Source organism: Hydra viridissima, unplaced genomic scaffold, assembly GCF_058129835.1.
Source record: "Hydra viridissima isolate aposymbiotic clone 2 unplaced genomic scaffold, HvirCarnegie_v1 scaffold_5, whole genome shotgun sequence".
NCBI lineage: Eukaryota > Metazoa > Cnidaria > Hydrozoa > Anthoathecata > Hydridae > Hydra > Hydra viridissima.
Genome location: NW_028324304.1, coordinates 12,852,181 through 12,913,216, shown reverse-complemented (window position 1 = coordinate 12,913,216; position 61,036 = coordinate 12,852,181). Strand labels below are relative to the sequence as shown.

General features: G+C 27.4%; 5 protein-coding genes and 1 long non-coding RNA gene across 25 annotated transcripts; 2 read left to right on the top strand and 4 right to left on the bottom strand.

Annotated features, from left to right (window-relative positions):
• Window positions 1-1,185: 1,185 nt before the first annotated feature.
• Window positions 1,186-4,088, bottom strand: LOC145188611 (octopamine receptor beta-2R-like). Its single transcript, XM_090087688.1, has 2 exons — window positions 3,830-4,088; window positions 1,186-2,569 (listed from the first exon to the last, which is right to left on the bottom strand). The coding sequence occupies exon 2, from the start codon at window positions 2,556-2,558 to the stop codon at window positions 1,470-1,472; it is 1,089 nt and encodes a 362-aa protein (XP_089943814.1). The 5' UTR covers window positions 2,559-2,569; window positions 3,830-4,088; the 3' UTR covers window positions 1,186-1,469.
• Window positions 4,089-5,934: 1,846 nt separating this feature from the next.
• LOC149888777 (uncharacterized) lies at window positions 5,935-14,335 on the top strand. 2 transcript variants are annotated; one of them, XR_016452554.1, is made up of 3 exons: window positions 5,935-6,441; window positions 13,106-13,195; window positions 14,113-14,335. It is a non-coding gene; the product is annotated as an uncharacterized LOC149888777 (long non-coding RNA). The 2 variants fall into 2 exon arrangements; XR_016452553.1 differs by lacking the exons at window positions 13,106-13,195; window positions 14,113-14,335 and adding an exon at window positions 6,951-7,024.
• LOC149888776 (octopamine receptor beta-2R-like) lies at window positions 6,804-17,449 on the bottom strand. 5 transcript variants are annotated; one of them, XM_090087684.1, is made up of 3 exons: window positions 17,347-17,449; window positions 14,898-14,988; window positions 6,804-8,052 (listed from the first exon to the last, which is right to left on the bottom strand). In XM_090087684.1, exon 3 carries the CDS (start codon window positions 8,037-8,039, stop codon window positions 6,927-6,929), a length of 1,113 nt encoding a protein of 370 aa, XP_089943810.1. In that variant the 5' UTR covers window positions 8,040-8,052; window positions 14,898-14,988; window positions 17,347-17,449; the 3' UTR covers window positions 6,804-6,926. The 5 variants fall into 5 exon arrangements, with proteins under 5 accessions (XP_089943810.1, XP_089943809.1, XP_089943813.1 ...); XM_090087683.1 differs by lacking the exon at window positions 17,347-17,449 and adding an exon at window positions 15,224-15,335; XM_090087687.1 differs by lacking the exons at window positions 14,898-14,988; window positions 17,347-17,449 and adding an exon at window positions 12,503-12,633.
• A 5,029-nt stretch (window positions 17,450-22,478) lies between these two features.
• On the bottom strand, window positions 22,479-36,293 carry LOC145189071 (cytosolic carboxypeptidase 1-like). 10 transcript variants are annotated; one of them, XR_016452475.1, is made up of 25 exons: window positions 36,137-36,293; window positions 35,797-35,927; window positions 33,885-33,949; window positions 33,558-33,627; window positions 33,173-33,331; window positions 32,754-32,882; window positions 32,496-32,589; window positions 32,322-32,359; window positions 32,100-32,246; window positions 31,824-31,898; window positions 31,296-31,454; window positions 31,064-31,218; window positions 29,546-29,628; window positions 29,236-29,361; window positions 28,721-28,930; window positions 28,346-28,442; window positions 27,762-27,839; window positions 27,325-27,403; window positions 26,852-27,072; window positions 26,523-26,721; window positions 26,184-26,292; window positions 23,779-23,908; window positions 23,327-23,505; window positions 22,970-23,146; window positions 22,479-22,810 (listed from the first exon to the last, which is right to left on the bottom strand). XR_016452475.1 is itself a non-coding variant. In XM_090087327.1 (25 exons), exons 1-25 carry the CDS (start codon window positions 36,154-36,156, stop codon window positions 22,718-22,720), a joined length of 2,985 nt encoding a protein of 994 aa, XP_089943453.1. In that variant the 5' UTR covers window positions 36,157-36,293; the 3' UTR covers window positions 22,479-22,717. The 10 variants fall into 10 exon arrangements, 6 of the variants coding, with proteins under 6 accessions (XP_089943453.1, XP_089943455.1, XP_089943456.1 ...); XR_016452477.1 differs by having other exon boundaries at window positions 23,365-23,505; window positions 29,236-29,308; XM_090087327.1 differs by having other exon boundaries at window positions 23,365-23,505.
• Window positions 36,294-36,659: 366 nt separating this feature from the next.
• LOC145188610 (tudor domain-containing protein 7-like) lies at window positions 36,660-54,437 on the bottom strand. 5 transcript variants are annotated; one of them, XM_090087481.1, is made up of 19 exons: window positions 54,291-54,437; window positions 52,302-53,062; window positions 51,996-52,164; window positions 50,616-50,655; window positions 50,251-50,359; window positions 49,624-49,684; window positions 48,073-48,113; window positions 45,822-46,180; window positions 45,207-45,316; window positions 44,799-44,928; window positions 44,562-44,690; window positions 44,334-44,456; window positions 44,019-44,123; window positions 43,869-43,901; window positions 39,669-40,088; window positions 37,898-37,963; window positions 37,501-37,614; window positions 37,179-37,299; window positions 36,660-37,066 (listed from the first exon to the last, which is right to left on the bottom strand). In XM_090087481.1, the coding sequence occupies exons 2-19, from the start codon at window positions 53,059-53,061 to the stop codon at window positions 36,849-36,851; spliced, it is 3,108 nt and encodes a 1,035-aa protein (XP_089943607.1). In that variant the 5' UTR covers window position 53,062; window positions 54,291-54,437; the 3' UTR covers window positions 36,660-36,848. The 5 variants fall into 5 exon arrangements, 4 of the variants coding, with proteins under 4 accessions (XP_089943607.1, XP_089943606.1, XP_089943604.1 ...); XM_090087480.1 differs by lacking the exon at window positions 54,291-54,437 and adding an exon at window positions 53,294-53,417; XR_016452518.1 differs by lacking the exon at window positions 54,291-54,437 and having other exon boundaries at window positions 37,392-37,614; window positions 52,302-53,216.
• Window positions 54,438-57,125: 2,688 nt separating this feature from the next.
• On the top strand, window positions 57,126-59,743 carry LOC149888775 (ubiquinol-cytochrome c reductase complex assembly factor 2-like). 2 transcript variants are annotated; one of them, XM_090087484.1, is made up of 5 exons: window positions 57,126-57,387; window positions 58,297-58,362; window positions 58,478-58,547; window positions 58,865-58,962; window positions 59,574-59,743. In XM_090087484.1, exons 1-5 carry the CDS (start codon window positions 57,238-57,240, stop codon window positions 59,607-59,609), a joined length of 420 nt encoding a protein of 139 aa, XP_089943610.1. In that variant the 5' UTR covers window positions 57,126-57,237; the 3' UTR covers window positions 59,610-59,743. The 2 variants fall into 2 exon arrangements, with proteins under 2 accessions (XP_089943610.1, XP_089943609.1); XM_090087483.1 differs by having other exon boundaries at window positions 58,865-58,970.
• The last annotated feature ends 1,293 nt before the right edge of the window (window positions 59,744-61,036 follow it).

The following is a 61,036-nucleotide window of genomic DNA, read 5'->3' as shown; positions in this document are numbered from 1 at the left end:
CTATTGGATGCCATTTTAAAGTGTTTTTCTAGCACTATGAAGCAGCAACTTGTAGATTCGGAGTGATTGCTACAAAATTGTTAAGAATTTTTGATAAACTTAACAAATACATTTTTTACATTTTTGAATGTTTTTAAATTACAAGCAGATGGGATTATTCCTTTAAGGAAGTTTTTTTGACTTAAAAATGCGATCAGACATCTTATCATATATTACAACTTTTATCAAACAACATTTTAAATTATAACATTTTAGGAGTTTTTTTTTTGAACATAAATTCTGCTTTTATAACCTAAAATCAAAGTGGCTGAAAAAAATCAAAATGGCTGAAAAAAATCAAAATGGCTGAAAATAATCAAAATGGCTGAAAAAAATCAAAATGGCTGAACAATTGAAATAAAAGTTGTAATCAGTTTTTCCCGTTGCAACTTAAAGATTGGAGTGCTCACATCCAATTCTTTTTCTTTTGAAATGGATTAAAAAAGAACTTTTTTTTTGATATTTTAGAAATTTCATCAATTTAGAGTTATGTAAAAAAATTCCATTAAAACATTTTGTTTGTCAATTATCAAATGTGATTTTGTGTTGTCCTAAAATAGTGATTTAGTGGTTTTTGTTGCATGAAATGCTTCATTTTTATGATCAGTTATCTCAGATATTTTTACTGAATATAGAGCCTCGTATAGAGCATCTTTAGAAATCTTCTGACATGTTTATACACCAACGGATGATGTAACCATTTATTTTCAGATTTATGACGAGCTTAAAACATAAAATAGGAAAAAAAGTTGCAGCAAATGAAATTTGATGGAAAACAAGACACAAATGAATTACATGGAAACTGTAAACATTGAAAAAGATCAAAACAAAAATTTTATAAACAGGCTCAAATACTTTCATTAAAATTTGAATTCTGAATCGACGACCTTGAAGTTATCAACTGGTGGACTTTGTGCAATCAATAGGTGATTGCCAGTATTATTTTATATGCTGTTCCGTTGTTGTAGCAAACTGATTAAAATATTTGTCTAATTGTTTAAGAAGAACATAACAAAATACTTGTGCAATTTTGTAGTAAATGTGCTACCATCTTAATCTTGTTGCTATTTATCATTTATTCTTTCCTTTTTTAATTTCATAGTACCATACAAACCGAAATCAGAAACAAAAAAGACACAAAACAAGGACTTTTATTTAATGGCTTTTAATGAAAAAATGGACACTAACAACTATAATTACTCTCTTTCTAAGCAAATTACAAAAGAATAAGAAAATAGCATTAAACAAAACTAGCAAAATAATTATGTAATATACAATAATATATAATATACAATAATATGTAATATACAATAATATGATTCATTTTTTAAAGTTAAAATCCTAGAAAATTTTAAGCGTAAAATAAGAGAAAGAATTTGGTACGATACAAATGATCCCTAATCCATGAAAACAACATCGAGGTGTATAAATCACCAACCGATGCTTGGTTTTGTATAAGATGATCTGGATCCTGATCTTGTCTGTTTATGCTGAAAAGAAGCTCCAACTTTGCAGAAACATAGTACTTTTTTAAAAGCTTTGCGCCATCTTTGATTTAAAACAACGTACAAAATAGGATTCAATGCAGAGTTGGCATAGTGAAGTATTTTAAAGTATTTTATTAACACTCCGCTCACTTTTTTATTACCAAAGTGTGCGATGTTTAATGACATAAATGGCGTCCATGTTATTATAAAACAGCTGAGTATCATTGATAAAGTTAATGCGGCTTTCAACTGTCGCTTTAAATGACGTGCCTTGTTTAATGTACCGTTAACTAAACTTGGATTTTCTTTTGAAAAGTTAGGACTGTTTATGGATATGTTATCATCGTAGGCAGCTATCTCCTTCACTAATCTATTTCCGTTAAAATTTCTTTGCGTTTCGTTTAATAAGGTTGGTTGATCAGTTTGAAATCTAGTCATTGTTTTATCTAATTCGTTTAATTCTTTTGCGTGTCTTTTTGCGACAAACCCCATAACTGTGTATGATAAAACCATGATCACTACAGGGATTACGTACGCTACCAACACTGCAGAGATGGTAAAACTTTTTTTGTCGGACGTCATTCCAATGAGTGAGTAGCACAACATTACCACCCAAGTTATGCCAACCAAAATCCACGCAGATTTTCTGGTTACCTTTTCTTGGTGAAAATATGGCTTTGTGATAGCTAAAGCTCTGTCGACGGCAACTAATGCCAATGAATATATTGACAGTATGCTTGGTGTCATATCACCGACATAATAAATGCTTTTATCGTACTTATGAAAAACAAAAAGGGAAAAAGATAGCGGTATCGAGAATAATGCTACAAGAAGATCGCTGGCCGACAGGGATAAAATGAAGACGTTTGTTACTGTTCTTAGAGAGTGAAACCTCTTGTAACAGATGAACACCACGATGCTGCCAAAAGTTGCCACTACTGATATTGTGAGGAACAGAAATGAATCCATAACAACCACGGAGATATTTGTTGGAAAGGCAACGTGACTGTCGTTTTGCTGAGAGGTATTCATCTTAATGAATGCTAAAGTAAAAATTGAAAGTTAAAAATAATAAAATGGTTGTCAGATTAGCAGAATATTTATAATATATTATATATAGAAATGTTCAAGAGCAAGTTCTGATATTTAAATGAATAAAATGAATTTAAATAGTAAAGTAGAAAAAAAAAAAAAAAATTTGAAAAAAGTTAAAAATATTTTCTCAGAAAATTCCAGATATAATTGAATTTAGGTAAATGTGTGTTGTTAAAAACCTTTTAAATGAAAACTTAACCTGAACACTTCAATATCCAACAGATCAATTATTCACCAAAAAAGACTTTAAGATTTATTTTTAACTTCTTATTGCGAAAAAAGGTCGCTAGAGAGAAAAAGAAAGTTTTTTTTTTAATTGTGCTAAATGTAGCAACCCTGTAAATCTAAATAAATAAGAATTATTCATAACTGTTATTTTTATATTCTACGTTTAGAGTAACAAGAAGCAGCTGAGTTTTAGCAAGTTTTTTTACTTTGTCACATCAAAGTTTCTGATTTTTCTTGTAAAAAAAAAAATGTTTAAAAAGCTTAGAATACTTAATTTTTTTTTTTTATTTAGACGTTGTGGTATCTAATGTCTGATTGTCCCGAATTTGGTGTCTGGACGCTAAGCATCGACTTTGATAATCTTGTGCTTACTGTTGTTGTTAATCTTGTGCTTACTGTTGTTGACAAATTTGATTTGTTATCTTTGTTCTACGAAACTTCTTCATCAGGTGAATTGATCATCTTCTTCTTAAAAGCGTATAACGGATATAATATCCTCAAAAGCTCTCGCTTGGAATCTCATCAAGTCAAATTAGTTAGTTAATTGTCAAAATGTTAATAAGGTCTTTGGTGCAATCTACTTCTTTAGCAATAGATTGCATCAAAGATTTTCTAGAAATCTCATTTTTAAAAATCTCGTACTAAAGTAATGTTGAAGCTCAGTTTTTGTCATGAACTTTCAAAAAGTTTAAACTTTTTTTTAAGTTGTGTTAAATATATTTTTTCCTACCTGCCCATTAGTGTTTTTTGGTTAAAAAAAAAGAAATGTATGTAACAGATGTTCGATGCTCAAACAAAAGAAACATCGAAGTATGACGCTTTCTTTTGCTTGCACATGTAACTTAAACATAGGAAAAATATTTCGTTTTGCGTTTTATCTATGTGTACACCTTTTTGAACTACTTTTGAAAACCTATTGCGCTAAAGTGACATCGCTAATGCGTATGGCATGCTGTGGGCAATATAAATAAGATACTCACCATGAAAATTTGATGTAACATGCGTAAAGTCTCTAGGTTGGTATTATATATCTTATTATATATCTTATTATATATCTTTCAACCCGTTGATTCAAATTTTTAAGTTCTTTAAAATTTTAAACATTTAAAGCTTTAACCTTGCATTTCACTGACGAAAGATTTTCATTTGATTGGTCAATAGCGATATAAAAAATGCAAAATAACCGCACAACGAGAAAACAGACACTCGGGAGCAACTTATTCAGCTATTCATACGACATAGTTTAAACGTTATTTAAACAAGAAAACCAACGTGCTATATTTAACGACATTCCTCACTTATAAATAAATTATAATTGCAAACATAATAAAACTATTAATTAATTATAAACTCTTTTCTTTTTAATTCATTAAAGATTCTAAAGATAAATATGTATTTACATAAATGCTGATATTAATATTATGTATATACTGATATTAATATTTCTTATTTTGCAATTTAGAAACAAAGCCAAAAAGTGAGCTATATTTTGAAGCAATTTTATTTTTTTTACCGGTGAATTTGCTAATTTATAGCTATAATTTTAATGATTGTTTTTAAGTGTGCGCTTAAAGGTCGCCCTGATCTTCACTTGAAATTTGAACTTTTTTTGCCTCAGAAATGTTTTTTTATCTCAAAAATCTTCAACGTTTAACAACGCCATTTTTGTTATTAACCTTCCTCGTATTTGAACATCATCAGAAGTTCCCTGCAATGTATGCCAAAGGATTTAGTAATAACTGCATAGAAATATTAACCTTTTAATGACCAGTCCGTTATTGTTATTTAATAAATATAATAACCACAATGATGAAGTGGAAAAAAGTGTTCTTAAAAGTTTCTCAGTTTAAAAAGCTTCTCAGTTTTTCTGTGGTCACCTTCTTGTGACAAAATCCCTCTTGTAAATGTTAAGTAAATAGGATTGCCTGAGGTTGATCCACAATAAGCAATGATAAAAATCCTTCAAGGAATATTATCAAAAACAGTTTTCATATTCAAATTTTTACGAAACATCATGCGAAAATAGGGTAACAACCTAATATTATAAAGACACGATCACCTCAGAATGATAAAAATAATAAACCAGGATACGTGTCTAAGCAATGAAGAATTCTAAAGCCATCTGTCTCCATAAAAAATCTACGACCTTCATTAAAACAGTATTCTATATATTCCCAACATGCGTAGTTTTGTGGGATTGGAGTCTTTAGTAAGAGAGGTGGTTGTATGAATGTAAACATTTTTATTGTCATGCTGCTCGTTAAAAACTGAAGGTGTCTGAAGATGAAGATGTGTCGACGGACTCAATTAATATTTTAAGCAGTAGGAAATAGAACGATTTTTTTTATCTTTAAACGAAAACAAAAATGCAAAATACACGAGTAAATTATTTATTCTTCAAAAAAGATGATGAAGATGATGACGGTGAAAATAATTGGTAACAATTAAGCTTAATACAGAATTTTATCACAAAATAAAATGTATAAACAAAACCAAAAATGAATTATTTTACTAAACTGAGATAATTATTTTAACTAATTGTTTTTAATAGCTGTTACTAATAAAACTGCTTTTTACCGTCTTTAAAAAAACTTTTTATAGAGAATTTGAGCACTCAAAGTTTTTTTTGTAAAACACGAAGAAGTATTACGCTAGATAAAAACCTGAATTAAAAGCCGAAAGATAAAAGAATAAATTTAAAAGTTTGATCTTAAAGTAGATAAAAAGAATCTTATCGCACATTTTGAATACATTATTTAAAATAAAATATGTAATATAATATAATAGTCTTTTACAACCAATCTCTATAAATTTTTTAAAACATAAAACATTTGATAAAAGTTTAAAATATAGTTTTATTAAATAAAACGAAAACGTTTCTTTAAAATAGAAAAATAAAAAAATAATTACTTCGTACTTAAGTTGGAACTACTTAATGATGTGAATGTTATATTTAGTTTAATAAAAGCGAGTCAACCTACATTAATAAGATAAGATAACTATTATCTAGAACACTTCAGAATCATAGACGACGTCGGATAATGTCTCTTTCAATCAAACTTATGGTCGTATAATAAAACTAAGTTAAGACGTGGCACTCGACACAATAGCATAAATTTGTCGAGCTGCATAAATTTATCGAATCCTCTAGAAGACGTCAATTTAACATCAATATTTGATTGGCTCGGATAAAATGATAAAATTTAAAATTACCAAAATAAAATTTTTCATACACCGAATGAGACTAGGTACAGTTGATATAATTCATAGTTTAAGCATGGTGTTATTAAACGCTATAAATTTGTAACACGACATCAGTGACGCGTTGCACAGCCGACTTAAAAACCTATAACATTTACCCACTAATGACCTTTAAATACTGCTGGTACTTCAGAATACCTTACACACAACAAAATGTAATTTGTTGTCAACAAACTGCAGTTAAAACCTTTACAAACCGAGATTTTTCAACGAATCAGACTTCAATCTTCTGCATTAAATTCATATAATCTACAAGCTTAGATGCAATCCAGAAAGATGATACAAAAAATGAATAACGAAAGATTGAGATATGATTTTACTAGTTTAGAAGGTAATTATTAGTAGCTAAAGTTTTATTTCCATAGAAAAAAAAAACAAACCTTTTGTACCGATCTACCTTAATTATCACCCTTCTACAACAGGTGTTTGCTTATTTTGTAAATACAAATTATTATTTTTGTTTCTTTTTGTTACCCAATTTATTCGTAGAAATTGCTGAAAAACCTTTTCATTAAAACTTTAATTTACTTTTAATTTATTACAGTTTTCTTATTTAATAAAATTATGACAACACAGATATGCGTATAAACATGTATATATATATATATATATATATATATATATATATATATATATATATATATATATATATATATATATATATATATATATATATATATATATATATATACTAAAGAAAACAGGAAACACCTTTTGTACAGATGATATACTTCTGATTATGACGTAAATATAAAAATCTAAGTTTTTAGTTTTTCCAAAAATACTCGTCTTTTTGTTAAACCGTTCATAATAAGCTCACCAATCACTGCTCCGCTTTAGATAAGACGTTCCAGATTTGCTAAAACTAGATTTGGAACGAAATATACTTCCATCTTTACAGGTGCATAGCGTTTTTTTAAAAGCTTTGCGCCATCTTTGATTTAAAACAACGTACAAAATGGGATTCAATGCAGAGTTGGCATAGTGAAGTATTTTAAAGTACTTTATTAATTTATCGCTCACTTTTCTGTTATCGAAATGTGCTATGTTTAATGACATAAATGGCGTCCAACTTATTATAAAACTACTGAGTATCATTGATAAAGTCAATGCCGCTTTCAACTCTCGTTTTAAATGGCGTGTCTTGCTCAAAGTGTTGCTTGTTATATGAGCTTTGCCAGATGACAAGTTGGGGCTGTTTTTGATATCGTGGAAATCTTTTGTAATTTCTGTTTTTGAACCATCTAATCTTTTATCCTTGCTGAGATTTGGTGAATTACCTGCTATGAGGTTGTCTTGATCACTCCGGAATCTAGTCATCGTTCGCTCAAGTGTATTTAATTCTTTAGCGTGTTTTTTAGCTATAAATCCCATTACTGTATATGATAAAATCATGACTGCTACAGGAAAACCATACGATATAAATGCAACAGAGATTGTAAATCTTTTAGCTGATTTACCATTGGGGTCATTATAGGCCATTCCAATGAGAGTATAGCAAAACATTACTGTCCAAGTGATACAAACTGAAATCCAAGCAGATTTTCTGGTTACTTTCTCTTGGTGAAAGTAAGGCTTTGTGATTGCCAGAGCTCTGTCAACAGCAACTAATGCTAATGAGTATATTGAAAGTATGCTTGGTGTCATATCACCGACATAATACAACTTTTTGTCTACTTTGTTAAACACAAAAAATGAAAATGAAAGTGGTATCGAGAACAATGCCACAAGAAGATCGCTTGCCGATAAAGACAGCATGAACACATTTGTAACAGTTCGCAGAGAGTGAAACTTGTAATAACAAATAAACACGACGATATTACCAAAAGTTGCAACTATTGATATTGTTAGAAACAAAAATGAGTCCAGTATAGCGATCGAGTTACTTGATGCAACACTAATTGCATGGTCAGTTTGCGAACCATTCATCTTCTATTAAATACTAAAATATATAAAAGAACAAAATTAATAGTACTCACTATGCAACCCCATTACCAGGGTTTTTATGCTTTTGTTTGCTGTCTGCAGCTATGCTCCCTTCAATAACATTAGCAACCTCTGTAATCCTATGCTAATACCTCTAATGTCTTTATGTAAATTGCCTTTGTCTTATAGAAAAAGAAAAAAATATATACAAATGTTTTTTTTAATTTTTCTTTATAAAATCTCTCTGATCTTAAATAATTTATAATCAAAAAAAAATTCCCCATTTTTATTTTCCTCTTTTTTTTTGTTTTTCGGTGTAGTATTTTTAGTTGTTTTTTTTTTTTTCTCAATTTTCTTCTTCTTTTTTTTTTTTTTTCATTTATTTAACTACCTGAAAATCTAAGTTTGAGAAAAAAAAGCTTCTAAGAGTAGAACTGAAATAAAAAATATTCCATCTTTTTCAGAAAGATGAATTAAACTTGACCATATAACAGAAAAATAAAGAATCAAATGTAGGGTGAAGAAACGGGCATGGTATATATTATAAAAGGATTTGCATTCCATAAACGTACTTTTAAAACATTTTAAAAAATAAACAAGGGTAAACTTTTGCGAGCCTTGAAACGAAAAAAATTTCAAATTTTGAAGAAGCGTTTTTTGGATCAGTTCGCTTGTCTTGCGATATTTCTATAAGAGATTTACAAGCGTAAAATGAAAAGACAACCTTCATTAAACCAGTTTTTTTGATAAGGGCGCATCACCCAACAATACCATGCTGAATCTCCACACTTTCACCACACATGAACGTATTTAAATTCCTATGAACATTCAAGCAATTTCATAACCTTCATACATGATTATCACTCATCAGAATAATAGCTAATACACAAATATGCGATACCGATTCCGGTCTGCGTGATATTGATTTAATTGCCTTTTGAATTTTTGATTGGATATCTAAGCTCTTTTGTTTTTCCGTTACATTCAGCTTGAACACTGCAATTGAATCAATGTCATGATCCATGCGTTTTACTTAGTTAAATTATTGGCTTTTGCTGCAAAATAGCTTTGCAGACTGACAAGTCGCATAAAACAGTTTTTAAACAGGTTAAAAGTTATTGATAAAGTTTAAGAGATATGAATTTTTAAGCGAAAGGATTTTCAAATAAAAGAAAAATGCTTCATTAATAATCTCCAGATTTTCAACAACAATGATAATCATTAAATTTAATAATACCAACGTTTGTTTTATAAAAATTGGTGGCTAGTTCATTTTTGCCGGGTTTAGGTCGCTTCAAACAAAGCCTCAAGTATTGATAATGTGATAAAGATATCTGCATAGGATCATTCTGATAGATTTTTAATTGATTTACTTTAATTTTACTCATAAGCTTTGGTGTTTTATTTATATATTTATAATTATTTTAGAAAAGCGTAATTAGACATGCGATGGTAGCAATTTGATTAAAACATATTTCTGTTTTTTTAATCTTTTTCTTATCTTTAAAGAAATTATTTCACATATCTTTTGAAGTAAACTTTTGAAGGAAGAAGCAAGTTTCTTATTTTCCTGAGTGAGACACAAGTTTCTTATTTGATTGAGAAAAAATATAAATTTACAAAGTATACTAAGCATTATTAAGTTAACATTACCCCCTGACAGTTTCAAAAATGTTTTCTTGAGCTTACCTTTTTGTACTCAGATGTTTTTTTTTTGAACTTCTCAGATGCTTTTTTTTTGAACTTCTCAGATGCTTTTTTTTTGAACTTCTCAGATGCTTTTTTTTTGAACTTCTCAGATGCTTTTTTTTGAACTTCTCAAACTGAAGCCATAGATTTTAGTGGATAGAAAACTTTCCCCAAAAAAATTGAACTAAGATTTTAAAAACTTAAAATATACAGTATCCAATACAAAAAACATCCGACATACCAGAACAAAATTTTTCAATTAGAATAAAAGAATTTATTTTTGAACAGTTCGCTTAGTATACTGGAAATCCTGTGCTACGTTTACTGTACGATTGTTGGAAACCATTTTTTAAAATAAAGTTGAACATTATTTTCAATACTTTCGTTTTCCTCAATGAAAAACGTTCCAAAGAAAACGAAAGTTAAATTACTGCTATCTCGAGGTAACCGTTTTTAAAAAAACTCTATCAGCAGGATGAGAACATGATCTTCAGTTTGTTTTTTTTTTTTTATATAACAACTTTTCTAACTTTTGTTGGGAAAAACTCAGTCTTCATTTTAATTATTCGTCGCTTCCGCTATAACTTAAGGCCATGTGACACGGAAAAGTCCTTCGCCAAAAAATACTTTTTGTGAACAATTTCAAAATTTTTCTAAGAAAATATTGATCACGGAAACTTTTAATAAATAGTTCATGTGGTTTGGTTGCTTCCTCTGAAAGAAAAATTGTCCGTTAAAAAAGTAAACCAAATTTTATATCAGAAGAATTTGATTATTTAGATTTTACCAATTCAAGTGAGATTTTAAATACAGAACCCTTAGGCCTACACTACACTAGCTGGAAAAAACTGTTTTCCCATGTTCTTTTTTAATTAGTGAAAGTACAAAGGTTTTGTTCTGTAGTTCACTTGTTAAAAGACAACTTATTTGCAGTCAATATCGTTGAGTAACAACACGAAAAAAATATACCAATCCACTGAACTTACTTTTATGGTACTTTATTTTTACTTACTTAAAACTCAAAAACAAAAACAAATGCACTAAAAATTTTTTCCTAACCTAAGGACGAATTTCTAAATGAAAAATCAAATTAATTTTAAAAAGTTTCAAAGTGCTCCGTATAAAATTTATATTTTTATGCTTTCGTTATTTTGCTTTATTATGATATATATTATTAATATATCAATGATATGTTAAAAATATGTTAATAATTTATCAATATAATATACTATAAAATACATATTTTTAGTGTTAAATGAAATTTAGTTGTGAAGAGTATTATTCCGAAGATCTTTAAATTCTTTTAAATACATAATCTATATTTTCTATGCTTTATATATTTTAAATTTTATGTACTTTATCCGTGATTTGTGTTTTATATGTACAAATTTATTTTTAAATTTAATTCAGTAGTTATATTACTGTCACGTAGTAACATACTGCTAGTAACATAGATTATTCCTATTTGTAGCAATCGCGCGGCAGTAAAGAGAGTTGTGGCCTTACAATAATATTTCACCATTTGAGTTTAGAAAGGCCCTCATGTTATATTTACATCAATATGTAAATATAAATACCCGCATATCGTACGTGTACGTACGCATACACACAATGTCCGCATACATTATTTCCTGACAGCGGAAAATAATTTGGGAAACAGGCATATTTCTTTTTGTGGTAATATTTGTTTTGTAAGCTGAAATTATGTATATTTAGAATATATACTTTTTATTTTTGAATGTTGTAAAACATACCCGCGGTCCACATTTGAATTCTGGCTCATTCTGTAATAGCAAAAAAAGTCACCTCTAATGTCAACTGTTATTAGTTTTTAATAGACTTAAAAAAAGAAAAAAAATTTTTTTTTACCTAATTACATCAGCTTTAAGTATTTACTTAAAGTTTGGTATTTTTAAGATAACGAGTCAGCGGAACTTCCGACTTGACTGTCATTAAATTAAGTTTTGCCTCTTTTGAATTTATTTTTAAGTTAAATTTTTTTTTTGCAGCGGTAACTGCTAACTAACTACTAATTTAGCAAGTTTTTTTATATTGAACAATAATATAGACAAGTGTTAATTATTTCCTGAACCTAGTTGCAAATGTTTATTCTTGGGATTCTACCATCTCAACTAACCTTTATTCAATGGTCTTCAGCTCCTAACCCTCTACACACTAGTACACAACAACCAGCTTCTCTCATAGCAAACTGAAAGATTTTTTACTTTTAGAAAATTTTGTAAAGCTTGTTACTATTTTTTTTATCCGTCGTTGTTTTTGGTCGGTTAATTTTATTTCTTAGCTTTACCAAAAAATTTATGTTTATCAATAGCAAATGTTAGTTTAAATATACTATATAAAAAGTACCCAAAGTTAAAAATTTCAAGTCTGAAAATATCTTTAAAAAGGCGGTGTCTGCAATTAAGTATTTTAGACGCAAAATAATAAAAAAGTACTGCTACAATAAACTGGGCCTGAAAGTAAACATGGAACCCATAGCTACGTTCTTTACTCTATTTCACTCAACATGGATATCATAGCTACGATCTTTACTCTATTTCCCTCAACATGGATATTCCTTTGCTAAACTTTAATAAAGATTCCTTTGCTAGACTTAATTGAAATTATTAAAAGTTCATCCACATTGCGATTTTAAATGCGTTAATAAAGGGGAGGATTATGCGCACAATTTATAAACTACACACATTTATACTTTATAATTTCTTAATTATATATTTTACTTTATTATAATAATAAGCTGTATTTTTTCCACTTACTTGTTCACGTGAAGTTCTTCATTTATTTTATGACGAATTATTATTTTGAAGATTCTTTTTAAAAGATCCTGAACCCCGTTGATGAGATTTTCATTAAAAACGACCCTGAGTTCGGAATCATCATGAAAAAATGATGAACTTTTCAAAAGTAATAGAAATAATAAATAAAAAGGTCAATTAATAATTTATAATAAAAAAGTTTCGGTCCGCACAACCAAATCCATCAGTTTATAATTTTAGGAAAAAAGAACTCCATTTACCTTCGCACAGAAATTCATTTTTTTTTTTTTTGCTTTGCTTTGATTTACGAAGCCTATCGTAATCATCCCCGTGTCAAATTTCAATTTTTTTCGTTTTATCATTTTTTCTTTTTTTCGTTTTTGAATAAAACCTAATTTTTATTTAAACTTCAGTTTTTTTTATTCAAACTTATTTTTCAATTTTTTGAAATTTAGATTTAGGTGTTAATAAATTTTTTTAACAAAGTTTTGATTTATATTTTCATTCTCTTTTCATTTATTTATTTATTCTACGCGTATATTAAAAAAAAATCTTTGTAAAATTCTTTGCCGCCGATTTAAACAACAAAATTTTTTTTACCAGAACTCATTGCAATTTGAGGTAAAGCTGAAAACCCGATTTCATATCAAAAAGACGAAAGACAAACTATAGTAATAGACTTCAAACAAAAAGGTAAGGATAAAAATAAAGACAAAAAAAGATGAACAGAAACCAAAATTAATTCAAGAGTAAAATTCTCTTAAAACTTGTTAAAAATTTTGTGAGTTATAAACTGGGCTTTATTTCTAAGATGTTTCACAATAAAAAATCACTATATGACTTTGAACTTTTTTTTACTTAAACCCTAAGACACATTTAGCTATTAAAAGGTTAGTTGGACTTTTAGTAAAGATTAAACTTACAAATTTATTTTGTAAATTTTTTAGGCCAATTTAAAATCTTTTGGTTGGAGGTGTTAAAGATTGCACATTTAACACCTCCAACCATAAGATTTTAAATTGGCCTAAAAAATTTACAAAATAAATTTGCAATTCAAAAGTACTATAGTAGATATTTGGTATGTTTCAAGCCATACTTTCAATACAATATTACTAATGCCATGCTTCAAATATGATATAACTCGATATCTGTCTGTATAACTCTTCTTTATGTAAGGATTGCTATAGATAGATAAAGTTGCTTCGATAGGTTTCTGCACATTTTCGGCTCAGAGTTACAGACAATTTTTAATTCCTTTGTAAAAAAAAAATTTGCGACGGAAAAAAAAGCTTTTTTGCGACGGAACTTTTTTTTCCAAATTTTGTTTAACCGTTTATTTAAAAAAATTCTTGTCTTTAATATCTACTATAATGCAACACATTAAAATATTCAAATTGTCAGAACTTTTTCTTCTTAAGGTTGATTTCTAACGGTTATTGAAAAGACGATTTGCGATTCATATCGGACATTCTAAAAATAAAAACTCGAAATAAATTCGAGAAATATTTTTAAATATTTAAGTGGTTCGATAACTTTTTTTTAATGGCGCGATATCAAAATTGATATCAATTCACTATAAGTGATCATTTATTTTCATACTTTGTTTGCAGGCTGTCACAAGAATTTCGAAGGTCCTTTATGCTTTAAAACTGGGCTACAATGTTAATGGTGCGCTCTTAACAGACCAGTGACACACCTGAGAAGGAAATGCTTGCAACAAAAATTAAATAGTAGTTTTTACATTTTACCTATTTAGTTACGCCAAAGCAACAGAATTGCGCCATAGTAGTAATTGCTGCAGCTTAGTGACACACGCTGAGAATGCGAAAACGTAAAAATGTAGCTTAATATTACATATTCTATTAAAAGAAAATTAACGTAGTTATTGTTTTGTTGTTTTTTTTTTTTATTTTCCATAACTTTTGCGACACACTATCTAAAGTTTATTTAAAGTTGTGATACAATATCATAGAGGACATCTTGAATGATTATGTGGGCGCAGGAAGTATAAAAATGTAAAACCACTCGTGATGCGACGGTAAATCTTAAATGAACCTTAAAAAAAAACAACTATTCCTTCAAATGTGATGACCGCTCAACTATATGTTATAAATGATAAATTTTTGATATAAATGTTCTTAATTAATTTTGAAAAAAATCTTAAATTAATTTTTTTTTTATTTGTCCAGTTTTTACGTTTTTAATGGCAGTTTCTTTCGTTTTTACAAGCACATTGAAAGCTAAAACTATGAGAACTGCGAAGAAAATTAGTTTAACATTACGACCCAAAACTTCATTCTAAAACTTACAACTTTATGTTTTGATAATTTGGCAACTTTTTGTTTTTCAAAAGAAAACCCTATAAAACAAAAAGTAGTAATGGTTGAAAACTAACCTGTTTTTTCTTTCTCTAAACTCAAAATACCAGAATTTTCATGCTCACATTGAAATAATCATCCTGCATGAAATTTTTTCAGCCTGATTAACTGAAATAACAAAGAATGACAACAAATAAAATGATAACAACAACAGAAATAAAAGTAGTAATAATAAACCAACTGTGTTTTTTTTTTTTTTTTTTTCAAAAAAAAAGTGGTGCTTTAGAATTTTTTTTACATAAAAAAAAGCCCATTTTTTAAATTATGCGCTCCGACAGAATCAAGAGCGTGAACAATTCTAAAGATCAAAAACAATAAATGAAAAATGAAGAAATCTTTTTACATTACTTAACAAACATTTCATTTGGCAATATTTCTTACATCATGTATACTGTGTGTGTGCACACACAGACACAATCACGGACACATATATTGAGTAACAAGTATGTATTTTTCGAGGAGAGAGAGTTAAAAACAACGATTAGGAAAAGACGTAAACACAGAGACTTATTTAACCTGTCATGTAAATAAAAGATGAGGAGATAAATCGTAATGAAAAAAAAAAAAAATTTAAAGCAGCGATGAGGGGAAGACGTCAACGCTGACATTTACCTGTCAAGTAAATTAATGATAAGTAAGCAACAAAAATTAGAGTCAAGGACAACTTTCGGGAAATCAGTTGTGATTGGTGAGCTTTTTGATAAATAAGAAGTTTTGAAGGACACTGCAAGGAGAGTAAGAAAATATTATTTGTAACTTTATTAACGTAATGAATAAAAAAGTGCTAACTATTATTATACATTATTGAACTTATATTGAGAATCATTGAATAATAGAACTGGGGACTACACAACCCTAACTCTTTAACAATTAATCCTTGCACTTTCCTAACCAAACCGTCCCCAAGCCCTCAATCTCAAACCAGATCTCCGAAATCCTCCCATTTAACACTCGAACCCATACCTCTTTTAACCTCTATAACCCATCTATTAAAATACACCTCTTACGCTAACAAAGAACATACTACACCCTTCAATTAACATAAAAAACTTAACGAAAAGACCGCTCTCACAATATTAAGTACATACAAATATATAGTGAGTATTTAGTATGTATACTAAGTATTGAGTATATATATCTTAACGTTTTAGTGTATATATAAAACATGAAGGAAAATATGAAGTATAAAATGCATATGAGGAAAGCATAAAAAAAAAATTATAACTGACAACTTTTCATTGCTTTATATATATGTTTCAAACTTTATGTATAAGTAGTAGTATATATATTAAGTATAACAGTATTTGAATGGGAATATGGGTCATGTTTATGGGAGGATAGTGTTACAAGTAAACTTGCGTTTGGTAAATGATATCCTAAACAATTCCTCTTTCTCATTATCCTTCCTCTGCCTTATTATCCTTCCTCTACCTTGTTATACTTCCTGTTCGAACCCCCTTCATTGAAATGTTAGTGAAAACATGGTAAATTTTGCAATTATTTAAAAAAGTTGGTTATTGATTGCAAAGTGAAATCAATGATCAACTTTTTAATAATTGAGTTTTAAATGTCTTACAAGAGACGAACAAGAGGATGCGACTATCGGGTAAAAATTGTTGCAAATATAGATTAACTTAATATAACTTTGTTTTTGTCGATCATGACATCCTCATGGATGGGTTTAAACTGGTCGAGTAATCAAAATTTGTTTAGTATTTTTGTAACTTGTTTATTTACTTAACAGCAAAGTATGAGTCTTTTTTCTAGTAACACAATTGCTCTGGCACTTAATACAATAGATCAGTAGAACGGATATCAGAAATTCTTTCCCATTGTTGATTATTGATTAGCTTACTAAAGGAAATGTCTGCTAAAAATTCTTTTTTATATTCTTAAAAATATAAAATTATAATAAAATACATCAAAACATTTGTGTTTTTTAAACTCATCGGAAATTAAATTTCTTCGACTTCCAATTTTATAAAAGTTAAATGCATAAAACGCAATCATTTTCTTCAAAATAAAGAATTCTTTATTTTCGTTCAGTATATTTCAACAATGAACCTGGAGGCTCTTCAGTTCTGCTGATTTAAAAGCAGCTGATTAGAAAAAAATGTCGTCAGAAAAAAATTCTGACCTGTAAATACTCAGAATAATTTTCTTTCTCTTGATAAAACTGTTATTTCAAAGACATTAAGGGAATATCAAGGGTGCCGTATATATGTCATTAGCCTGATCGAACGGCTAAACCTTCGCTTTTTCAGATAAATGAAAAGAGCGATGTTTACAGATGTATTTGAAGCTAAGTTAAAAAATAAAATATTTACGCTAAAGTTATTTTCTTATTGTTTAACATAAAAATCAGAAACCGAATGAGAGCAACGAGCATTTGTGAGATATACCCCCAGAGTAGGCTGAGGTCAGGTTATAAAAAATGTGGATAAGCTGCTGAGTATAATAAGTTACCTTTTTATTTTCTTTTTATTGACATCTTTTTAGTTAATCAGCACAACACCAGAACGTCATTTAGGTCAGCATTCAATGAACGGACAGTAAAATGCATTAATAAGTTAATAGATCTTGATGTCTAATTTTAAAAAATGAGTCTCTGTGATTAGACGCATTTTTATTTCATAAACCTTGATAATTATTTTTATAAAAAAGATTTTAAATTTGTAGATTTTTTTCTCGTTACTTTAAAACGTGCTAATTTATCAGCTTCAACACTTTGGGAGGTTTTGGGAACAGGATTGCTTTTTTTGCAGTTTCTTATTATCATTTATGTAAAAAAAACAAACAAACAAAAAAAACTAATAATAATAATAATAACAATAAAAAGTCGTAAATAAAATCCAAGATGCATTTGTTTAAAGGTTTTCCTCGCCTATGAGGAAGATCGAGGCTAGTTACAGCTAGGCTGGGAAGTCATTCACCTCCGTAATACTAATTACGGAGCTGAATGACTTCCAAGTCATTCGCCTCCGTAAATAGTATTACGGAGGTGAATGACTTGGAAGTCATTCATAATAGTATTAAAGTTTGTGCAATCTTTAATTTGCCTTAATAAATTAACTGTAATGGTTTTTAAGCATTACAGTTAATTTATTAAGTTTATACATAGCAGCCGAAAGCAAATTTCGGGACCCGGGGAAGTTTTCTTAAGGGGCCTTCATTAAGATCAATTATATACCCAGGACCAAAAGAAGCGTGCTCTGGGCATTGAAAATTAAAATTAAAAGTTAATTAAAGCTTTTAAAAGTCAAAACTAAATCTTTTGAAAATTATTTTAAAAAATTTGTTTGTACACACACGCGGGGCCCCGCGAATCTTCCCCGTCCACCCCCACACCCCTCTCGGCGGCCATGTATGTATATATATATATATATATATATATATATATATATATATATATATATATATATATATATATATATATATATATATATATATATATATAAAATTCATTTTTGCTAATCACATAATTTAGCTACTCCATTAATCCATCCTTTAATGTTACATTTTTAAATTACAAGCTCGATAGTTCAGAAAGCTCGATAGTTCAGAAAGAATTTTAAGATTTTATCTTGATTAATAAACAATAACGAAAAAAATTATTAATATTATTTGTGTAAATAAATACCGCCTTGAGAAAATCGAGCAACTCTGCGTTTCAAATGACGTGTATAAACATACTTCGATAGTCACATCTTGCAACAATGAAATGGAGTTCAAATCTTAGGTTGGCTTTTAACAAGAACCCGGGAAATCTCGAATAAAATATGTCGAGATTTCTGCATTGCGGAATTTTAACAGTGATAAAACGTTTGAGTTTGCGTTTTGGGCCGAGGCATTGTTCAGCACTAAAACAAATGACTTACATTGGACAAAACATGGTGAACCAATATGGATCTTTTTAAGAAAATGTAGATGACAAAAATGAATCTGTTAAAGCTCTTTAACAATTCTTCGATCTACGACGTCAGCCTAAAGGGTTTGTTTCATAGCAGTCACGTGATCCAAATGATTTTACATTTTTTCTTACTATCGACTTAGCTATGTTGTATTTTCTACAAATTTCTGATTGATATTTTGCGCTTTTAAAATCTTTAATAACATTTTCCCTTAAAACATTTCCTAATTTGCCGTTCTTTACGCGACATATGAATTAAATCTATTTTTAATTTAATTAAAAGATTAATAGTTCAGACGTTGCAAAATCTATTTTATTATTTTAGAGTACCGTTATGATAAAAAGTGGAAACAAAAGAATACGGGAAATTGAATAAAGATAAATCTTATAAAAAAAAGCATCGTTTTGATTTGTCCAACTTTTTTTTTCAAAATTTCAAATATTTTTTTAAATTCTTATCATGGTTCAAACGTTTTAAATTTTTTTAAGAACATAATAAACTATTTAAAAATTAATATATTCAATTGTTTTACTACTTTTTTCAGTTTTTGATGAAGTTTTGTTTTCAATTTGAGTTTGTCCACCGTGTTTTGTTCGATACCTTAAAACTACTGCAACAACGAGATAAAACTTTTCAATGGTTCAGAAGTATGTACTCCTAGATAGTTGCACAAGTTAACACAGCAGCAGTTCTCAAAATCGACGCAAATGATTGCGTATACTTAGGGTAAGAACTGCTGAGGTTTTAAATTGCCAGCAGCTCACTCTTCCTGGAAATATTTCGCTTCTTCTCGGAGGGTTATTTATGAATGGCTACTGCACCATAAAGTGTCTTGATAAGAAGACGATTAGTCCAGTCCCAAGACTCTTATAGGAAGAAAAATTTCAAATTGTGAATGGTTATCTATTTTCAATTTTGCTGCTCAACTTCAGAGGTGCTTCGACTAATGTATAGATTAGAAATATCTATGCAAGAACTGTCAAAGTGTCATTAACCAGCTTTATCAATTAAGCACACTTACCACTTTATTTTGCAACAAAGACAAAATCGACTTTTAAAGGCAGACTAAAAGAATTGTATAAGATAATTCATTTGTGATAACAGTTTTTGAACAAAATCAAAGCTATTTTTGATGAAGAACTGCATAGTTGTGAAAACAGTTTTTTTCGATGAAGTTAATGATTTGGATATTTTGCTAAAACTCATTCAAATTTTTTTATTAAAATCACTTAAAGTATAAAAAAATCACTCAAAGCACAAAAGCTTTTTCTAAACTACCCCAACAAAAAAAATTTTTTTAAACAATAAAAGTATAAACAAAAAAAAAAAATTGAAAAAAGCAAAGTTAAGTTAAAGAAAGCAAAGTTGAGTTGAGATCAAAACCAGCTAAACCTGAACCGATCGATTGAAACTCTTATTAACAACAAATATAAATAAGTTGAAATTTCAGACAAACTATAAACGATGTGTACAACTGTTGGCTTAAGCTCTTCAATTTATATGGCTTTACAAAGGTCTAGGTTATGCTTCTCAAAAGGGCGCCTTTTACAAACTCTTTTTGTTTCATATGGTTCTTAAATTAGAAGCAAACTCGAGAAGAGGAGAGAGGAGGAGGATGACCGTAACTTCCCCTTAAGTCTCCCGTTGGATGAGGGCCAATCAGTTTTAGTGGTGCAAAAAAATTGATCAGGTTTTTATTCACAAAACCTTTTTAAATTCTGCATATTTATTATGAACTTTTTAAATACTGCATATTTATTATGAACTTTTTAAATACTGCATATTTATTATGAACTTTTTAAATACTGCATATTTATTATGAACTTTTTAAATACTGCATATTTATTATGAACTTTTTAAATACTGCATATTTATTATGAACTTTTTAAATACTGCATATTTATTATGAACTTTTTAAATACTGCATATTTATTCAATATTTATTATGAACTTTTTAAATATTTATTATGAACTTGCAACGTGTTTTTTTTTGTGTGTGTGAATAAAACATGATAATTTCACATTATGACGTATTTCAGATACGACATATTTTGTTTATCATAATTTTTTTTTTATGGTTATATTTTCAACTATATTCGGTAGTTGAAAATATTACCATAAAAAAAAAGTTACCATAAAATTGGCCAACTACCGAAGAAGATGGCTGCCCCACGGATGTTGGAGAGTAGGATTTGTATATTTTGTTTCCTTCTTTATTCCTTTCCTGTTACCTTTCATATGTTACCATACCTTTCCATATGTTTCCATACCTTAATTTTCAATAATAAACTTGTTAAGTGCAAAATATTTTTGTATTTTAATTTGAAGTTATTGATGGTCAGCAAAAACCACAGATTTTTTTATAACATGTTATAATAAAAAATGAACTAAGTATAAAATGTAATATAACAATAATGATAATAAACTTGCTGCAACTAGGACTATCAAGGCTTTTAAAATAAAATCCGTAGCAATTTGCTTTAAGTTAAGAAATAGAAAAGTTTTCTTTAATTTATCGACATGGGTTTTGTAGCATGTGGTTTTTGCAGATCACAATTCAATTATTCTAAATTTAGTATTTAAGTTTTTTTTTGCTATTTACAAAAGTAAATCCTTCGGTTCCATAATCGAAAAAAGGTTTTCCTTCGATGTCGAACTTTTTGAAGAAAAAAGCAGTTAAAATTATTTTCAAACAACTTTCAAAGTTAAATTTTTTAAACATTTCATAAAATTGTTTGTAAGTATAAATTCATGAAGTTAAGTTATTTGATTTGATTAATCAACAAACAAAAAAAACAATTTTTTTTCTGCTGACTTGGGTTTGAAAGTTTGTTTTTAGTTAATTAGGGGTCTCTAACTTCAAATACGCCAATAGTTTTTTTTTATAACATCAAGTGTTTTACATATGGACGTTTTAATATTTACCTTTCCACCTACTTGTTTACTTTTTTCTGTTTTTATCTCTATAAGTAAGGAGCTTCTTATGTGTTTACAAAACCAAAAATTTTTGTGAATGCTGTTTTTCCATAAAAAGGTTGTTTTATATTTATAAGCTATTATTTTAATATTCATATTAATTTTTGCACACCTCTCGTTTAAACCTTTAACAGTCATAAAAAAACTCATTTGCTCTTGTAAATATAAATCTTACTCTATTTTGCTTTTGTAGAGCTTACGTTAGCAAATCAACTATCAAAAAATGGCCTGTAGGTTTTTTGAGTAATTTTTTTCCTGAGGAAATAAAGGAAAGAACTTAGTTTGCTGGTTACTATCATCGTTATGTTTGATTTAGATTTGTCGTAAATCAGTGAACAAATTTTGGATCTTGGATCTTGAGAAATATCGTACTATAAATTTTAAACCAGTTGTATTTAATTGTTAGTATGGTTTTTTCTTGATAATATTTTAAGTTTTCTAATTTCGTTTAAATAGAAATTCCAACTTTTAAAATAAATAATCTTCACACGAGATAAGCTTTGGATAAGAGAGAATAGGAGAAGAGCATGTATCTCCCAGACCCCCATACAAACGCCCAACTGGTTTACACAGATTTTTCTTCTTCTTATACGTATTCTTATCACAAACTTAAATTATACATCAAGCAAAGACAGCGAAGTAGTCACGCCTTTTTTTACACCTAATAAAGAAAATTTATTTAAACGAAATTAAACACCACCAATCTATATATTTGTTGTTTTCTATATATTTTGCACTTTCCATATATTAAGATACATTCCATATATTTATCAAGATATTTATCAAGATATCTCTATATTTTTATTTGTAAAAAGTTTACATAAACCTTGACTCTGATAGATAAATATGTTATAACCAAACTAAGAACCAAAACAAAGAAATATATTATCAAATATAACAACTTTTAATCAACTAAGTGTATGGTAAAATAAGAAATTCGTTTTTATTATTTATCTGACACCAGATAAAATAGGCAACTTGAGTAATGCTTTACAAAAACTACGACCCATGTCTTCTAGTCCGTCCGTTCCAATATGACACCCCTTAAAAAATTGCAATTTTATTTACGATTAAGTGCTCTGAATGATATGCTTTAATAATGTTAAAAAACCGCTGAGGTTAAAAGTATTACCAAGAAAAATGTAAGTTGATCGTGAGTCGTTTATTCCGCTGACTTTCAAGACATATTTAAAATGACTTACTTTAAGTTTACCCTGGTCCATACCACAATATGTACTTTCCATCGTGTAACTTTTACGTATACCAAACTCTCGGTAGGAAACAACACGTGCAGTTGACTCTTTACATTTCTCAATGGAAAAGTTACATTGGGACATACAGAAATAAGGAGTTTCTCGGTTTAATATCTTAGGAAGTAGCTAAAAAAACGTATTAAGGATAGCAGTCATAATATCGGACTTATTACATCAAACAAATGCATTAACTAAGCTTCACATTTTTAGGTTTCTAATAAAAAATAAAACAAGGTAAAAAAAATAAAGTAAATATTTTGTGGTTACCAAAAGTTTTAGACTTTTAGGTAATAAATTTAAAAAAACCTCGATATCGTCGAAGGAGTTTGAGAAATTAAAAAAACCTCGATATCGTCGAAGGAGTTTGAGAAATTGCTCTCCAGTTGAAGCGAAGTTAGAGATTCTGATAAATCTGCATTGAATTCACGACAACCATACATAAATATATTTTTTTTTCTGGAATGACCATGAAAATCTACAAAAATCTAAAATAAGAGGAGCATTTGAAAGGTACAACAGGGTAACTATATTTGAAATTCAACAACAATAATATTAATGATAACAACAATAATAATAATAATAAAAATAATAATGATAACAAAAACAATAATATAGCAGCAGGGTATAGTAGTAGTAGATCTTGAGGTTGCTGTAGTAAAATAAACATCATATGATAACAATAATACAATAACGATAACAATAATGATCATTTTAATAGATATAATAAACGTATAATTTCAACATTAAATGCTATTAACTTCTGGCCTTTTGCCTATAGAAACAAGATACTTCAACAAAGATTTTGTATGAAAAATGGTTGGGTGTAAATCTGCATCTGGTTGTTTCCATTTACGATTCAAATCTTGACCAGATAAAGAACATCTGTGACTAAAGGAAAAGATTTAATTGCTTATATTAAAAAAACAAATACCCGTGTATTAAAAAAATTAGAAAAAAAAAAACTGCTACATTAATTTTTGATCAAAACAACTCTAAAATGTAAAAAAAAAATACTCTAGAATCACAAATCTTAGCTTTCCAGCACACAGCAATCACTGAAATTTAATTTTGAAAGTCCAATTTATATTAAAAGATTCTTACATCTTCTACTGCAAATTGGACTTTTAGAACATATTTTTTAAGGATTTTCAAAGCGTTACACATATTTCATATATACTTTTTATTAATATTCTGTGACAACTTTTGTTTGAAACAAGAGAAACGAAAACATAAAAACAATAAACAGTAAGTATAAATTAGTGAACGGAAGCTTTACGGTTTCGGTTTCGACCAAAAACCGAAACCAAAATTTAGACTCAAACTGTTACCGAAATGAACCGAAGCTTTTATAAAGAGATTTTTTTAAGTTTAAATAACTTGTTTTTAATTTAGTGTGGGATCATAATGATTTCCTAATTATATTCGTGTTTTTTGGGGGGCATAATCAGTTTTTAATTATAACAGTTGCAGTAATTATAATTAAAACTACGATAAATTGTTCAACTTTTATTCTCAAATCAATCTTTAAGTGAACTTCAAATATTAAAGTTTTTTCATATGTTCAACATTTGTATTCAATTGTTACATACTGATCGTTTAATTACCTGAAGGCCCATAAATCACTAAAAAACAAATCTATTTTATTTTTTCAAATATTCATTTAATCAAAAAAAAATTTGATTGATAAATAAACGTCATAGGAATGGGTTTTTTGAAACCATTCAATAGAACCACCATTAGTTTCCAGTATTATTTGAAGGCGATCAGTAAAAAAAGAAACACCGATATTGTCAATAATTGTTTGAAGGGCAGTGTCTGATATTCGAGCTTATAGATTTTTAAGTATTAAGGGTGGTCTGGACACATACACAAACTGTTTTAGATTGCCTCAGTACCAGAAATTGCAAGGCGATAAATCTGGTGAACGCAGCGGCCAGAACTTCGGGAAAAAACGGCTAATAACACAATCATTTGAGAAGGCCTCTGTTAGAACATTGGTAATATTTCAATTTGGGTGCAGAGGAGGAGTGTTATCTTGTTGGTATACTGTTGATGCATGTTTTAGATGAGCTTTCAAGTATGGAACCACATTGTGCTGTAATATAGACAGATAGCTATCACCATCAATAGTACCGTTTTCGATGAAAAATGGCAGAATGATAATTTTGCCGGAAAAACCCATTCATATTCACAACTTTGGTGAGTAAAATGACTTTTTGGCACAACAGCAAAAAGGATTCATGTCACTACAAATGAAACCGTTCTTGGTGTAAACAGTTCCATCGAAATACTGTCTAAATTTTCAAACTGGTTTTCCGAAAACTATGCAATGAATTCCTTCCTTTTTGCATAATTGTTTGGTTCCAATTGATGTCACACTGATAGGCAAAATGTAGTAGTTTATATAAAAAAAACTAACCAATAATAATGAAGATAAAATATGATATGGTTCTAATTACTAGTACCTGTTTTGATAACCCACTTAACAACAAAATCTATTTAATTTACTGTAGATTTCTTAACAGTTTGTGGTTTTGTAATAAAATTTTTTTAACTTTAATTTTTCTAATTTATAATAATCATTACCTTTTCTTAATTTACTTTTATTACTTATTCATTACTACACTTTAATTATAAAAAACTTTTATTATTATTATTATCATCATTATTATCATTTTATTACTATTATTATTATTATTATTATTATTACTATTATTACTTCTACTACTTCTACTACTATAACTATTACTATTTCTATTAATCATCATTATCGTTGTCGTCATATTTATTATTTTTATTATTATCATATATGATATATATATATATATATATATATATATATATATATATATATATATATATATATATATATATATATATATATATATATATATATATATATATATATATATATATATAGATTTAGTTGTTTTAGTAAGTTATAGAACACAGTATATGTAAAATAGTTATTTCATAATTATTTTGGTATTGACTTGGACTTCAAGTTTCGGCTTGTTTCGGTTTCACTGAAATTTCAGTTACGGTTTTATTTAACCGAAATTTTGTTACTTTCGGTTTCAGTCGTTCACTAAGTATAATAAACAAAAAAATATAGAACAAATGAAAATTACTACTAATAAAAAATCAAAGAAAAAATTCTCACCACCCATTTATGACGCCATCTGGATTAAGCATAGGAATGATTTTAAAAACAATTGCAGATCGTAAGAAGCATGCTTCCTCATTGTTACTAGTAAGGAAGTCCACTATACCTAAAACATGAAATAATAAATTTACATTATTCTCATCATAACTTACCTCATAATTATCAATATAATATAATTATAATATCAATATAAAATTAATTATTAATTATAATTATCAATCTGCATCATTAATATCATTTTGTTTATTGCAGTTATCACCATTTAAATGGTTCATTTAATTGTTGGAATTTGAAGAACTATGTCAGAAATTAAAGATATCAGAAAATAAACTTTACCTTTCATCATCCAACTTGAGTTAGTTTCTCCTGGATGTACTCTGGCTGTCAAAAATACATAAATTTTTTCTGTTTTGCTCATTTCCTTTGAAGTAATGGTAATCAATGGAACCTCATTTCCTGCTAGTGTATTGCAAAGAACTTGTTTGCGATAAAATATTAATGGACTAAGAGAACCTTGTGTAAGATAAAGGTGAGTCTAAAATAAAATCACTTTTACAAACACATGTAATCAAACATTGCAAGCACTTTGGATATATGCAAAATACTTGAAGAAAAAAAATAATAGCAAATGGTAAAACGTTTCTTAATATGAATCTAAAGCTTACAATTAACAAAGAATAAGTATAAGGATAATGATATGCAAGATAACACATGTCTTTGGCGTGTGGAAATTCTATTGTAAAAGTAGTTGTGTAATAGTGTTTTTTTGATCCAAAATCTTTAACAAAATGGTTTTTATAATAACATATATTGTTGCCAGCTCTTATCCATCTCTGGCATCCTCCTCTTTGTGATTCTTTCATAGAATAAAACAATGGTTGCATCCCTAAAAAAAAGGAAACAAAATTAAAAGATAAAAATAAAAAGATAAAAATAAAAAGATAAAAATAAAAAGATAAAAATAAAAAGATAAAAATTAAAAGATAAAAACAAAAAGATAAAAACAAAAAGATAAAAATTAAAAGATAAAAATAAAAAGATAAAAATTACTGCAGAATTGTTTAAAGCTCAAAAATTGTTTTTCACGCCTTCGAAGGGAAAAAATATAAAATCATTTTATACTTAAAAATATTTATACCATAATTAAACTGACTGTTAGCTTTTTCACAATTAATAATATTAAACCGATAAGGTACTCTTGATTCCATATTACCAACCTAAATCAAAAATAATTAAATTTTGTTTAAAACTTTTTTAATATTTGTATAAGTAACAACATTTTTATTTCTTATCAAAATTATAGTAAAAGTTACTGTATTCATTTTTGGTAAAAGAAACTGTTTTTTCTGAGTACCAAAAAAACCTCTTTTACAAAATAAAACAACAACAGAATATAAAATCTAACAGAATTTTAGTAATAACATTTCAGATCATTTTTAAATACAAGAAAACTTGGTAACTATCAGCCTTTAAATTTAAATTCAATTAAAGGTCTTTTAAATTTGATACAAAAATAGTAGTTTAAGAACTCAAACATAGAAAAAGAATAAACACTGTAATAAGCATCTCTTTTACTTGAAAATAAAACCATTGATGATGGCTGCTTGTATTGATGTCAGCATTTAATATCAAATCATACTCATAACTGCGAACCTGAGAAATAAAAACTGACTTATTGTAGTCAAATCAAAATTTTGAAATTACCATACAAGTTGTTTTAATAATTACTATGCAAGTCTTAACAATTAAGTTTATTTTGACACTCCAAAAGTTAAAATGTTTTTTGAAATGATTACAATATTTTAAGCAAAATACAACGTGTTGTGACCTCCATGTGTCCAGATATAGATATACAGACGAAGACAAACAAATAGTAATGCTATCATTAACAAGAATCCTCTATCCTCTAAACATTAACAAGAATCCTCTACTCAGGCCATAAAGTTTTATATACTTACAAATAACTTGTGGTTTTTAGTTTTCAATAACAAAATGCAAAGGATCCTTGCAAGATTATAAGTAATTTGAATTTTGATTTGTAATTAGAACCATTTTGGCAAATGCTTTGTTGCATAGAAATGAAGCAATTCTTTAAAAACCTATCATCTTTCTCTATATATTTTTTATATATATCTAAATGAAATCAAAGACAAATTAACCTGTATTGCTTTGCGAAGGTTACCACTTTCAAAGCGAGACTCAAATGTCAAAGGATCTTTCTTAAGTATTTCTTTTTGAATTGGTCCTGCCAAATCTCTAATATATTGTAAAAAGCAACAAAAAGAATATAATTAATTAGGAAATCTATTTATTGTATACTTTTATTTTTTTATATTACATGACCAGATCATGCAATACTTCACACTTAACTTTTTCTTTACTTTTAACATTATCTTTTTTTACACCTTTAAACTTATTCAAGATTTAATTTTTCAATCTACATTATTTTTATCTATTAAATATCAGTATGAAAACCTAAATACACATAAAAATTCAAGATAAAAGGGATAATTTTATATTACAAACCTGTTTACCTAACAGAGTAGTATTTTTTAAGAGGAGGTTTTAGATGTGGTGAAAGAAGCTTTTCGGTTTTCATTGAAGCAGTACGAACTTTTTTTATCTCAGCAATTTGTCTGTGGGAAGATTGCACTCCATAAATTAGTTCATCAAGATCAAATACTGTGCGAGTAAGAACAGTTTCTGGAAAGAGTATTCTTTGAAAATCTTCAAATATTTTATACCTGGAGTTAAATGATGTTTATTGGTTACTTGATTAACTTTTAAAAACTTTTATGTAATTATGTAAGTGCCTAAGAGTCTCATAATAAAAAATCAATTTTGAAACTCATTCATTTTCAAAATATTTTTTGGGTTATTTTTATGAAAAACTTTACACAAAGTCAAAAAAGAACAGAGTATGACTTAAAAGATAAAAAAATTCATTAGCCTTTTTGTTGACAATAAGAAAATTTTTTCTTCCAAAAAAACTAAACTACATCAAAATAATAACCATGCACAACATTTTGTACAAATTAATGTCACAAACCGTAGTAGGGATGATTTCTTTTCAAAAAGAAGCTCTGGTTGAAAAGGTGGCAAATTGCTCAACACATCAGGTGCTGGATTAATGAGAAATGAAGAGATATGTCTGAAAGAATGACTACTTTTGCCACTAAACAAATGTGAATTATTGCAGATCAAACAATCCATTTATGTTTATAATATTAAAATATCACATTTGAAGTGGTCACACAGACACAAATAGAAAGTCATACTTACACAACTGTTAAATAAAAGATATAAAAAAAAAAAAAAAAGAAAAAAAAAGGTTACAAATATAAAATGGATTTATTTACTGCATAAGTTCTTCATCAGATTGATCTTGCACTGAATCTTCATCAGATTGATCTTGCACTGAATCTTCTTTTGAGTGAAGTTCCTATAAAAAAAAAAAAAAGAAAATACAAAAGAAAAATACAAAAACAAGATTTTATGATCAATCAACCAGTTTTAAAGCGTCAAAATTTGTTATACAGTAGCGCTCAAAAGTATATTGATGATCCTATTTTCTTAAATAGCAAGGAACAATCTGCAAGGAACCAAGCTAAACTCTCACCAACTATTTTCTATGCCACAAGTAAGAGATTAAACCACTTTTATTAACATGAGATATTAAATTACAAATATTTTTGCTTAGAAAAACAGAAAACTTAAAATTAAAAAGTTTCAAAAATTGCAAAGCAAGAATTAAGTTTGCAAGAAAGCATTTATTGTGGGATATTGATCAAAAGTACTCTGGAGTGATGAACCTTAGTTTATGATATTTGGTTCTGATGGAATTAAGTATGTAAGATATACTAACGGTACTCATTTTGATCCAAAGTATCAACTTTCAACTGTTAAGCATGGTAAGGAAATATAATGGTTTAGTGGTATTTTTCTCATGATGGTTCTAGTCCAATATATCTAATTGAAGGCATGATGGATGAAAATAGATACAGAAACATTACTAATATGATGGTGACACATGGAAAGGAAAAAACTTCTTAAGGATGGATTTTCCAACAAGATAATGATCCAAAACATAAATCAAAAGTTGTTAAGAATTTTTTTTTCAATAAAAAAAAATTCAAAGGCTCAAAGTCCAGATATAAATCCTATCAAACATTTAAGGGAACACATTGATAGAAAATTTTGTGACAAAAAGCTTTTAGATAAACAACAACTTTTTGATTCAAACTGTTTGGTTAAATGTTAAACTTGATGTCATGATTAATCTTGTTGATAAAATACCAGGTCATTGTCAGGGAGTAATTAATGTAAATGGCTTTGCAACATGATATTAAGCGTTATAACTAGAACAATTCTCTTTTTTTATACATTAAAAATAATTTTTTTTGTTGTAATATTGATTAAATTTTGAGATCAACTTTTTGAGTTTTCAGTTTTCATAAAGCAAAAATTTCATATTAAAACAGTTTATTCACTTAATAGTAGCATAACAGATAATTGGTAAGAATTTCAAGAGCTTAGTTTCAATTAGTTACAGAATTATTCAAAAATGTTTGATCATCAATATACTTTTGAGTCCTTCTGTTTAAACAATAAAGCAACTACACTTGTTAAACAAATTTATAATTTAATAAAGCAATAATCTATTGACAATAAAGCTAAAATTCTGGTTTAGCATAAAAAATGTAAATCCAGTGAATTAAAGTTAAAAGCTTATATATAAACATTTTATTTCTTAGACTCTGCTGAACCTTTTACTAATTTTTTATTTAACAGATTTAATGTTTGTGCGATTGAGTTTAAATCTCACAATATGAAAAACTACGATAAAGTATATATATAAAAAAAAAAAAAAAACAAACAGATTCTTCATTTCCATTGAGTTCAGGCATAAAATCAGCATATTTATCTAAGGTAATGTTCAATTGGCTAATTTTCATTAAGACATCACATAACTGGATATTTTTTTCTTCTTGAGTTTCACCCTCAATGACAGAATGAGTGGGTGAACATTGTCCTAAAAATAATTAAAAAATACAGAAAATTCAATGTAATAGATATATAATTTAAAAAAAGAATTATCAAAAGGTTTACCTGAAGTGCTACTAGCACTACTTGTTTGTTTAACAAACAGAGATCCTTGAGGAAGAGGAAAAGAATAAGGGCACCATGCTGTTCGAAGTGGTATTTTCTGCATTGAACATTTTCTCAGGATTACTATTGATGCTCTAATTAGTGCTTCAACTTCTGGTTCTATGAAGAAAAAATATTTTTTTAATTTTTCAATATCTTAGACATTTATTATAGCATATAGTATTTATTAGTCTGTACTATTTATTTTAGTTAATTTTATAAACAATTTAATGAAGTTGATATACTACATATATTTTTATTTATACTTCAGAGCAACTAAACATAGCTCTTTTGTTAAACATCTTTTGTAATAACAAGCTATATAATAACAAGCTATATAAGAACTTGAGACATGATATTTAGAAACTTGTTTATGGCCATTGCAAATAGTTTAATAACACTCACCAATTTGAATTACCATCGAAGTTTTTAAAATTCATGAAAATTTAAAATTTATTTGATTTTAACAGATAACATAAAAATGCTTACTATCTATATGCTCGATTGCAAGGAAATAAATAGTTCTGAAGCCCTCATTATGAAGAAAAACTTTACTACCAAAGGCTTAAAAAAAAAAATATTTAAACTATCATATTTTATAATATTTGATGTATAAACTCTCTATTAAGCAAAAAAGTCTTTATTAACTAGAAAACCAGAAGAAAGTGTAGGATATTGCAAAAAAAAAAAAAAAAAAATTAAGGAATTTTATTAAAAAAAACAAACAAACAAACAAAAAAAAACAATAACAAAATAATAACTTACAAAACATTACACATGCTTTAATTGCATTTAAAATTGATTTTCGAACAGAAACATAACAGTTCTTCAGATCCCACTTGTGCCAAGTTTTATATGCATTTAACAATTGGATGATCATTCCAACATTGACAGCCTTTTTAACACCTTTTTCTAAAGTGCCAACAAAGATGAAAAAACAAATAATTTTTCATAATTTAATTATTTTTGCATTACAAAAAAATATACCAAGCTTGAGAACTGCAGAGAGCAAATCAAGAGATGCCCTAAAAAAGTGAACCTAATTTTAACATATTAAGAAATCAGTATACCAAATTTATAACATCATAAATTACTAATACTAACCTTGGAGGCAGGGGGGGATAGGGGCACATCAATTCAATATTTAAACAAGCAACTTACTTCAGAATTTGAACTTTTCTTTGCCCACATGTAGTGATAATTTTTTGCAAAAGAGTGACGATTCCAAATTTAATCATTAAGGTACAATTCACAGCTGCAAAAATAATAAAACCCTGAATGAAACAGAGATTGTTCAGCAGCTTTAAATCTACAGTTATATCTGCATCAACATACAAAAATTCAACGGATACCAGTAGAACTTATAACTTTACCTAAAGAATGTTTACTGCTTTGCTAGCATTAAGAAAATTAACTTACAGCTGGTAGCATTTAATTTCAGCACTTGAATTGAAGCCATAACTATTTTATCAGAGCTATAGAGCTTTAATATAACTACAGTGGGTTGAAGAGCACCATACAGTCTTGAAATTATTGCAAACTTCTTCTCTGTAACAAATTACTTTAAATAATGTGTGGCTTTTAATACTTGATAATACTTTTAGTATTTTAAATAAAATCAACATAAAAAGTTCCCTACACATTAGTTTTAAGTTCCACATTGAAAGCTGTAAATTTAACTTGTTATATTGTTAAATTATGCATTAACTATATTGTTTTTGTAAATATACATTTACAGTAAACTTAAATATTATTTACAAAAAGGACTATAAACTATTTAACTATTAAGAATTATTACTATAAAAAAATTCAATTGAAAACTGAAATTCAAAAAATACCTTTGGGAGCAACTTTAGCTATCAACACATGACATAATGTTAATGTATCTATAGACAAGATATCATTCTGCAAAATAGACACATTTGCTGCCATTTTAGTTAAACAATCAAACAATACAGATAAAATTCCAACTTCAAGTAAGGATGAGATCCTGTTGGCTAAAACAAAATTAAAGCTTGAAATTTCTTTAATAAAATTCTTTGAAAGGAAAAAAAAAGGAATCTGAACTTTTTTCATTCCTAAACAAACATTTGAATATTTAATAAATCTATTTTTCATTTTCTGGTAAATTGAATTTTGATAAATTCAAGAAAAAAATGCCTAAAATTTTACTAACACATCCCTATTTAAGAAAAAAGAAGCCTTTTAAATATTTTTTCTTACCTGCAGTACATACTTTTGAAATTGATTCAAGAATATTCAGAGTAATTTGCTGGTCTTTTGTACAGAATGTCTGAAATACAAATTGTATAAATAATTTATGAGGATTAAAAAAAAAAAAATATTGACTTTAAAAACATTTCATTTAATACTATTATATTTTTAAAAACACGTTTTTAAATTAAGGATTTTTAACTATTAACTTTAATCTCATATACTCAGATTTTTTCATAAAATTTGAAAAAAAAAAAAAAAACAACTGAAAAAATCCTTTTTAGGTTTTTTTTCAGAATTTCAAATGTAAAACTTCAGACTTTAAAAAAAACTTACCTTGAAAACCTGAAATAAAACTTGAATATTGTTTTGCTTTCGTAGTAACTCACGACAGTTTACTTCTAAAAAATAATTTTTCTAGAACCACACAAACTAGTTTCACATACATCAAATATAAGATCTGATTTAATTTTTTTAATTCAAAAACGAAAACGAATAAAAAAAAACAAAACAAAAAAAAAAAGATTAAAAAAAAAAAACAAAAAAAAAAAATTAAATATTTGTCATCTCATTTAAAAGAATGTTTTACAATTGAAAGACATTTTGAACTAAACTTTTTTTATTGAAATTACATCAATATGTATAAGGGCATGAGACAACCACCTGTATTTTCTTCTGTTTTTTTTTTTCTGTTCAAATTTAAAAAACTAATATTAGTGCTCATAATTTCATTTATGTTCTTCCCAAAGAAAATAAATGCAAAATGTTTTCAAGTTTTCAATACTTGGAGTTTTTTTTTAAAAAAAATTTAAATAAAAACAAAATAAATTTTCTTTTTAAAAAGTTCTATAAAGAATTTTCTCTTATTGAAACTTTTTAATGAGTAATTCCATTACCATATCCCTAACCTTGATAAGGTTAGGCATATTATAATTAAAAAAATTACCATATCCCTAACCTTGATAAGGTTAGGCATATTATAATTAAAAAAATTATCTAAATGACAAGTAATAAGTACTGAATGAAAGTTATTGATTTATCAGCAGAAGTTCAAATTTTCTATATTTCAAAAAAATTTAAATACTTTACATACCTCTTCTAAACAGCCTAAAGTTAAAGCTGAACTCAGAAAGGTTAAAAAAAAAGACCTCAACTTATACACAGATTTGACTAGCATACCAAGTATAGATCTTTTTACTTAGTATATAACAGCATTTAGTGTATAGCATTAAGTAATCAGTGAAGCTTCAACCTCAAGAAGGTTGAAGTTTCACTGATTACTTGTTGCTTACACAGATTCACCTCAAGAAAGTTGAAGTTTCACTGATTATTTGTTGCTTAGGCTTTTCTGATCAGTATCAAAAAAGACTAAAACAGTAAAGAAAATGATGTGTACAGAAAATGCTAAAACTTTTAGAGATGTAGCAAAAAAGCAAAGCTCCTGTTGGAACAGTAAAAATTACTAGAAAACATTTAGAACAGTGGAGTGTTACAATCAATTATCTTTGACTGGATTGACAGTAACTCAATATATGATTCAAACTCAGAAAAATTAAGTCTTTATGTTGAAATCAATGTCCTAAAAATATCATTATGGTTTAGTAGATGATTCAGGATTTTTAAAATACCATACTTGTGTAAGTCCAAATTTAATGTGAAATTTTAATGTATAAAATGGCCAATACATGTCAACCTAAGAAAAATTGTTTACTAAATACATGCAGAAAAATTACAAGTTGATTGCAACAGCTTTAATGCAAAGCATTACCCATGCACAAACTGCCTCAAATCCTTTTTTAAAGCTGGCCTAAAAGTTTTAGATGGAAAATAGAATAGCAAAAAGGTTGAAGAAAAGAAAATTACCAGTTATTATATTGAAGTATATTACATTGACCATGTAATTTTTCAAACACATTTCTAAATGCTTTTATCATTCAAATAATTTCATCAAAAACTATATTTTTTACATTTGAGTTTCAGTATCAGTTTCAAGAATTATTTGGTTGATAGAAATAATGTAACAAGAAATGCAGGAAGATTTTCTTAAATTTAATTTCAGAATGTTCACATTTGCATGGCTAAAAAACACTTGTGTTATGAAAATTGTGCTATGAAACACCCTAGGTGTTAGTTTTTGGGTGTCACAGAGTTATTTAATTATGACTTATCTAGAGGTTATAACACCCAAGAGGATGAGTTATTTCAAAAAGTAAAATTCACATGAGGTACTAGATTTGAAATTTTTTACCACTGGATGACAAAAGCTGCAGCAACTTTCCAGTAAGTATTTTGATCTGCTTACAAGAAGCTGATTCATCTTTTTGACTAAATTCTTCCAATTCACAGAATAACTGCGATAAAACATTATTAAAACGATTCCTAGAATAAAAAAAATAACCAATAAAAACAAATTTTTACAATATAAACTACTTTTTTTTTAAATACCAAAGTAAAAAGTAAAGTTACAACATTTCTGAAAATAAAGCACAATAAATGCAATTTAATCATTTAATAAGACTTGCACAATAATTTTTATGAAATTGTTAAAAAAAAGAGAAAACAAACTGAAAAATTTTAAAGAAAATTACTTTTTCACTTTTCCATCCATTATTTTGATCTTACTAAGTTTTGATCTCACTAAATTTTGATTAATGATCTCAATAAATTTTTATCTATGATCTCAATAAGCTTCATCATTTTATGAAATTTCTTTTTTAACTTTTATTTAAAATAAAAACAAAAATCATATTTAAACTTGCAACACAAAATGTATTTTATACAAAGACAAAAAAACACTGATTAAAAATCATTACTTTAAATTAAGAACATTAATCTAAAGACTTCGAGGTAACTTTCCTAATATTTTAATGAAAATTTATAATCATAAACTTTAATTTGATAAAATATAAAAGAAAAAGCATGCTATATGGCTACATGTTGTTAGTTAACTGCATTAAAAAAAAACAAGCTAAAAATTTCACTTGAGAAATCAGAAAAGTAACCAGTTTAAAATAATAAAAAGAAAAATAAAGAAGCCAACACATAAAATATCAAAAATATGATTTTAAAAAACTTTGAATTGTTTGAAAGAAAATTTAAAACACCCTATTAAACTTTGTTAGAGAAACTTCAATATTATTTATAGACTTTTACACCTAAAGAAATAAAATCATCGATTGAAAATTTCAAGCATTTTAAATTCTTTCTATGTAAGGTTATTGTTATCATATACTTGTGGACACAAAGATAAAGCCAGTCTTCTGTATCAACTACCTGCATCATATATACTGAGTGAAACCATTAATTTTTATACCGTGCTAATCCAGATAAAACTAGTTGGTCATTAACAATGAAATGTTTATCATCTAGTGATGCTCCATGCAGCAACACATGGAATATTTTTGTGTTCAAACAAGATTTTACAATTTCAACTTGAAATGTTTCTAGGTAAACTTTATCAGCAAATTGAGATGATGCTTCATTACTCCACTTTTTATCTGCTGATATAGGCTCAATACCTACAGATTAAAAAAAATAAAGCAAATAAGATAACTTTTTAAGAAAAAAAAAAGTTGCTTTAAACTATCATGAACAATATACCTAACATGAAAATGAACTAAAAGTTCCTACCATCAAGGGAGCATCTGATAGCAAAAAATGGAAATTTGGTAAAAGCAGAATCTAATACTTGAATGTTTTCAATTGAAACAACTTCAATATTAAAACTAGAGTCAGGAAAATTCACAACAAACTAAAAGCAATAGAAAAAAGAAAAAAGTTAACTATTAGTTAATTAACTGGAAAACAATAAAAAAAAAAAATTGAATGAAATTAAATCAATACCACAACAATTGTCATTGTAGCAACAGATTCTAGCTGTTGTAGCAATTGCTAAAGTGGTGATAAGACAATATAAATTCCAGCCAGTAAAATACAAATAAAAACTTGATACCTTTTCTTCAATGTTAGCATGTATAATAGCACGATGCCATAATTCATCTTCTTTACTATACACAGCACATAAATCCCCAACCTCAAAATGTGTTCCTTCACAGTCTTTTTTGTCCTATTTTGAGATAGAAATTATTATTGGGGTGATATTAATGACTATAGGTTGCCACACATATATCTAATTTTGTGAATATCCATTTGCATGATATCTTCTTTTATTTATTCTTAAATAAACTTAATTCAAAATCTACTACTTTTTCTTGAAATTGCAACAAGTACGCTGGAGCTACAGGTATATCATACAAAAAGAATTTGGAGCGCAAAGAGTTAAAGTGGTATTAAACTTGGTTTTTTAACTTGAAATTTTTTTGTTTTTTGTAGTTAAGTAAACAAAATACCTTATAAAAGGATAACAATTCCATATGCATAGTCTGAAAATCATTCCAGAGACTGGTTGGCACTATCTACAAAAACAACCACATAAAAATGATAGGTCTCTTTGTCTCTGTCTGTCTCTCTCTCTACTACTTACTATTTACAATAATATCAAGATAGAGGGAAGGTAATGATATGAAACATTAACATAAAGGTCTTCAATCAAAGTTGTGGAACAGGGTATTTTGAAAAGTAAGGTTGGTGTAAGTTTGCATAAACTATTCTGAAAATTTTCATCAAATTTTCATTAAAAAAACATGTGAAAAAAAACTAAATAAAATGAACTAAAGTCTCAACAAAGCTCAAAAAAAAAGTAATTGATTGAAGTCACTGAAAGTGCAGTCAAAAGCTGGTAAATTATCTATATGGTTCAAATAATATGATTGTTATGGATGATGAAAAGTATTTCACATTCTATTGTGATAGAATACCTGGTATTGATGGATTTTACACAAATAATATAGATGTGTCGAGATGAAGTGAGGTATATCCAAATTACATGTAATGGCAGTTCGAGAAGGTTACACAAATGAGAACAAGTTAAAAATTTTAAAACTTGAATAAATGAGAATTTGTATAAACTATGTAAATGAGAATTTGTATAAACTATGAAAATTATTTTGATCCCATTAACTTATGAAATTCGAATAAATAAGGAATATATTGAAAAATCATATCCACCCATATATATAAAAAAACAGACAGATAATAAATGTATGCTGTAAACAGATATAATAAATGTATGCAAACATAAAAATGGAGTGTGTTTATATTGTATAATTACATTTATGTTTCTAAGGAAAATGACAACAAAATAATATGCAAAAATTTGAGGTTTTAAAACAAAATCCACCAAAGTCTACATCAAGGTTGTCAATCTACAAGTCAGTCTGTTAAAATTGTTTTATTGATATAACAAATTTTATAATATATATGAAAAAAAAAAAAAGGAAAGTTATAAAAGGATAAAAATCGCAAAACGAAATTGCAAAATTTTTCAGAAAATACCACTCTATAAATATACCAGACTATAATTTATAACTGTGAATTAATGGAATTTTGCAGCCTAAGAGGTATCTGCTGATAGGTTATGTCTTAGACTGTCTTGGATTTTCCAGCAGGACAATTATTCAAAGTATAAAATCAAGTTAGTGAAGGGTTAACTTCTGTATAACCTACAAAAACAACTTTATTCACATCCACAGTCAACAGACCTAAACTCAAATGTAAGAAGAACTTGAAGAAATAGTTTAAAAACATAAAAATTCAGAGTATGGGTGGGAAATAATGGAGATAAACAAAAAATTTCATGATGTTAATACATAAAAAACTGATGATAGTGGTTGAGGCATATAGAAGACCAACATCTTATTAATTTAATTTAAAATGCATAAATCATGTACTGTTTTTTTTTTTTTTTTGCTTAACAAAATGAAGAAGACTTTGGTGGTTTTCAGATTAAAACTCATTTAAAGTAAAATATTCTTTACTCATAAACAAATACTTATAGAGCACAATATGTTAATATTAAAATACAATTAAAATTGTTGGAAGCTTCTTTAATTATTGATAAAACTTGAAGAAAATAAAGAGATTGAAAAAAAACCTCTCTGACAAAATTTAGTCAGAAAAAACTTTAAACTATGGTGAACACACCCATACTTTTGCACTAAAGACATCTTTGTAAAAAAATTACTAAAACAAAAATACATATTAAAAAACAAAAATACATACTAAAAACTTATAAGGATGAACAACTTCTTGAACAAACCCTTCAAAAATGCTTTTCTCCAACTGAATCTCTGGAATTTTCCAAACAGTATTATTAAAACATCGTTTTTGCTGGCTCAACTTTGGATTAAGAAATATTTTTGTTTTGCTTGAATCCACAGGAAGGTTTGCAGATTTAATGAAGCTATGAGTTGTATCATCTTGTTGAGGACTTGTAATACTCACTTCTAATATCTTTTCTTTGGGAAGCATTTTTAAGAACCAATCAACAAAACTTGTTAAATCATTTTCTCCATCAGGAACAAATATCTTTACTAACGGTAAGTTAACTTTAGACACTTTTACAGATTCAATTATGACAACATCGAGATAAGATTCAACAAAATACTTCATCTTTTCAATGGCATTTGCATCAAAGTGCTTCTAGATATGTAAAAATAATCATAAATATATTACAGCAAGTGTTTAAACACTCTAAATACAAACAATTAAAAAATAACTTTTAAATATTGAAAAGATTGTGTTTGTGCAGTTGAGAAAGTGATAGTACCTATTAGGCTTTTACTGTATCATTTTATTGAAATCTCTTAGTATTTCCAATTTCCAATTAATATTCAGGTGTGTGAAAATTAAAGATAATTGCTCAAGTTATTTTAAGTGCTACTTTTCCAGCAACACAAACATATGCTCAATAAAATTAAATATTAAATCTTAGATTTTATTTTGTATTTAGCTAAATTTCTTTCCTTTTTGATTCTTTGCTTTGCAATAGTGGTCAAAAAATTAGAGCATTCTTAAAAAACATTGTTATTTGAACTTTTGATATAGATGTCCATTCTTATATACCCTTACTTCATTGGAAACATGAAGAAAAGTACTTCTGGTTGAAAGTATCAGCTGTTTATATCAACAATAACAAATTAATACCAAAAATTTTTGTGAAAAATGAAAAATAACCATAGGCTTACCATAGTTGCTATTTGTGTGTTAAGCAATCTATAAATTGATATATTTAAGTAAATATTTTTTTACTCTGAATTTCTATTGTAAAAATTCAGTGTGATTTTTTATTTTTGAATTCAATGTGATTTTTTATTTCCAGTAAAACAAAATAAGTAAAAAAGCAGATATCAGTAATATTGTTAAAGGAAAAATTGTGATATTGAATGAAAAAAGATACTCGCAAATACAAATTGCTAAATGTCTCAAGATATCTGTTACATATCTTAAGACATTTAGCGATTTGAATGCATACTGTTCACAATGTTCTGAGGTGCCCTTTGCTGATTGGTCTGGCTTGTCATAGTGCTGTTGAATTTGGAAAACATTTTGTGGACAAGATAGCATCTTTAAAGCTATTGCTGTTCATAGCTTACATGTAAATTCTGCTCATTATGCTCATGACCCTAGAAATCAGGGCATTGATGCTTCAGAGCTTTCAGATGTAAGATGATGACTATTGAGTGACTTAAATATTTTTGTGCAAAGTCCAGCTAAAAAATTAATTACCAAAAAAACAGAGATTAGCAGATATAAAGTTCTGCATGGAAATTATGTAGAAATTAGCCAATTGGTGGGATCCGGTCATATTTTCAGATGAGGTGACATTTTCTTAAAGACTTAAATCAGGTTTAAACTATGTAGGACAACCTTCAGGTGTTCCTTTAAACCCATAATACTCTTTGAAAACTGTGAAACATTACTTATGGTTTTGGGGTGTAATAACAACAGCAGGACCTTGTAGATTAGAGATTTTTTGGAAGGGCATGAAGCAGTATGAAAAATTGAAGTTCTAGAGGCTAATATTAAAAGGCACATGCAGTTAAGTTGAGCAGTTGAACAATTTTTCAGCCAGACTTAGCATTGTGCCAAATGGCAAAAGTGGTGAAAAGTAGTTTGTCAAAATATTGATCAATATTGAGTCAAAGGAATGTTAAAAAACTTGTTCAAATAGAAAAAACTTGTTCAACATTTGTTGATGTAATATTAAGTTTAACTTATCCTAAAAAGACACATTCATATTGCTGACTCAGATCTTGGTTTTTCCATCTAAAAGCTCAATAGTTTGTTGCTAATTACTAATAATAAATAATAAATAAATATAATTTGTTGTATATAATCTAATTAATTTGGCAACACACTTTATTGTGCTTTTAGATGGAAAACTCAAATTATTCTTCAAATGTTTTAACAAATTCATGATTATATTCCAATACTCACCATTTCTTTTCTTCATAATTTTATGTAGCTCATAAAGTTTTTTACTTCATATTTTCATGTAGTTCATAAGAAGTTTTTTTCTTTTTATATTTTTATGTAGCTCATAGAACTGATAGAATTGTTTAAATCCAAATGTTTTTACTCACATGAGTAAAATTACTTCATATTTTCATGTAGTTCATAAGAAGTTCTTTTCTTTTTATATTTTTATGTAGCTCATAGAACTGATAGAATTGTTTAAATCCAAATGTTTTTACTCACATGAGTAAAATTACTTCATATTTTCTTGTAGTTCATAAGAAGTTCTTTTCTTTTTATATTTTTATGTAGCTCATAGAACTGATAGAATTGTTTAAATCCAAATGTTTTTACTCACATGAGTAAAATTACTTTACTTGCAGTTTAAGAGTGTTGAACGCCATGACGCCAATATTTCTACTGCACGTTTTATAGAAGCTAAAGAATTTTGAAGCATTTGTAAAGTGCTTTGAAATCCAATTTATGATTATGAAATCAAATTTATGTTAAGTGAACTGAGCTCAGAAAAAGTTTTGAAAAGACAACGCTAATTCAATGAGGAAAGCTATCATTGCAGGAATTGAGTTCTATCTGTTTGACATCAAGATATAATTCAAATTCAATGTTGAATTTCTCAATAACTTTTGATTGGAATGTGATTGGAAACTGCCGAATTCCAAATAAATTTCAGCACATCATGAGCACTATTCAACAATTGATGAAAATCAATATCATGATTTTCTTCATGCAATATTTAAAAATCACTAGTTCATTTAAACTTATCGTTTTCATTTTCATCTATTGAGTTCAATTTTGAGCCTCAAGATGTGCATCAGAGATTTTTTGTATAAGGTATCACAAACAGCCAAATATATCACATGGTTTACATAAGACTGTTCAAAAATATTCAAACTTTCCATAAACTTTTTATTTACAGCTACCCTATCTTGATCCAACTAAATCTATTTGGAAGATTAAACCAAACAAGTTTTTTCTAATAAACCATTGATGTCCTGCAGAACTTTTTATTGCAGAACTTTCATCAAAAGTTATGTTATCTTATAGCAATCTTGAACTTAGTTACTTGAAACATTTCATTTTTCCTCTCAATGAAATCTTCAATAGTTAATTTCATGATGCTGTTCTCACATTTTAGTTGCAATATCATAATGTCTTTCTGGTTTCCTTTTGAAACTGGAAACATCAGAACAGGTTTCAGTAAATAAAACAAGGTTACAATTCAATTCAGGAAAAAGTCTTTAACAATAATTAAAATTAGAGGCCATTGTAGACCACTGGTTCATGTAAAAACCATAATTTATCACTTATATCCAGGTAATTTTGAAATAATGAACAGTGAGTGGCTATGAGTATATTATAAAAATTTAATAAGCGAGGGGTCATACTTTTATATAAGACTAGTATTTTAAGAAATAATTTCTTATGTTTACTAAAGATTAACTAATTTTATTTTTTATTTTTATATATTAACTTTATTTTATAATTACAAATATGTAAAGAATTGAGAATTGAGATCTCAATCTTTCTCTGAACTTCAAGTAATAATAGAAAAAAAGCAACTTTTATTGCTTATTTTTTAGATGAAAATATGATGGTGCAGTTCTTGCAGTCTTTAAAACCCTTTTTTTCTTAATATTACAAATCTCATACTAAACAAAGTTCAAATCACAACTTTGAACCTGGTAACTAATTTGGTACAATCTAAGTTTTCTTCTTAAAACCTTTTAAATTGCCTTTGATACCAATTAGTTTTGATCAACAACCACTAAAATATACATTTACGTTGCTACATGTAAAAACAATTTTCTAAACTACTATATAGCAAAAAAAATAATCAGTTTTTTTAAAAGTTAGTTAATGTTCCTCTTGCTTCTCACTTTTTTTTTGACTTTTTTTTTTTTTTACAAACATAAACTTGTTAAAGAAAAAGAAACGTATGATTACCTCAGCTAGACCATAAACCTGACACTTAATAGCCTAAAAAAAACAATTTATAAAAGTCTGAAAAACATGTTTGTAATAAAACATTTTTTTAATTAATATAAAAATTGGTCTTTAAATAAGGGCATCAAAAGGTAACAAGGATAAACTTACTTGAAATGGCAGAGAAACAACTTTTTCACTCACTGCTGTTGGTTTACGAATATGCAAATGAGAGAGAACAGTTTGATTTCCATAGTCTACAAACTCAACTTCAACCTTTAATATTAAAGGTAAAATTACTAATAAAGATCTTAAAAAAAAAAAAAAAAAAAAAATAGATGTAGTATAAAGAATGAATCTTATGAAAAAAAAATATTCAGACTGAATATTTATGTAAAGTATGAATGAAATTTGCGTAAAAAGCATTTAAAAATAAATTAAATTTTTTTTTGAAAGAAAATCCCTTAACTGTATTTTCAAATATACCTTATGCTCTTCAGTTAAAATTTGTGTAACTTGTGCACGATACCATGCTCCATCATTAGGATATTTAGCACAACAGACTTCTCCAATTTCCGGATGAGCAATAATTTCGCTACCTGAATTTTTCTGTAATTAACACAAACACACACACTATATATACACACATACACACACACATATACATACATACATACTTTGTGAACTATATCAATTAAATGTTAGACAGAATACCTGAGAAAAGTGACTAGCCATATCCATCATAAGAATTTCAAGACGCTCAAGTCCAGGTCCCAATATTTGTACAAACAATTCTCCTTCAGGTGTTATATGAGTGATATAGCCTTGGGTCTGGTATCCTTCCTAGAGATAATAAATAAAGTGTTTTATTTTTACTTTTACAAGTTTATATTGATAATGAAAAGTTATTATAATCAAGTACATTAGTACTATAAATATATTAAAAAGAACCTCAGCTAGTTGAGGCTGCAGATTATTTTCAGTTTCTATTCGAGATATTAGCTCTTGATTGATACTTTCTTCTGCTTCATTAGATGAACTGTAAAGCTCGATCACAAAATCTTTGTTATTTTTGTTTGGCCTAGAAAATACATAGCATAAAATCTATATTCAATCTAAGTTACATAATAAAAATTACTAAGTTACATAACATAAATTCTATAATATCCAATTTACAAAAAAAAATAATCTATATTTGATTAGAAGCTCATTGAATGTGGCTAAAACCCCAGAAATTATGATACTTTGATAAGAACATTAAAAATACAAATTCCTTAAGAAACATGTTTAACTTGTACCTGAATGATTCATTTAAACACAAGGACAAGATTACAAGGAAAGATCTGAAAAATGTCTAACCTTTCTATTATATGAGCAATTAGAGCATTTCCATCTGTGATTTCAGAAAGATATTGTAAGATATCAGCATCAAAACTTTCTGGGACTTTGTACAATGAGCATGAAATAGCCTTAATATAAAATAACAATATTAATCTATATTGTTCATATATACAAAAAAACAAAATAAAATAACAATTAAATTTAAAACAAAGAGAAAATAAATTTTAAAACTTTAATTACAGTCAATAGTTGATGTAAGAAGATGCATATTTTTATAAAAATGTTTTATAAAAGATAGAAGTAGTAAAGGTAGAAGGTAGTAAAGATAAATAGATCATAAAGATAGATAAGTAGATCAAAGAGACAGATATCTACTGTGTGAGACAGTAAAGATAGATAAATAGATATTAGAGATAAATAAATAGTATAAGATTAAAAAAAAAGATAGTAAAGATAGTTAAAAAGATAATAAAGATAGATGGTAAGATAGTATAGATAGTAAGGATAACATTGTTCAGATCTAATCAGGAAATCTGTCTTTTTGACAGAACCACAACTTCTGAAACTTAAACTAAAACTTCTGAAGTTCAGAAAAAAAGTCCAACAAACTAAATAACAAACAAAAAATTTTACTTGGAATGGTAAAGCTAAATATTTTATGGGTAGGTCCTTAATTTCAGCAGCTGCAATAGTTTCTTTTTTACCATGATCAACAAGCAATACTTGACACTCATTGGATGTAACAGTAAGAAGTTCCACACGGTACCAAGAACTGTCAAAGTAAGCAGCATAAAATCTTCCAACTTCCAAACAAACAGTGGAAGTGACAGGTTCTGAGTTTTGATAAAGTTCAGAAATTTCATTTTCTAATTGTTCAAGCTTTTCATTGTATTCAGGACCAAGCATAATAACTGATATGTATTTTGTGCTTACAACACAATTTACAATTACATCAAGATACTCTTCTTTTACAGGTACCTCAACCCAGGTTGCTATAAATATAGAATAAAATTTCTGAAAAAAATATGAAAACAGAATAAATGAACTTAATAAACAGCTGTTACAAATGATAAACTTTAAATTTTATTGATTTCTTATTACACATGTTTTATTACATTTTTATATATAAAAACATACCATTACCTCTAACTTTATGAAAATACCTTCAAGCAAATTGTCTGAAACACTTTGATTACTATCAGGAAGTAACCTTAGGTTTTTTTGACTTTGCTAGAAAGTATTAATCATTCCTTTCAATGAACAAAACTTTTTTAATCTTGATATTTGTTATAAATTTACAAACTTTCTTGAAAACAAACCATATCAAGATTATTAATTCTTGAAATCAGTGTATTTTCTAAACAGATCTTTCTATTAATCTACTAATTGAATTCAGCAAACTAATTTACTTTTTTGATGTAGTCAGAATTTTCTAATTAGACTTAACAATTATATGTAATTAATTGTACACTCGTATAAATGTGTATGTTTATACATGTGTGTATATATTTACATATGACATTTAATGACATTAAATGTTCAGCTAGTCGTTTTAGTTACATACTAAATGTACTTATTGATCAATAATTTTGCTTGTGGTTGTGGCTGTGCTAGTTAGCTCTATTGGATCTGCTTTTGTGCTTTAACATAACTGCAGATCCAATAGAGCAAAAAATTGAACTATGTAAATTTTCATCATCTGGATGCTTCAACAGTTCACTGGGAAGGTATGTTAATAAAAAAAAATGCTTGGACATATAGAGCAGCTGTAAAAAAACTTTACTGGTGTAAAAATGAAATAGCTGCTGACAAAACTGTCAGATGGAAAAAGAAAATAAATAGAATCTGCAGTTGTTTCCAGTTATACATTGATGTTTAACTTTTGACAAATATTGTACATGATTATGTAATTCCAATATATATGTTGATTTTTGCTCTTTTGGTTTCAGATTCCATAACATCTATGCCTTGCTCAAGCTCACTCCTAGAGCTAATTAACCTGTTTTAGAGAACTGACAAAACCTGGTCAACCATTTGTCTTCAGGAAATGCAATCAATGTTAGTGCAACTAAATGAGCAATATCAAAAACATTTTCTAGTTCCTCTATGAGTGCATCCTCCTTTAACATATGCCTGGCAGTTGTCTAATTATTTTGCTTCACCAGAGATTCCATTCTTGAAATATTTGTTCTAATTTATATTCCAGCCTTGTTCAAAATACCATATTTTTGTGCAAAGAATTTCAAATTTATACAGTCCAAGTAAAAGAGCATTTAATTTTCCTCTGTTTTCAATTTAAACTTTGAAAAGCAAATAAGAAAATAAAAGATAAGAAAAAAAAAAGTACTTTTAAACTTTAATTGGCTTAAAAAGACTATAATAAGCATAGTGTTTACAATTTACACCATAAGTATTTCAAAGATTACTTATTACTTGTTTCTCAATTATTACTTTTTACTTGTTTCTCAATTATTTGTACAGTGTAAGTATGCAAATCCTATGCCCAATCACTTGTTAATTTAATAAAAACAATTTAATTGACATTTTATTACACAATTTTAATATTTGCAAAACTCTGTTCTCTAACTTCAAAGATTGAGTGATTCCCCTGGTCTGATTACAAAAAAGTTTTGGAAAACATTTGGAAGAGACTGTACTGGTGCCAGATGATTTCAAACTATCATTCTTAAAGGGCAACCTATTAGACACACACATAATAGTAATTAATTGAAAATATTTTGAAAAAAAAATGTAGTTAATTGCAAACCTCATTTTTTCTGAATTAAAAAATTTATTCAACTTTTTATGCAAACAAAGTAAAAAAAAACCAACAAACAAGTAATAGCAAAATTACATTGATAAATGACTTTGTGTAAGATTTTACCTTTAAAATTACTTGAAGTAAGCAACGAAGATTGTGTGTTACTAAAAATAAAATTGAATTAGTTAACATACATTAAATATAAATGTGAACATGAATATTATTTATACAAGTAAATGCTTGTGTATAGAATGGAGAGCAATGTCACACATTTTGTTTTGAGTATTTGGTCCAAATAAGATCTGATTTTGCAGAATATAACTTAGTTTTTCATAAATATAATAGTGACAATTTTATTGAAACAGTATTTTTTACGCATTACTAAACAATTACTCCTCATTTTTAAGTTCTAAATTTAACAAATTATCAAAAATTTACCCATTCATGTAACTACTTTTTTATTTGCTCCTATCTGTTGAACAAAATCAATTTCAGCACCCTTTAATTGTTAATTACTCGAAAACAGATCATATTTTATACTTTTATTTGGATGCTTAGATAGAAACCAAATACTTTTTGCAAGTACTTGACATCATCTCCTGGATCTGGTTTTGAGTTACTTTTTTTGAAGCTGCCATCCATTTTTATTAAAATCATCTTCATCTGAAGCTAATTTCTTGCTTTTCAATACTTTGCTGTTTAGGACAAATTGGAGAATTTGCTTCCTTAGGTACCAATTCAAGGGCAATCTGTTCATACCATTTTAGAGGCTTCTTGGAGTAGTGGATTGTGGTACATGCTTGTTAATGAATGGCAAAAGTTATTTCTTTAGACATTCTTCTATATACAGATTCAAGCTCAAAGTCTTATGAGTAATGTATGGTGCACTTTTCAAAACACAGGAGCAGATTGCTTGCCATACAAGGCACTTGGAAGCAAACTTTTCAGTTTGAATGTACTTGAGTTTGTTGACAATATATCTATCTTTCAACTGATAAAAATATCGCTGGTTTCGCAACTGTGCAAAAGTTTTTTTTGCAATATGTTTAGTTGTCTTGAATTATGCAAAAGTTTTCTTTGCTTAAAAGCTTTTTTAGCATTTTTGAACAAGGAATTGCTTTAACTTCTTGATTAATGGATTGCTTTGGAGCTTTGAATTCTTTTTATGATGTTTTATATTCTTAAGATTTAAGTACTTTTTCAATCAAAGCTTGGCTGCATTTAAATTTTCTTGCAAGATATCTCTGCAACTGAATGGATTTGCCTTTAAGGAGTGGATGATTGATTTTGCTTTATAATTATCTTTAATTCTTTTCTTTTTTCTAATTCCAGCTTTTCTTTTCAATAGATCAAGTCCCTTTATATTGCCACTAAATAAATTAAATCCAACTGAAGATCATTTAACACTGATCAATTGTGACAACGAAGGATTTTGATTAAAAATTTCCAAAACTTTTAAACAGTTAAAGGGTGCTGAACTGTATTGTGTTCAACCGACAGTCTTTATTATTTAAGATTAATTTATTTCCTTATTTTTTTAACAGTCTATTTTATTTAAAATACTTTCTATAATATTTTGAAGCTTTTCTTTGTAACATTTAACATTCCACTAACACAATCTTAATTCAAAGCAAATGAACAGTAACAATTAAAAATTTGTTTGAAAAAGTGTACCCAGGATTCTGCTTCAAAAAAGTGAGATCATTGCTTTTATTCGAATTTTGAGAATTGAGTCCTAAAAAAAAAAAAAAAAAATACAAATATATTATGAAAATTATAACTAAACCAGTAGAATAAGTATCTTTACTAACTTTACTCAGGGGCTGCCAAATCGAGGTACTAATATTAACTTCTTGTCCCAGAGAAACCCTTGATGGGAATAATGTATATGGTAAGAGGATTAAAAGATGAGATTATTATTATTATGAAGGGCAATACAAATTCTTGACAATTGGCCACCAAGAAAAGAAAATGAGTAAAATAGTTTCTACTAGATTTGGATGATTTTATGACTGTGGATCATTCCATTTCAAACAGACACAAATGTTTAGAAGTCCCAATTGAATTATCTCAGGTTTTGTGTTTAAAATTTACAGGCTTCCTTTTAAAACTTATTTCTAGGGGTGAAAATACAGTTCTAGATTTTATACACACAATTTCACAAAGTTTGATTAAAATCTGATAACACCATGTGACACCTAGTTCACTTGGAAGAGAATGACCCACAATTTTATTTAAAAACACAACTCAAATGGCAATTTGTGCTGTAAAATAATAACAGTAAGCTAATGAACTTTATACCTAAGATTGCTGACGTATCATTTCTCAACAAAACACTGCGATTACTTTCTGTAGCACTGTTTGATATACTGATAACTAATTTATCAGAGTCTGTAGATGAATCAATTGTCTGAAAGTAAGAGCATTAGTCATTTATTTCAAAACACACAAACTCTGAATCACAACAGTAAAGTAAAAAAAAAAAAAAATGAAAGCATTTTTTGGTTATTTTTCAGAATACTTTTTTTTATTTTTTTGCATTTCATAGCTCAACTGGGAAAGCAATTATAGGAAATTTAAATCATTTACAGAATAATATAAAGTATAATATAAAGTAGTTTATGAATAATTAAGAACAATATAAAGTAGTTTCTGTAAAAACTTACACTTTGTTTTAGGTACAATATCTCTCTGTTTGGAGCAGGACTAAAATAGCATCAGACAAATAAAAAGACAAATAACAACAATTGCAATCAGAATTCTTATTGATGGAGATGAACCACAACAGAGTGGGACTTAGCAATAGGGTCAAAATCAAAAGTCAGATTCTAATTTTTAGATGTATTTTATATCTATGTAGAAATAACAGTGACCAACAATACACTAAAGTTTTGGTACTTGGTTATTATTTAGGGTGCATAAACCTATATAAAAGTTGATGTAATGGTGGTAATTTACATTTTAGACAGCAAAGTACTAAAAAAAAATACAAATTTAAAAAATACTGACATATCCTAAATTTATTTCCTGTCATTGTGAATTTTGCAATACTTTACTTTAAAATTTATCTTTTAAGTTTTAATTTTTATATTTTCAGCTTTTGAAATTACAGTTACTGAAACAATATCTGGAATGGGTCTAAGCACATCAGAATCAATTGTGCAATAAGGCATACTATATTTTGAATACGTTGTAAAAACTGGTGCCCTCCTCATCCTCACCAATAATTTTAGTAATAACTATGATTAACTATGTTTCCTGTTTTTTAAAAATAACAAAAAGCAACAAAAAGTGAAATTAGAGTTGAAAAAAAAAATTAGTTCATTTTAATTTAAGAAGAAATTCGTTTGAAAAATTCTTTTATTTGTTACCATATACCTACTTCCTCCCCTTCAAGGTAGGGATTTAATTTTTACAAGCTACAATATTTCCAGCTAAGAAAATAAATTACTTTCCTCCATTATTTTATAGGCATTTTTATAATTGAAGTCTCTAATTATAAAATAAATCATAAAAAAGTCCTGCAAATTTCTTCATATACATTTTATAAACTTATTTAGGCAGTAAGAAGTCCTTAGCAAAACTATAGCAATCTGCAAAAATTTTTGTAAAAAAAATAGAGCTCAAAATCCAAAGGTTTTCCAGGAGCCAATGTTTACACATACAGATGACTCTACTGTTCAAACTCAAACATAAGCCACAGAAACATTAGCAGTCCTCCTGAGAAATCTTTATAGTAAATCATTTGTTAATATCCAATAAGTTCTTTACTTGTTGTTTAACACAAAATGTTTTAAATATTGGATTTTGTATAATTATCAGTTTTGTTTGGTGGTTTAGATTTAGTAGTTTTAGTAGATTTCTTTATAATTATAGTTTTTATGGTCATTAATATTATTTATAACATATAGTGTGAACATTTATTCAGCACCAGCTAAAAATCCTCTAAACCAAAATGGACATTTTTTTGAGAGGATTTGGCTTAAAAAGATCAAATTACAATAAATAAACTGTACTTTAAAATATAAAAACAATATAAGGTATACCTTTGAATATCTACAAAGTGAAGAAAATGTTTTTCTATTACTGATTTTATATCACACTGCAAATCTTCCTTGTAAATAGTTTTGAACTCTGGCTTTAGTCGAGTTAACCATAACCCATTAGGACGAAGTTTTAAAAGATCTCTTATTTTTTTTTCAAGTGAACTTATTTCTATAAAAAAGAAAGTGTATTTCAAACTAAATGATAAAAGAAAAGATGTTTAAAATTAAATAATAATATTAAGCTTTAATTTAATTCATTAAATATTCATTTGCAGCATATTATATTTAACTAAACACAAATCTAACCTTCCATTGTTAAATCCTTAGTTTCTTTAATTGACGATGTAGAACAATAGAGATTAGTTTCAGAACTAAAATCACTTTTGTTAAAAGAAGAAACTGGCTTAGAGCTCTGCCAAGAGCCCTGATTACTTGTAAAAGTTTTTTTTTTTTTAGAAATATCATCCTTTGTCAAGTCTATTACATCTTTATTTTTATTATATTGCTTTTCTCGTACTATCAAAGACCATTGAGGACCTTCGTTTTTTTGTTTAAAATACGAGCCAAAATTTAACCTATTACTATTATATTGTGCTGGTGGTAAATGATGAGAAAGACTAAAAGTAGAGTTGTATAGAGTCTTTTTACTTTGTATTTCTGTACTACTTGACACAGAACGAGGAGGAGCTAACTTAAAAAAAGAAGCATTTCGAGTTACTTTTAATGAGAGTGGTTTTTTTGAAGATAGCTTTTTCTTGGGATTTCTCTGTCCAGAAACAAGCTTATAAATATGAGCATCTTCTTTAGTAGCAATTCCTTTCACTACTAAAAAACCTTCTGATGATCGAACAACAGAACACACTTCTGGAATATCACGAAGAAACTGTTCTAAAGAGCCATAACCCATGTTTCTAAAAGACAATGGCTCTAAACACGTTTCTTGATACTCGTGACATAAAAGATGCAGAGGAACGCCAGACTTTGCATTTGCAACCAAAACACTCCTCAACAAAGGAATTGTTTTCTTTCGCAAACGAGCTTCAGCTGAATCTTCGCCCTCAGACATTCTAGAAAAAATTATAGGTGCACAATCTTTCAACTCATATGTAGAACTAACAGTAAATTAAGTGAAAGTTTTGTAGAAATTTGCTCGGTGTAACACGTTTTATTAAGCAACAACAAAAAAAAATGTTTAAAAGTATGGCTTAAAGTCGCAAGTGTGTAAAACGGTTTTTTTGTAACGAAATACTGACAATAACTAAATAGAAACATTATCTATCAAGACTGTTTAACCAAACTTTTTTGATTTCGTTAAAAATTGGTGCAGTTAAAGGGCTCAACGAAAAATTTTTCCTCGAGAAAGTTGGATATCCAATTCAAAGTGATTTTCAAGATAGTCAAGTTTTAAATTCCTCATTTAAGGCCGCTTTACACAGTAACAGAAAATTGGAATTCCGAAATCTGTAGATATAATTAACCAAAAAGTAACAAAATTATGCATTTGGAATCAGATTTTCATGGGGGAATCTGTTTTTAATGGTTATTTTTAAAATATCTTAACTTTTGGCTGAGAAATTTTTTATATTGCTTTATCAAAAGATAAAAAATAAAATTATAATTTTAAACTTTTTCTTTTAACTAGTACTTTTCAATAGCTTCATTTTTAAACTGAAATAAAAATCAATTTGGGGAATATTTAAAAAAAAAAATCAAGTTTGAAATTTTTTTATTTTAAACGCAAGAGTATTTTACATTTTTTTCAAATATTATCTTTCAAATAGGGATGGCACTTTTACTTATTTTGATGTAAAAAAAAAAATTACTTTTAAACCAAATTACTTTACATAACTTAGATTAAACTATGAAATATAAATATATTTCAAAGTAATTCATTTTTTAAAAATAACATTATATTAAATATAAAAATTACTTACATAAAGTTAACTTTAAAAATGCGTCACTTATTAAAAACTTATTAAAAATGCGTTATTTTTTTTTTATTACTAGTAAAAGTAGTTAACATAAGAGTTACTTATTTTTTGTAAATTACTTTTAAAAGTAAGCCGCGTGAAAGTAATTTACTTTAAAACTTAATTTAGATTTATACTTATACAAATAGTTTGTATCGAAATGTAATTTACTTTTTACATGAAAAAGTAAATTATTTTTGAAAGTAATCTTACTTAAATATAAGATTTTAAAAAAGTCATATTTGCTTTAGTAAGAGAATACTGGATCGTAATATGAAACTAATTTTGTGTGTAAAAGTAACAAAAATTAACATAGGCAACTTACATGAAAGTATTTTGAAAAAAAAAGGTTAGTTACCATTACAAGTAAAAGTAAATTTGTATCTTTGAAATACAATGCTTTACTTAGTAAGTAAAAAGTAAGTTATTTTAATTACTTTTATCAAATAACAAAGTCATTTTATGTTGTTTTAACATACTGATTTGTAAGAAAAGTATTTATGAGAATCGCCTGCTTCTTGGAACTTTTTGATCAAACATTACTTTTTATGGTAATATAACGTTGATAATCATCAGCGTTGATAATCCCTTCCGGCCGCAATCTATCATTATACCGAAATGCGAACTCTTTTTGAAGGTGCAATGGATTGCCGTCCGCCTCTTAAAGTATTTTTTCGGGCACAATGTTTTTGCCTCTAACTACAGTAGCTTCCGTCTTCCGATTGGCGGCTGCTGCTTGAAGTTTTGGAGGTCGACGCCAATCTAGAGGTGAAAGCTACTTGCGGTTACTGTTATAAGATATTTTATATTCATGAAGATTTAAAGGTGGACTCTAGTTGTTTCCACTTCCCAAGAAGCGTCGGTCACCAAACGGGAGGCGGAAATTTTCTCTTCCTGTCGCCAGAAAAAATGGAAGAAAACTCAACGTTTATTTTTACATTAAATGATTAATTGGTGCAAAATACAATTTTTCAAAAAGTATATTTTCATGTGGAGAGTAAATTTCATAATGGCAGTAAATATTTAATACGAGATTTTTACTGATGAATAAAAATTTTTAATGACATTTTTATGGTGGTAGTAAAAATCTCATACAACATCCTCATTTAAACAAGTAAAAAAAAAAAAAATCTCCATAGTATCCTAACTAAAGCGATTCTGTTGCAAAAAATAAATTCTATTAAGAGAAAAAATGTTTAATTTCAAAATAATAATGGTTTATGCACCCTAATAATTTTCATTTTGTTAATTGTGGTTGTAAACAACAACCACATTTACGCTGCTAACAACAACCACGCTGAATGTTAATTCGAAATTTCGAAAATGATCTTTAAATGCAGACCAATTTATTCTAACTCTATGAAAAGTCTAAAACAAAAACAAAGAACAAAACAGTTTTTTAAAAAAAATTAGGGAAGACCGGGGGTAGTTGGCTACAGGGGTAAGTTGACACACTGCGTTTTTCCAATAGAAATTTCCAAAATTCACATGGAATATTCCTACTTAACTAATTCATCTTTCAGTGTAGTATCAGGGCTGTAAGCTCATGCGCATAGAGGTTATAGCGATTTCTGTGTTTTTTAATAAACTTTGTAACTTTTGTAACTATATTACTTTTTCAATTTTAAAAAGCAATAACATTAGCTACAAGCAAACTCGAATTGATGTAAGTGTTGTATGGTTCACTCTAACCAGTCACATTTTGTGTTTCTATATATTTCGCTTTTTTGAAGATTTATAAGCCATTTTTAGAGCAAGAAGCTTTTGGGGTTAGTTGGAACAAAGATCGCGGGGTGACTTGGCAACATTACCAACTTTCACACTGGCCGTAAATTCACTAATGTTATGTAACACTGCAGATCTACAGACATGAGAAATTGTAAAAAAAAAAAGTAGACAGGCCAGTAAATTTTAAAAATGTTACAAAAAAAGCTTTTGATGCTATTTTTACAGAAGGAAACTCTATTCGATCGATTTAAAGACAATAAAAGTTTATGTTAAAAAATATTTTTAGATAAAAAATTATCAAGAGTTTTCCTAAAAAAAAGATGCACTTGAAATGATTGCAGAATTGAAGATCTTTTAACAAGAGATAAGGTTTTTCTTAATCTAAAGAAAGTGATAGATGAAAAGTTAAATAACTGATTAACAGTTTCATCTGTTGATGCTTCTTCCTCCTCGCTACTTTTATAATCATCCGAGCTCATGTTTTCCGTGTCATGAGTACACGCTTTTTCTACTTGATTGTTTACATCGTGCATTTCAAGCTGTTCGTCCGACGATATATTTTCATTAGACTCGATATCGCTTTCATTGTAGTTATTGTAATAAATAAGATCCTCATCGATATCTCATTTCACTTTCTTTCACTTTCTTTCACTTTCTTGTTCGTTAACATTGTAAAAACTATAATTATTTTTTTACGTACGTAGAGGAAAACGACATATCTAGGTAACTCATTTTTCCGTGAAAGTTTTTCCAAATTAATATTTGTTTAATACAGCAATAAAATATTTATTTATAAATGTTACAACATCCAGTTACTCTAATTTACTTTTGATAATTTTTGCTGCCAAACACAACCACATAAAGAAATTAAATTTAGCAAAACAGTCTATATATTTGTCATCAATCAATATTTACTCGAATAAAACCTACAAAAAATCTGTGACTAATCAATTTTACCGGAAAAGTTTTTCGGTATAATCGGTTCTGTTCGGTTATAAAAAAAAAAAAAAAACCGATACTTAATTCCAAATCAATTTTAAAATAATTTCTTGAACAGACATTCTTCGTCTAGTGGTAAAATACATTTATTTACTTAAAGGCCCATACAGCAGTCTTTAAAGTAAGGGAGCCACGTTTCACTGATATAATTGAATGGAAGATTTTGAAGTCATTTTAAATAATAGATGTTGATTGAAGTTATGACCAAAAGTTTATTTAATTAAATCTGTTTGAAAAGTTAAATTTTAGATAAAATTGAATGCTTTTGGCTCAATAAATTAAAAGTAAAATGTATCAAAACTTTTTCATTTTCCACGAATTTCACTAAAATTTATTTTGCACTCATAAGTAGTAAAATAAACAATATGTAATATGAAAAACAAAAGGTAATTTCAACACTATTAGTAAATTAGTTAAAGTAACTGATTCTTCAATAATCATTTCCAAGTTCTTAAAATCTTTTTAGAGATCATTTTAACATTATAGTGGCAGTATGTAAAAAAATTGAATTAAAACACAGACATATTTGTTTTATACTTGTAAAAATGGCAAGTAAAGAATCTTTATGTCGACTTTATAAAGAGTTTATAAAAGTTTGTGAGCAATGGCCAATCGATACTTCAAAGACTGGACGTGATTTTGGTGAGTACCTAAGAAACAATTATCAAACAAAGTACAGGCAGGAAGATTTTAATGTATGTAAGCACATTTTTATGCATTTTACTTCATAATTTTTAATGCCATAAACTTTTTAATAAAAGTTATTAATCATAATAATAACTTTTTAATTATTTTTGGTGTCTTCAATGTTCAAGTATATTAAATTATGGTGTTAATTAAAAAAATCATTTGTTGTGGTGTAAAGACAGCTTGATTTGACTGGGAAAAAACAGATTTTTTTAAAATGCTTTGATTCTACTATTTACTCTTGATACTTTGTTTTGTTGCTTCTTTTTGTACATAGTTTCATACTACTTAATAATTATTAGCTTGAACTCATTAAGTTCATATCAAAATAAATTTTTCACTTTAGAAATACTCCAAAAAGTCTCTAAATAAGTAGGGTATATACCTAAGTAAAGATAGGATCTTTTTAGTAATACAGTTATACTCACAAGCTTTCAAAATCCAGACCTTGTAGAAGTTACGTTATAAAAGTCAATGTCTAAGACTCTTTCAATGCTACTATCTTACTATTCTTCATGATAAAGTACGATAAATTCTAAAAACATACTCAAAAGGATACAAATGACATAGATTTGATGAAGAAGCAAATTTACTATGCAATTTTTATTGTCTCTGAGTCAGCCATATCCTATTTGTATGTCAGCTAATGCTACCTTAACAAAATATTCATCTTGGTGATGTATATGGTATATCAGATACTATAGAAGAAGAATAAAACCAACTTTCAGATTTTTTTTTTTTTTTCTATAGGTTCCAGATAAGAAACTTAAAGATCCCATAAAGTTTTAGCTTTTGTTGAGACTCTTAATTGAAGGACTTTGTGATTTTGATCCTTTGACTGAATATTTTATAAAATTTTTACTGTATATTAAATTGTTACTTAATTATTATTAAATTAGTATCTACATTTTTTTTAGGTTGAGGAAATGAAAAAAACACTGGATGCTTTGGTTAACATTAGCTCAAACTACTATTCTAAAAAGGTTTTGAGTTTTAACAAATAAGTTTATGTTTTAAAAAATATTCTCAATGGTAAATAGAAAAAGATATTTAGGATCAAGAAAATTTTTAGTGGTAAAATAACTCAACATTTTTTAGTTCCCTCGTGCCAATCAAATAAACTATACCGGACTAGAAGTCTCTAAATGTCAAGAGGCTCTTTCAAATGGTAATTTCTTATCATATGTAAACATTAATTTAACTTAAGTCTTTATCTTTGTTATCAAATCAAGCATAAAGCATGTATTCTTGTACTTTCCTAATTATATGATTTGAAAATAATTTTCTTCAAAAACTTAAATATAAATTAGAAATTTTTTTTTTCCACTCATTGATTTATGTAGCTATTGAATTTAATAATTTTAATGCAAAAATGAGAAATCAATTGATAAATTGTGCAGTTTGTTTTGTTGGATAACTCACCATTGTACTTTAATCATATTTTAAAATATTTTTTACTAATTATTTAATCATTTGATCATTTAGATACCCAAACAGCTATTCAAAATCAGAAATCATGGTGGCAAAGGCTTACTAACAAAAAATCCTTAACAGAAAAGCTTATGCTGCAATCCAAAAATAAAGTATCAATGTAAAAGATCTTTTATTTGATCTTCTGTAATCGAAAAAAACTTTAAAAAAATATTGTTATACCTGATGGAAATAGTTTTCTTATTTTTAATAACTTTAAATAATCTTTCTAAAACTATTTTAAATAGAATGAAATTATAAATAGTTTTTACAGACTTTTGGGGAAAATAGCGTTTATTATTGTGATTTTAAGTTGAATTATAGTTCTATTTTTAAGACTACTAATTTAATTCAACTCGAAATGTTGTTAGAAATTCTATTTCGCTCAATAAGTTAAAGTAGCCATAAAAAATCGCTTGTGTATCTTAAAGTTGTTGAATTCATAAATGACTTTAGTTTTATCGAATGTTTTTCGAACATTTCTGGTGAATATTCTCAGCAAAAAATATAGAAAAACAAGTACTTTGTAAAGCGAGAATATTCTGTCTGTTTTTGTACGGAACTTGGGTAACAAAATAAATTCCGGGCTCACCGAAAGGCATGGCCAATATGTCAGTGGGAAGATGGAGTAACCTAACGTTTAAGAATCGTACAGAGTGTTGGTTTACTTATTGTCTGCAAGAAGTCAAAAAACCTCTGAATGTTTTTATCGTTGTGTTTTTAGTCACTACAAGAACCATGTCTGTATTTCCTGATTTGAGATCAGCATGGCGACCTTTTACACACAGAGAAGAAAGTCTCAAGCAGTTTGCGTTTAAATTTGTAAACTTAGACTTGTAAAACTGTAGAAAATTTTTTGTAAAATTTACTTTTAAAGAAGTAAAAGATGAAAAATACTTTAAACTACTTTTCTTCGAAACCGCACAATAGATCGCCACCAACGAGCGAGGAGGACAAAAAACATTCTGTTCTACGATTTAATTGCTATGGATAATATTTTGGTGTTTTAATGATTAGTTATACATTTCTTGATCATTATAATTCTTTGGGGAATTTTTATACTAAAAAATTTAAATGCGGAATAAAAAAAAAAAATGCGTAAATTTTTTTTTGTGTGTTAAAAAAAGACGCGCAAAAAATAAAAATAAATAACCAATTAAACACAAATGATGGAATAAAGATTTTTTCCTTACAAGTTAATATTTTAAAAAAATCTAAGCATGTACTAACTATAGTTTAAGTGACAAAATTAATTAAATAAATTATTATATAATGTTTCATTGCGGCCACCATCCACACTTTTTTGCAGACAATTAAATTTATCTTTTAAAAAGAAAAAAATAGTTTTATATAATAAAAATAAATTTTATTATATAAAATTATTTTTTTCTTTTTAAAAGATAATGTAATTGAGGCTCATGGCAGCATAATTAGGGTTAATTTTATTAATATTCCTGTGTTTTTATGACTTCGTACGAATCAAATCAAAAATACATTTAACTACTTACAAATGGCTTTTCTCGTATTTTATAATATTTAATATTCTTAAATGTTTAACAAAAGTATATTCTTTTAAATCTTTACAAATACAAATAGTGACAAACCAATCAAATCTCTCATTCAAAAGATATTCTCTCCTAAGACTTTTGAAAATCATGTTCAAAGTTACTACTTATATTAGAAATATTATCGACATCTTAAAATCTTCTCTCTTTATCTTAAGATCACCTCATTTTCAACCTTTTTTTTCCCTTTTTTAAAAATCTCTTTTAAAATCTCTCTTTTTTTCTTTCTAAAATGTCAATTTTGAAAAATCCAAAAAACTCTGCTAGATTTTCCAAACCCTTCTTTTACTATGTGTCCGTAGATATTTTTTAAATCAAATGTTATTCTAGCAGAGACAAATGAATTTTATTTACGTTATCTATACGTCCTAAATTTTATCTAAACTTTATCTACGTTATCTAAACGTTCCTTTAGTGGTTTTGTGTCGGCCTATGTCATGGTTCCCTTGAAACAGGTTTTCCCAATCATCTTTTGATTAAAGTTTATGTTGGTATCACATTATGCTTAATTTCTAAAAACCCTTGCAATTGCAATTAGAACTAAAATAAATGTACTTTAGAACGAGTTAAAGTTAGAAAGCTGTGTTAAAATGTGAAAATTTCTGGACTTCTATTACTTAGT

Bases quoted from the DNA above. Each gene is read 5' to 3' on its own strand.
- LOC145188611 (XM_090087688.1), bottom strand. From the start codon at position 2,558: ATGAATACCTCTCAGCAAAACGACAGTCACGTTGCCTTTCCAACAAAT.
- LOC149888776 (XM_090087684.1), bottom strand. From the start codon at position 8,039: ATGAATGGTTCGCAAACTGACCATGCAATTAGTGTTGCATCAAGTAAC.
- LOC145189071 (XM_090087327.1), bottom strand. From the start codon at position 36,156: ATGGATGGAAAAGTGAAAAA. The intron at 35,928-36,136 runs GTAATTTTCTTT...TTTTTATTCTAG, and splicing joins ATGGATGGAAAAGTGAAAAA to GAATCGTTTTAATAATGTTT. The intron at 32,590-32,753 runs GTAAGTTAATTT...TTATTTTTGCAG, and splicing joins GAAATTAAATGCTACCAGCT to CTGTGAATTGTACCTTAATG.
- LOC145188610 (XM_090087481.1), bottom strand. From the start codon at position 53,061: ATGTCTGAGGGCGAAGATTCAGCTGAAGCTCGTTTGCGAAAGAAAACA. The intron at 50,656-51,995 runs GTATACCTTATA...ATGCTATTTTAG, and splicing joins CACTTTGTAGATATTCAAAG to TCCTGCTCCAAACAGAGAGA. The intron at 50,360-50,615 runs GTAAGTTTTTAC...TCTTACTTTCAG, and splicing joins TATTGTACCTAAAACAAAGT to ACAATTGATTCATCTACAGA.
- LOC149888775 (XM_090087483.1), top strand. From the start codon at position 57,238: ATGGCAAGTAAAGAATCTTTATGTCGACTTTATAAAGAGTTTATAAAA. The intron at 57,388-58,296 runs GTATGTAAGCAC...CATTTTTTTTAG, and splicing joins ACAGGCAGGAAGATTTTAAT to GTTGAGGAAATGAAAAAAAC. The intron at 58,971-59,573 runs GTAAAAGATCTT...TTGTGTTTTTAG, and splicing joins TCCAAAAATAAAGTATCAAT to TCACTACAAGAACCATGTCT.